The 59174-nt window shown below is 39.9% G+C and overlaps 2 protein-coding genes across 9 annotated transcripts; both read right to left on the bottom strand.

The window, feature by feature from the left end:
- Positions 1-3760: 3760 nt before the first annotated feature.
- On the bottom strand, positions 3761-15400 carry Nras (NRAS proto-oncogene, GTPase). 3 transcript variants are annotated; one of them, XM_028877318.2, is made up of 7 exons: positions 15263-15400; positions 14670-14797; positions 13027-13205; positions 9128-9287; positions 8081-8204; positions 7330-7371; positions 3761-7255 (listed from the first exon to the last, which is right to left on the bottom strand). In XM_028877318.2, the coding sequence occupies exons 2-5, from the start codon at positions 14778-14780 to the stop codon at positions 8085-8087; spliced, it is 570 nt and encodes a 189-aa protein (XP_028733151.1). In that variant the 5' UTR covers positions 14781-14797; positions 15263-15400; the 3' UTR covers positions 3761-7255; positions 7330-7371; positions 8081-8084. The 3 variants fall into 3 exon arrangements, with proteins under 3 accessions (XP_028733151.1, XP_037062845.1, XP_028733152.1); XM_037206950.1 differs by having other exon boundaries at positions 3761-7371; XM_028877319.2 differs by lacking the exon at positions 7330-7371.
- A 116-nt stretch (positions 15401-15516) lies between these two features.
- Csde1 (cold shock domain containing E1) lies at positions 15517-58188 on the bottom strand. Of its 6 annotated transcripts, XM_028877313.2 has the most exons (21): positions 58081-58188; positions 47551-47947; positions 38152-38298; positions 35466-35664; positions 34126-34235; positions 33634-33726; positions 32923-33020; positions 30313-30394; positions 29864-29992; positions 29621-29746; positions 28759-28971; positions 26547-26687; positions 26280-26444; positions 24190-24297; positions 23431-23606; positions 22758-22870; positions 21218-21337; positions 18888-19066; positions 18216-18379; positions 17232-17364; positions 15517-16800 (listed from the first exon to the last, which is right to left on the bottom strand). In XM_028877313.2, the coding sequence occupies exons 3-21, from the start codon at positions 38287-38289 to the stop codon at positions 16753-16755; spliced, it is 2535 nt and encodes an 844-aa protein (XP_028733146.1). In that variant the 5' UTR covers positions 38290-38298; positions 47551-47947; positions 58081-58188; the 3' UTR covers positions 15517-16752. The 6 variants fall into 6 exon arrangements, with proteins under 6 accessions (XP_028733146.1, XP_028733148.1, XP_028733149.1 ...); XM_028877315.2 differs by lacking the exon at positions 33634-33726 and having other exon boundaries at positions 15524-16800; XM_028877316.2 differs by lacking the exon at positions 38152-38298 and having other exon boundaries at positions 15524-16800.
- Between the last annotated feature and the right edge of the window lie 986 nt (positions 58189-59174).

Raw genomic sequence — 59174 nt, 5'->3', positions numbered from 1 at the left:
CATGAACAAATATTATCATTATATTCGCTTTTTGAGACAAGGTTTCTTTATGTAGCCCTGTCTTAGAACTTGCTCTGTAGACCAGGCTGGCCTCGAAACTCCACCTGCCTCTGCCTCCCAAGGGTGGGATTAAAGGCGTGTGCCACCATCACCCAGTACAATTATTATTTCTATTATAAGAAACAAATGCCCTGCCTGAATGTGGTGTACACATCTGTAGTCCCAGCAGTTGGCAGAGGAAGGAGCAGAACAGAATTCAAGGTCAGCCTTAGCTACACTTGAAATCAAGGTCAGGTCTGAGCCTCTCTCTTCAAGGTGGGGTTGGGGTGCTGGGAGCCTTAAATTTAAAGCAAAACACAATAGACCCTAGGCCTATCATTTGTCAACTTTAGGGAAATTGCCCAGAAATCCTTAGCAAAAGGATGTTTTTGTCTTCTCATCCTTTCTGTCTAATTAATCCTGCTTTTCTTTAAGTATGGAAGGAATGTAAAATCGTCTTCATTTAATTCTATTTCTGATTAGTTTTTAGAATAACAGTATTATTTTCTGGTTGTTGTTGTTGTTTTGTTTTTTTGGTTTTTTTTTGAGGTGCTGACAAGATGATTTGATTTGGTGAGTAAAGGCACTTATGGGCAAGCCTCACACATAAACACATATACATACACACACCACAGCTCCCCACATATAAACACACACTACAGACACAGTAAAAATGTTGATATGAAATATGTCAGCTATATTATGGACTACAGATTGTTTAGAACATTGCTCTGAAGTCCAAATAATAAAAATCACAGTCTTTTTTCTTCCCTTTTCTGTCTTTTCTCCCCCTCCCCTTTCTATCTCCTTGAACTTTGGATCCTCTTGCCTCTAAAGTGCTGGGATTAAAGGTGATTGCCACCACATCCCACACAAATGTGTTGTTTAGAGAGTTTTTAGCCAACTGGATGGCCCAGCTGTTAGAGCTCAGTTCTGACACTGGCACTAACGAGGTAGGAGCAGACAGCCTCCTCCTAATTGTCTTCTGACCATCACACACACACACACACACACACACACACACACACACACACACACGCCCTCGGACAGATACATACAATAAAATGATACTGTGTTCAACGGCTCGTTTGTGAGCTGAGGCTCTGGGGGAAGCAGCTGACACTCTGCAGCTATGAACATATATACTGTTTGGGAGTCTGACAAGTTCATGATCAGACAGTTTGCTAAGGGCCTTATGCTGCATCATATGATAGCAGGGTTGCATAAGGAAGAGGCCCAACTGGTAGGGCTACCTCACTTTCTAACCCGTTCTGTCAGTGGCAAGTCCAGTTTCTCAACACCTCACACACTCCCTTGAGATGGGTATTAATTGCTGCTGGAGGTGGTGCCCTTATAACCCAGTTAGCTCTTCTCAGGTTTTACCTCTTAGAAATTCCACCATCTCTCAATACCAGTTACCTTGAGGACCAAGCCTTGGGGCTACAAACCACACCAATACCTGGGCCTCACTGAAGCATCCGATATGTATGGTCTGAGACATTCATCACTGTGTGGACTAAAGGATGTGTGGTGAAGAGCAGCTGTCTCAAAAAGCCCAAAAGGAAAACAATGGCAGTGAGGTTAGACCACATTTGGGGCATCAATGGTCAGAAAACCCAGAGGGGACTGTGGGCACTGCATGAAGACAGGAGCTCCAACCAGAGGCTAAGGAAGCTGGGCCCTTTGGAAGTGGTTTCCAAATTGAAACGAAGAAACTTGTTTTGGCTCTTTGTTCCCAGTGGAATATAGGCATTACCTGGTTCACTCCCACATGTCCCGAGCAGGAGAGCCTTGGCACAAAACAGGCACTGAAAGAACCCTGCTAAAGCAAAGCCCACCGGGCTCTCCTGGAAGCGGAACACTCGGTTAGGACTGGGCCATGCTTCCCAGCAGACCCCAGATGCTCTTCTCAGGGAGGTACACAGGCTTTGCTAACTTGGTTCATACGCCATGCTAGGGTTTCATTTTTGAACTTCAATGTTAAATGTCAAAGTCCTCAAATTTTACAGGCAAAACAAGCATACATTTACAAGGTCTCTTGACGTATCTTTCAAATGTCTTTAAATTCTATCTACTATAGACTTAAAAAACATCCAGCTCAGCATGTTTGGTCTGTGCTGTAAATGTGGAGAACTGATTTTATATATACCAAACTGTTTAGAATGATGTGTAAGGCTTTTCTTTCAGACTTAAATATCATACCTAATCCATACTCTCAAGCACCTACAGAAAATGCTAATACTGTTAATTTTGTCACATCTACAGCAACCATTCTGGAAGAATGTTTTTTCTAAATTGGGCAAGACCCCAGGCTATCTTTAAAAGCTCTAACGGACAGCTGCCAGCTTCCAACCACATCTGCCCCCGTCAGGAATGTAGCTGCCTCTATCTTTAGAAGCCACCAGGAACAATTTCACCCCCAAAGGCTCCTACACAGTGGTGGCGACTGGAATTGATACTTGCTAAGCAAAGACTGGATTCTGCCTCTGGGGTTGAGAAGTAACCAGTTGCATTCCCAAATGAGTTAAAGTGATGGTGTGTGAGGTAAACCATGTGATAGAAGTAAGTCTCCAAGCCAAGAATTATCAGTACTGTAGGCCAGCTTCAGCTCTCTGGCGCCAACCATTTCATTTAGACACTGAAAAGCCCACTTGTTATCTATTTTGGTATATTCTTCAACTTGGTTTTCATTCAGTAAGGTAAAGGACCACATGCTACTGCCTGGTTATTTTAAAAGAGTTACAAAGCCTTCTTAGGCAGTTTTGCAAAATGATCATGCAGGGCCTCTTGGCCTCTTTTCATATATTTATGGGTATCAAGTAACTCATGCAACCACATTGGCCTTTCGATGACCTTGAGTATTGCTTGTTCTGAGAGGGGAAGCCCACAGGCCAGAGCTGCAGAGCTGAACGCTGGCAACCTAGCTTCTTTAGGTGGGGGTTCAGTCAGTCTCAAACATCCTTATCATACCTGAGTGGTCCTACTTAGCAGTGTTTGTCACTCACATTCGTTGTCTCCTCCTGCCTCTACCTCCCCAGTGCTAGGATTAGAAATGTGTGCCACCTCACCCTGGCCCAACAGTAGTCTGCTTCTTATTCATGAACGAGAGTAACGCCCCTCCCCCAGACAAAGCAAACCTTGACTTCTTTTATATAGTGGTGTCCATTTGTCCACGAAGGCTAGAACCTAGGTCTCCCCATGGATGCGGCATACAATTGCAGGGAGCAACACAGAACTTTACTCCGTATGTGTACTGTTTCTTCCTGGACAGATACACATATGCAGGCATGTTAAAGTTCAGTTTATAAAGTGGCCACAGTAAGAGCTTGACAGCTCACACAATAAACAGTAATGTGCTGCTACACTGCTCTTCATGTTGAACCTGGAGGTAAACAGTGCTACTGATCCAGACGAAGAGACAAGGGCCCCAGAGCAGGTAATGCACAGTGTGGCTGTGTGGTGTGAAGGGAAGATTCATGTTCTGGCAGGGTGGAGGGGGACCCTGTCAAACTTCATCATGCTACTCAGGAAAGAATGTTTCCTTTAACACATGGGGCCCTGGAGTAACAAAACCACAGAAAGAGAAGCCTCAGTGAAGGACTCAGGAGGTCCCTTACTGTATTGAGATGAAATGAACTTGAGTCCCCCCAACACTGTCCAAACCGCACATCAATATCTGAAATTAATAAACATTTTCTATAAAGGACCGTGGTGGGGAAAATACAGGTAAGCAAAGAACTTCCAGTTTTTTATTTTTTAAAATTATTTAACAAGGAAAATAATCAAGATTTTAAAAATTAGAATGGATTAATTTACAATATAACAGTCAACTTATAACATCAGCCCTTTACTTAGGGTCACAGAGGCCACAGTTCTTGTTGGAACAGCAGGTGTGCACAGTTACGTTCTGACCTTTATTTGACAGCATGGATCTACAAAAGTCAACAACTTCCACAACCTCCCTTCTCTCCAGAGCTCACATACCTGCCTAGAGCACTACTCAGACTTTTAAAACCCAGCTGTATTTTGAAAAATATCAGACAACTAATCTCATGAGAACACTCTTAAGACAATTATAAAAAACAAACACCTTAAAATAAATTTGTGGCACATCAGACAGCTTAAAGAAATAGCAAAAATAAAACTAATGTTTAAGAATTATCATCTCTTGCTTTTTTTTTTTTTTTTTTTTTAGAAACCACCCATGCAAAATGTTTTCCATCATTAACTCTGCTTCTCCTAATTAGCAGAGATAATTACATGAGACAGAATGCACCATTTCTGACCCTTGGTTGTAGCTGCCAGCTTGAGAGTTTATGACTAAACACGAAGATAAGAAGACTAAGCTCACACACTCTGGAATGGGAAAAACAAATGTTTCTCCTTATAATGTTTTTGTCTGTCTTCATATTCAAGTCATGGAAAAGTTCACAGCAGTTAAAAGGCTGATTCTACAGATGGTTGGCTAAACCCAACCAACATCCACTTCATACACAGCACTCTTACGGGACACTAGTGAACAGTACTGCGTTGCCAACTCACATACTCTAAGCACTGCAGTGAACAGCAGTCAACGGTTTACAGACTAGGTATCATAGCTCTTAGAATACTTCATTTTCACACTCGCCAGTGTGTGAACAAAGCTTCAAATTACTAACTGCCTTAAAAGAATACGGTCATTTGTGACAGCCGGGCAGGCACTTAAACTCAGGGAGAGGCTTTGCAGTCGAGGTAAACCAGAACTATCTTTAGTAATCACATTCTAAACCCACTTTTTGATACCACACCAACTCAACTTACTCAGCTTTTCAGTCTGTCACTGTTGTGCAAAAATCCATACCCTGTGGGACATAAGCTACCAAGAGCATCTGAAGCCTGAATTGGCTCCATTTGTATACTTCTGTGCTCAGAACATATTGGAGACCAACTATAGACAAATACATACAAGGGATATGATCAAAAGAAGCCAAGAGGAGTAACTTTCTCCTTAACTGGACACTAAGTTTGACAGACTTTTTAGGTAAACATCACCAGTCACACACACATTAAAACAGAACAAGCCAAGGTGACGGCCTCAGCAGCTTCCGGAAGACGACTGAGCAATGCTCTAAAAGGGGCACTTAGGAAGCAGACCCGCGCACGAATGGTTCTAGCATTAGCACTGAGGAGCACAGTGTATGTTTCTCCCTCTTCTGAATTAATTCCAAGGTGATGGGGAATTTGCTAAACCATGAAAATTCCTACTAGAAAGTAAAGGGTCAGCCAGTGTGGTGGAACATGCCTGTAACCCCAGCACTTGGGAGGTTGATGTAAGAGGACTGCTGTGGGTTTGAGACCAGCCAGATCTACACAGCCAGGCCTGTCACTAACAAAAGAACCAGAGGATCTCAGTAGAACAGAGGAGAAAGTGGCCATTTTGGAATTAGTTTTGTTTTTTTCAACAAGGTACCCAATTTTTCATTAGCATTACTGAGCTGAGTTTAAGCATTATCACAAAAAACAAAACCCACTAATGAATTACCAGGGCATTACCTGCAAATGGAAATACCAAGCCCCTATACACCAACCATTAATGGCATTTACATTCTTATCTCAAACAGCAAAAAGATAACTCTTGACTTTAATGAACACATCAGCTTATAACTCTTGACTTTAATGAACACATCAGCTTTTGTTATTTGGCAAATTAACTTATTGACATGTTTTAAATAAATACTTTTAAAAAGCTATATAAAGAACAGTTATCTGACAGGGAGAGAGATGAAGGTATGAACTCTGGCTTTAGTTTCCATGTGCTAAAAATAAGGGTCTGAAAATGTAGACTTCTAAGTTTACCCCACTGCACACCAAGTGTTTCCAGTCCTGGTACAGGACCACACTTTTATTCTTGTAGCGCTAACAGCAGGCATCAGGCAAAAATCTATAGGCAGAAGTAACGGGCAGGGAGCAAATATGAGTGAATTTTTTTCTCTGTGATGCTAACTGGCTTGTTCAAGTTTTGAAACCATGACCTGGTCCATTAGCACCATGGTTTATTCAACTGAAATAATTATTCAAGCCCTTGTGGGCTGCTTGAACTGCTATAGGATGAGGGGAGGGGGCAGTGAGAAGGGGCTAAGGGCAACTTTCTCTCTCTATATATATATATGCCATGAATAACGAAGCAGCCAAGATATAATCTTTCTGCTAATAAACTATATTTGAGGTTGGAAGAATCACTGATCATAGATAAAAAGTAATAATACTAATTTTTATGGTATCTGACTAACTATAGATGGAGAGTTTCCTGGTATACCCAAATTTGATTATAATGGAAGTTCATTGAATACTAAAATATCAGTAAACTAGGAGAAATTACAAATATTTATAGGTAGTAACCTACAAAAAAAAAAAGATTAGATTAACAATTAAGAGAAATTACTCATAATTGTTTCAGTATGACCTTTCTCTTGGGAGAATCCAAACAGGGAAACTATCTTCATGTATACAGACATGGCATCTGCCTTCAGGTGGATACACCTTTCCCTCAAAGGTAGATGGCTCATTGGCTCATAGTCACTTTCCTATATAATGGTTCTTGAAACATCTCTCCGACTTACAAACTGTAAAGGAAGCCTACAGCCCACTTTTAGGAAAAAGGCACTTGGTTGTGAGAGTTGGGTTTAATTTTGTGCAGCCGAGACGACTAGATGGACTCAAGTCAGTGTCCATGTTTCCGTTTATGAACACAGAGCAGATGCCAGTTTATGGAATACAGCTGATCACAGACAAATCAACCTATCAGCTACATTAGTTATATCTGTGGGAAAACAGTAATCTGATATTTCCCCCCAAACTAACAAGGCCAAGTTCAACAGTTAGGGGAGGGGGAAAATCACCAGTAGTTGCTACCTTAGAGCTTAAGAACCTGTTGTCAAGAGAAGCGCATGTTTAGTTCTCTTTATCAGAGTGTAAATTGCTTTCAGGACAGAGCCGGTTGGCAGAGGTGTGTTTGTTTCTAAGGAGGAGAGCCCAGGTCAGGAAACTACTGGGGAGCAACAGGTGCATTTCTCTGGTCAGACAGCCCAGTGAGGAGGTAGTTGTTCTGAGGTCTCAGGTTAGATGGCTGTGCTCATCCACTGAGTCAGGGAAGCAGGAAGCAGGAGCTCCGATGAGATGCGGAGAGCAGCAGGGACACACCTCCTCCAGGGATGTCAGAACCAGGGCATCAGTGCAGCTGAAAGAGATGGGATGTATGAGAAACAAGGGCAAGAAACGAAGTGTGAATTAAGACATTCAAACTTGTCCTACCTTGAAAGTGGCTCTTTTCTGGTGACAGAACATTCAAAGAGTCTAGAGAAGAATACAGTGCCATTGATTTTCTATATTGTGAATCTTCAAACTCTTGTTCTTTCTACAACATGGTACATATAGGTCTCAAATTCCTAATACTAAAAATAGGAAACTGAGCCGGGCAGTGGTGGTGCACACCTGTAATCCCAGCACTCATGAGGCAAAGACAGGCAGATCGCTGTGAGTTCGAGGCTAGCCTGGTCTACAGAGCAAGTTCCAGGACAGACTCCAAAGCTACAGAAAAACCTTGTCAACAACCCCCCAATTTCCTCCAAAGTAATCCCCTCCCCCACAAAAAGGAAGCTCTCTGTAGAATAAATGCTGAAAGAATAAATTAGACCTTAGCACTCTCTGAAAGGGGACCATTAAAAAAATTATTTTTAAAAATATTTTATGTGTGTGTATGTATGTGTGTGTGTGATGTATGTTGGTGCCTGTGGAGACCAGAGGAAGGGCATTGGATTCCTTGGGGCTGAAGTCACAGGTGGCTGTGAGTGACCTAACATAGATGCTGGAAAATGAATCAGGTCCCCTGGAAGAGTAATATACCTTGCCACTGAGCCATTTCTCTAGCACCCGGGAAAGTTATTTCTAGTTACAAATACATGGAAACTCTCATTTAAATTGCAAAAGACAGTAGTGCTCACTCTATTGGGAAGAGCCCAATACTAAACAGGAGACTAGAGTTAGGATGAGAAAACACACTCACCTTACTACATCACCACACAGGGCAGCCCCATACAACCTTGGGTGCCATCATCATTGCTGTGGAGCTTTTTCATTCGGTACTGGCGTATCTCCCTTACCAGTGTGTAAAAGGCATCTTCCACACCCTAGTAAAAGAAGAAAGATAAAAGAAAACAAACAATTGCCACAGGTCAAATTGTAAGCTCTCACACTTCTTTGTGTGGGTTCAAATACTAAATCAACAGTCAATAAATTAGGGTGACTTAGTGTGGTGGTTTGAATAGGAATGGCCCCCAGAGACTCATTTGTTTGAATGCTTTGGCCCATAGGGAGTGGCACTATTAGGAGATGTGGCTTTGTTGGAGGAAGTGTGTCACTGTGGAGATGGGCTTTGAGGTTTCATATGCTCAAGCTACTCCCAATGTGGCACGAAGTCTCCTTCTGCTGCCTGAGGATCAAGATGTAGAACTCTCAGCTCCTTCTCCAGCACCACATCTACCTGCAAGGTCGCCATGTCCCATCATGATATAATGGACTGAACCTCTGAAACTTAAGCAAGCCCCAATTCAATGTTTTTCTTTGTAAGAGTTGTCATGTCATGGTGTCTCTTCACAGCAACAGAAACCCTAAGTAAGACAACTAGGAAGAAGACACTAAGTCCAGCATTCCTAGGGGATCATACTGATAGGCTGATAAAGAAATGGCATGTTTGTAACAAACACAAAGAGAAAACAGCACTGAGAAAAGAGCAATGTGGGGCACAGAACAGACTCTACCAAACGTGAGGACTCCCTTCAGTAAGGATAGAAAAAGGACTTATGCTTACAAGTATGTTTAAGTTCTTCACTAGAAAGAGTTGAGCCTGTTACCACAGGAATAAAAATGCCACAGAATAGTGTTTATGGGGGAGAGGAGTTAGCAGACACACAGAAGATTGACAAAAAAACAAACAAAAACCATCAGAAAGAAAAGCATTACAAAGAGCATGGCCTACACCTCTACCACACTTGACCAACCAAACCTCCCTGACTTAAACAAACCCCCATACTACTCAAATCTCTTAGCATACCTGTCGGGTCTTAGCTGAGGTTTCAATGAATGGAATTCCGTAACTCTTGGCCAGCTCATGGGCTTGCTTTGTGTCAACTGTCCTTGTGGGCAAGTCACATTTGTTCCCTACCAGTACCATAGGCACATCATCAGAGTCTTTCACTCGCTTAATCTGCTCCCTAAAACAGAGGATATAGTAGTAGATCATAAGAATACCAAGCTTTCTGGGAGGAATAAACTGGTAGGGCAAGAGAGGGTGGTAAGTCCTTTAGCTTTTATTATTTGGCTTACAAATTCTGAACACTTATAATACAACTATAGACCCGTAAGCTAAGGATGTTGGTTTAGACTTGGTGTAGTAGCCATGATGAGGCTGTGTCTATACCAATTCACTTCCTAGAAACAGCTTTTTTTATTTATTTATTTTTTTGGTTTTTCGAGACAGGGTTTCTCTGTGTAGCTTTGTGCCTTTCCTGGAACTCACTCTGTAGCCCAGGCTGGCCTCGAACTCACAGAGATCCGTCTGCCTCTGCCTCCCAAGTGCTGGGATTAAAGGCGTGCGCCACCACCGCCCAGCATACAGCTGGCTCTATCCTGACACATGCCCTTATTAGGCTCCTAGATTTTCCAAAAAGCTTGGCTCTGGATTTCACTGGAAACTACAAATAGTACTTTAGATTAAGTTTAGAAGTATAAAAAGGAGAACTTATAGATTCTAAATGATTTAAAAATTTTTAACATATCTTAATTTGTGTATATGCATATGCCATTGCATGCATGTGGAGATCAGAGGAAAACCCTGGGAAGTTGGTTTTCTTCTTCTATCATATGGGTCAGGGGGAATCAAACTCAGGTTGTCAGGCTTGGCATCGGAGACCTTTGTCCACTGAGCCATCATGCTGGCCCCTAAATAACTTTTTGAAGATCCATTTACAACACTATGTAATGGAAGATAATCTAGTCACTCTTTAAGTTGGGTGGGGCCCTAATACTTTGCTCAAACAAAATTATAGCTAGAAGCCCAAGATATGTAACATCAAGGAAATTCTAGATTTGCTCTTAGTGTATGTGTATGCATGCAGGCATGTGCACAGATCCAGAACTACCAAAGATAAGTTTTTCTTTTCTTTTTTTTTCTTAAGGATAGGGTTTCTCTATGTAGCCCAGGCTGGCCTCAAACTCAGGGATCCACCTACCTCTGCCTCCCACGTGCTGGGATTAAAGGTGTGTGTCACCAGCCCTGGCAAAGCTAGCTTTCTCTTCAATGTCACATACGATAGAGCACCTGGTACGTTCTGGAAGTTATGGTTTTAGATTCTCTTGACAAAGAACTTCTGTGCTAATAGAAAACTGGTAGTCAACATGGCAGTCACCACTGAGCACTTCACCAGTTGCCTCTGTGGCCAAGGAACTAATTCTTCAGTTTTGTGTGAACGTGAGATAACCCTATCTGGTCATGGCTACCACACTGCACAGCACTGTTCTCAACTCTACCCTTCCATTTCAGTCACATACCCCAACTGCATCCTACTGGCTATTTACAGAACTGCTTTGTAATGTCAGAGCCATTTGCCACCCCCACCCCACCCCCAAACCCAAAACAAAACACCAAAACCAAGCTGGGCGGTGACAGTGCACGCCTTTAATCACAGCATGCAGGAGGAGGCAGAGGCAGGTGGATCTCTGAGCCAGCCTGGTCTATGAGAAAGTTCCAGGACAGCTAGGTCTGTTATACAGAAACCCTGTCTCAAAAAATAAACAAAAACCCAAAACAAAAAACCTCAAACAAAAAGATACTCCCCTGTCACCCCCAAAACTCACCAGGATCTTACTATTGTAGCTCAGGTTGGCAGTGAACTCCCCATCTAGACCAGGGTACCCCTGAACTCTCAATCCTCTTGCCTTGGCTTCCAAAGTACCACCATGCCCAGTGGTAGTTGCCTACGTAAAGGCTAACTTGTAAACCAGCCTAAACACCAGGAGCATTTCGCTGTCTGTCAGTGCTGTTCCCACATTATGAGGATCAGACATAGTTTCTTCTCAGTGTCAGTGTACTTCTAAGCAAGTGATTTATTCTCAGCATACACAAACTGACTAGACAGCTATCATGTCTGTAGTGTGCCCAGTGAAGATCACTGGGGTATCGTGCCATTACAGAATAAGCTTACTGAATTTCCTCTTCACCTATTCTTAAGCCTATTTCTGAAATTAACATTATTTGCTATACTACACACATGCTACAGTGCAAATATGGAGGTCAGAAGATGGGTCTTTCCTTTGACCATGTGGGGTCCTGGGATTGGACTCAGCAATTAGGCTTGGTGGCAAGTGCCCTTACCAACTGAACCATCTTGCTGACCCTACTATATATGCTTAAAAGATGCTTTAAATAAGTGCTCGGTCAGCGACAGGGATCCAAAGGTATTAGTTTTAAGTTCTGTTACCCCCACAAAGAACACCAAACTGAGGAAATATGGAAATAAGCCAGGACTCAAGGGTGTAGGCAGACTTACAAAGTTTGTACTACAGGCCAAGCACTGTCCTGAGTGTTTACTGTTTACTCTTGGCAACTTTATGAAGGAGGTATTCTTTTATTATTATTTTCTGTGTATGAGTGTTTTTCCTACATGTCTGTCAGTGCACCACATGTGTGTCTGGTGCTCAGGGAGACCAGGGCAGGGTATCAGATGCCCTGGAACTGGAGTTAGATGGTTTTGGGCCCCATGTGGGTGCTGGTAATTGAACCTGGGTCCTCTGAAAGAGTAGTCAGTGCTCTTAACCCGTGAACCCTTTCTCAGGTCCTAAAGGAGGTATTCTTAGCTCATAATAAATTCAGAAACTGAGACACACAGATTTAGTGTTTTGTCCTAAAGTTAAATCTTTATTTAAAAGATTTTTTTAGATAAAGTTTAAATAAGTTAAACTTTAGCTAAGTTTTTTGTCCTAAAGTTAAATCTTTACTTAAATCTCTACTTAAAACTTACTCAGCTAATTAGTAACAGAATCAAGTTTCAACCTTGACAGTACCTGAAGATAGAATATTGCTCTAAGAGAGAAGCCTGGGCCGGGCGGTGGTGGCGCACGCCTTTAATCCCAGCACTCGGGAGGCAGCCAGCGGATCTCTGTGAGTTCGAGGCCAGCCTGGGCTACCAAGTGAGCTCCAGGAAAGGCGCAAAACTACGCAGAGAAACCCTGTCTCGAAAAACCAAAAAAAAAAAAAAAAAAAAAGAGAGAGAAGCCTGGTGTTTTAGGGGTCTAGCTCTGCTACTAAAGAAAAAGAAGTCACAATCTGAAAGTCCAACAAACCACTTCTGAACTCTGTGATGAATAAATATGAATGCCGTAATATTTCTTAGGGCCCATCTAGCTTTGAAACTTTACAGCTCTGTATGAAAAGGCCACTTCTGTGTTCTATGGTTTTGTTGCTATCTATTATCTTTTCTGTTATGCATGCTTCATATAAATAAGAGTAGTATAGTAACAGTATACTTACTATACATAGGAACATTTACTTTCAGTGATAACCAGATTCTCTTTTTCTTTCCTTTTAATACTGGAGATTGAAACTAGGGCCTCACACATGCTAAGCAAGTGCTGTACCACTGAGCTACAGCTCCAGACCTTAACCCCAAATTCTCATTATCACACAAGCTAACAGTAACTTTTCCTGTAAGAAAAAGGTATGTAAGTACCAGTGAGACAGCTCGGTCAGTGAGCAAAGGTACCTACTGCTAAGTCCAGATCCCCAGGACCTAAGGAGAGAACTTTTATTAGCTGTCCTCTGACTCCCGTGGCACACAGGTACACATGTGCTAATGCACACTTGTCCCCACCTCCACAAATAAATTTTAAAGTTGTATGTTCCCCAATTCAGAACACATGTAAAATTTTTGTTTTAGAAAATAATATTCCCAGTACCTGTAGAGGTTAATATCTGCAAATGATTTGCTATTGTTGATGGCAAATACGCAGAGGAATCCTTCGCCTGTCCTCATGTATTGGTCTCTCATGGCACTGTATTCCTCTTGTCCAGCTGTGTCCAGTATGTCCAACAGACAAGTCTCACCATCAATTACCACTTGTTTTCGGTAAGAATCCTGAGAATGTGAAAGGGTGAGGAGGAGGTGGTGGTGGTGGTGGGGCATGGATAGGTTCAATCTTTATTTAAAATCAGAGGAATGTAATTTACCAAGAATAAATAAGCTCGACTATGTGACTTGCCCTCAAACTGCTAACAGGTAGCATAAACAATTCTCTCTCTCTCTCTCTCTCTCTCTCTCACACACACACACACACACACACACACACAGACACGTGCGCGCGCACGCTGGGGATAGCAGCGTGGATGGATATCAGTGAGTTCAAGGCCAGCCTGGTCTACACTGCAAGTGAGTGTCAGGCCAGCCAGGGTAGCACAGTGATACCCATTCTCAAAACCAAGACAAAACAAAAACAAAAACAAAACTCAAAGCCAGCCTGGGCTATGAGGTTAAGAACAAAACAAAACAAAACAAAAAACCCAAATCATTAGCAAAAACAACAAACTCCAGAAACTTCTGATATGGCTTTATGGCAATAATCTCACTTTTATTATATAATATTCCCATATTTCGACGGCCTTATCTGTGGTACTTGGAAATGCGCTTATATTGTTCCGTGTTTATATATGGTTCTGTGAATACATTAAAATGTAGCCTCTAGGGTCGGGCGGTGGTGGTGCATGCCTTTAATCCCAGCACTCAGGAGGTAGAGGCAGGCAGATCTCTGTGAGTTCAAGGCCAGCCTGGGCTATATACTGAGTTCCAGGAAAGGCGCAAAGCTACACAGAGAAACTTGTCTTGAAAAAACAAAAACAAAAAAATGTAGCCTCTATAGATATGCAAATTTGTCTAGCACCCCTCCCTCTATGGTGGAAGAACAAGTTTACATATGAAAAAATTCTTTGGTATTTTGTAAATAGTCTCAAATATGCAGTTCATGCAAGCCTTGAACTTAGAAACTCCTTCTTCAGCCTCTTGAATCCTGGGTTTTACACACACCTAGACCAAGTCTAGTAAGGTTATGAAAATTTAACACCATGAAGAAAAATGAGACTCATGGAGAGTTAGTTGATTTTTCTCAATATTCCATAACTAAATTGCAGAGATAAATGGAATTCCTAGGCACAATGACTCAAAATCTCAATCTGTTTTTAGCCTAACTCAGTTTGGACTAGCTCAATAATGAAAACTGGAGACTATGCAGAGTTCTGAGTTCTCTATTTCTTCTACAGTCTTTTTCCTCGTGACCTACGTGTCTATTTAACAGCTGCAATATATGAAGAAATGGAATGAACGAAGCACTGTATTCCCAACAGTTTACAAACTGATAAAAACTGTAGACTCTGAAAAGGCAGATTTTAGTAAGCATGAACTTCTTTCTACAAACTGTAAAAATTGTTTTTGGAATACAGTATCTCTAACACCCTCCTTTCTCTCCTTTCTTTCAAAGAACAGAGAGAGGATATAGGTAAGAGAAAGCCAAAAGTGAGAGCCAGGGCCAGGCGGTGGATTGGGCCTCACCTCTATGGTGGGATCATATTCATCCACAAAATGGTTCTGGATTAACTGGATTGTCAAAGCACTTTTCCCAACACCACCTGCTCCAACCACCACCAGTTTGTACTCAGTCATTTCACACCAGCAAGAACCTGTAGGAAAGCAGCAATTACGATTAAACTGGCAAGCCAAACCTAAAGAAAGTACTTCAAGGACTTTTATGAGTTACTAAAATCGGTTTCAAAGGCATCTATTTGATACATGTGGCCTTCCACTTAGGTCCCAAAGTGATTCAAACAAAAACCACTTGCAGGTCAGCTTCTTGGATTTAAGACCCGCTTCTACTTTTCAATTACACTCAGTCCCGCCCTCAACCTACGGGAAAGGGAGCCCCCTTCCTATTCCTCTTGCAAATCCAAGCTCTAGGGTCCGCCAGGCACGACCACTTCCCGAAACTCCCCTTTCCGGCTCTGAAGATCACCCCACCGACCGCCGCGGCCAGCGAAGGTCCCCCACACCCAGGCCTTTGTCTCAAGCTCTTCGAGTCTCTGCGTCTTCCTGTCCCGCCAGGGGTCCGCATGCTGCGGAGCCCGATGCTATTTAGGCTGGAGCCTTACCTCAAGCTCCGCCGACTCCGCTTCGGGAGGTTCTTGAACCTCAACCTGCGAAACTGTCGGAGACCCCGAAATCGCCATGAACAGCCCCCACTCCGGGAGCGGCACTTCCGGCCCCACCCGCTACGTAATCAGTACGCGCCCAGGGCGCCAGAGTCCCGCCCCGGCCACGTGGGCCTCTGACCTAGAGTCTTGCGGCTGGCCGCACCCAGGCCCGCCCCTCCCACCCCGGTTTCAATAATGAAAGCGCTGGGTGCTAGTGTCTCAAAAATCAGTAAAACTTTATTCGCTTCCATTCTTTCGCCATTAACAGAAAAACGGAGAAAGCAAAAATGTTTGTGTTTACAAAGATAAATGGCCTCTTTACCCAGAGATCAAATACTCAAATGACAACGGGGAAGATGAAAGCGCCCTCCCCCACAACCCCTGAGCTGACTCTTGTCATCTTTAGACAAAAGCCTTCACTCCACTTGCCAGAGACCCTGTTTGGGGCCAATTCAAGATGAGGGCCGAGAAATCAGGCCAATCCATTCCCGTGATACAAAGTGGAACAGAAGCTACACCAAGGATCAAGTGCCTGTATTCAACAGGACACTGGATCCAGGGGGCTACTTATAAAAAAAACAGGATTCATTTCAGGCACAACTTTTTTATTTTTTTTTTTTTTGTTTTGTTTTGTTTTGAAATCAGTAAAAGAAACTGGGTCCTAGAAGCTGCAGTGATCTAAGCAGCAGCAATTTTGTGCATTCGTCTTTTGTTTAAATACGTTTAAATTATCACACTGCTGGCACACTTCATTTGCATGAAATTCTGCACCATACATACTAACTGTAGTAAAGTTATTTACCCCCCATCCCAGGAAGAAAAAAAAAAAACCTACTCTGGAAGATAATTTTCACTGAAATGTAATCAAACTCGTTAAGTGGATTGTGACAAGATTATAAATGATATGAAAATAACATTTTAACATTTGGCCGTCAACTTAAAATCGTTTGCTATATAAATTTTTGCAAGTTTTTAAAGGTAATATATTCTACCTTCATATGGTCCTCAGAATTAAAGCATAATGAACAGGAAAAAAAAGGAAAAGATGCGGCTGAGTGCTAAGTAATGAAGGTAGAGTATATACTCAATAGAGTGCAGAATTTCATAGGGCCAACAAGGTAACAGTCTGTATTGTTCATTTACACAGGCGAAGTGGAATTTGCAATTACCAGTTGCGTTAAATGCACCAAATAAAGCTCCTAAATTGATACTATAAGGCGCCACCTTAAGTTTCCCAGGCTGCAACTGTGCATAATTTTAAAATGGTTTCTTAAATTTATTTATTTTTTTTAAACATAACACGAGGAAGGTGTTAAAACTGGTGTAATAGCTCAATAGAATAAGTATTCCAGATTTTAGGAGGGATGAAGAGAAAGATATTCAGAACCCTTCACCAGAATCCCCCCAACTTGACCATAGTGGATTAATGATGTGCTTTGTGGGTGTGGTTAGTCAATGACACCAGCTTGACGGATCTTTCTTTCTGCACCAAATCCCTGTGAAAAAATAAAGAGTTAATGATTTGAGTGTATAACAATCACAATATGTAATTCTAACAAACTGAAAATATTACTTTAAATTATCATATCCACTACAAATTCTCTCCTAAGAGTAAGAAATTTATTATGGAGTAGGCCTGAAAGCAAGAAACGTGCTTCTTGGTGTGGTGACACACACCTGTAGTCCTACCATAGGTAAAGCAGAGGCAGAGTGGGGAGTTCAAGGCCACTCTGATCTGCATAACCCAGTCTCAAAAAGGAAAGAAAAAGAGCTTCTTACAGAAAAGCATCAATTAGGAAGTGAATCAATGTGTTTCAATGTGTTAGGGAACCCTAACTAATGATAAGCAATCCTTGCTTCACTAAGTTCTTTAAGTTGAAGTAAGATTATCAGTTGACCCGCCCTCAAATCATCAATGGAATCATACCATTGAGTTATCTGGTCCCCTTGGCTGACGAAGAACCATTAGACGAGGAGCACTGGCATCATCCAGGGTGATATTCTTCAAGCGATTGACCAATCGATCAGGTCGAGGAGCTGCAACAGCTTTGGGGCCTTCACTGTAAATGTGAAAGTGAGAAAAACTAACGACTGCTGGAATAAGGCATCAGTGGGTAAGTTTCCTACCCAAATGACTCACTTTTAATGAGGGGGACTCTTGGCTCAACTTAGACAGCTAGTAAGACAAGACAAACAAGTTTGGTTATATATTCTTTTCCCAGCTCAGTTGCAACCTATCGGTAGGTGCTAGACACATCTACAGAGAGACTAATTCCACAGATAACATAAAACACAGTAACATTTGGAAAATCTTAAGTCTAATATGAAGAAACAGTTCTAGGTTCCTAACTTTAAAGGGAACAATGATGAGACTAAAAATCCTATTAGCATGAGTCATGATGACTAAGGTATAAAAATTAGACATTTAAGCAGCACAAGGCCTAGAAATGACTTGACAGAAAAAAAAAAAAAAGAGCTAATAAGCTGAATTTCTTAAGAACAAGAATTATATAACCTTTTAATATGGAAGACCAGCACATTCAGTGCTAACACATCACAGTACCCAAGAGTGTCTCAGGTCAGGTTTATGAGACTCAAGGTCAGACAATGAATACTAGAGGTAGAAAGAGACTCAAGGTCAGACAATGAATACTAGAGGTAGAAAAAGATATGGCAGATGCCACACATCAGCAAGCTCAAGGCCAGTCATGAGTATAAAGTTGAGATCTGTCTCAAACCAATGACAAGAGTAAAAGACAAAACTAGATGGAGGTAGAAGTGGAAAATGGCACCTAATAAACCCAAACAGAGTAGAAAGGAAAGAAAGCTGGCAAAGCACAGCTCACACAAACTACGGGAATGAGCTTAGGACAGTCACTAATCCAACCACAATCAATCCACAGAAACTCACCAGACTCGCCAAACGTTACAGGCACTGCATTTCCCAGTGCGCTGATTGAGAATCACTGAGAACTCCACCTCATCTCCTGCCTGCAGCTCAATGCCATCCTGAACTTCTTTCACATGGAAAAAGAGTTTCTTGCTATCTCCTACTTCATAGTTAATAAAGCCAAACTAGAAAAAGAAAATAAACACACAAAATTTACATGGAGAAGACATACTACAGAAAGGAAAAGCACTTCATTTTGAAAGAGAATGTTAACCTTAAGTAGAAAGGACTTATAGAACATGCCATTAATACTGATGGACCAAATTCAGCAGGGTGTATGATAGAATTCATGAGGAAAGTAACACCTGGAAATGACTGCCATTCATCTTCTTATAAGTCTCCACTGAGTGACAGTAATTACTAATAATAACTCTTATTTTCTCCTTGCTAATGTTGTCACTCCCCCAACCCCTTGTTGTCCTCCCAAAGCAATAAAGTCTAAATAGAAACTTCATGAGTCGGGCATGGCAGTTTAAAATCTTAGTACCGAAGAGGGTGAGGTAGGTAGATCTGACTTCCAGGCCAGCCAAAGCTACATAGTGGGCCGAAATTACATAGATATTGGCTGATGACACTTCCTTATCAACATATCATAGGACAGATGCAGATCCAGAGACATAGTACTTAAGTTACCTGATCTTTCACACATTCCACAGTGGCCCTACGAAGGGGTGTGATGTTGTAGGCCATAGTTTGTGCATTTTGGCCAAGGACACACAACTGGAACTTGACACTCTCCCCTTTCTGTAGGCAATCCCCTTTGTTGGCCATCCCAACTATGCCAAATGGATACACTTCACCTTTCATATCCCCTGTAAACAAAGTGGCACAAAGTCTAAATATACACACTAAAAATGCATTTTGTTACCTTATAGTTATTTTAAAGATAAAACATTTTGAGTTAAAACTTAACAGGAATCTTAAATGTTAAAGATTAACATGGAAGCAGATGACAAAACAAAAACAAACCTTAATAGCTCAAGTGACTAACTTGTAAAATGCATTATGAGCCAGAGCAAAAATACAGACCAGGTAGCAAAGTAACAAGACATAGGTGAACCAATGCAAAAATCTGACATTCAGAATTACTATGATCCATGCTCCGTTCTCTTAGAGAGGTTCTCTTCTCATCTGCTCCAAGCCCTCTACCCCGTCCTGCACTGTAACAATAAAAAGTGACCTAGAGACTAAAGCAAGAGATAGAAAATAACAGACCTGCTTATTGACTCAGCATTCAGACAAAGCTAATGAATCAACAACAGAAATAACCTTGAGCTAAACATGCTCAGTAAACCTATTGATAATTAAAGGGGTAAGTTTGTTTGGTTTTTTGAGACAGAGTTTCTCTGTGTAGTTTTGGTACCTGTCCTGGAACTCGCTCTGTAGACCAAGTTGACCTCAAACTCAGAGATCCACCTGGCTCTGCCTCCCGAGTGCTGAGATTAAAGGCCTGTGCACGTAAAACATATAGGATGCAAATGTTTGAAATAATTTCAGCAGACTAATTTGTAAAGAGGTATAATCATTTAACATTTCTATGATTCACAATTTTCATAGACTCTCCCAAGGCTAAAGATGTCTTTTTAAAGTTGAAGAAACTGAACTAATATTTAATATCAAAGTACCACATTAAAAAAAGCTGGGTGGTAGTGGCACATGCCTTTAATCCTGGCACCTGGGAGGCAGAGGCAGGCAGACCTCTGAGAGTTCAAGGCCAGCATGGTCTACAAAGGGAGTTCCAGGACAGCTAGGACTGTCAAGCAGAGAAACCTGTCTCAAACCCCCCCTCTACCCCAAGATAACTGATAGAGGGTACATGCTAAAGTTAGTAGTCCACATATCGATCTGTCAGGCAGAGCATTACTTGGATCACAAAGTCAATTCCTATTTGGAGGGTTATGATGAGGGAGGGGAAAGGCAACAGTGGTATTTTATGTAAACAAAAATTCTAAGAACCTCATGTGATAAAGCACTGGCTATCAAGGTCCTTTTTTTTTTTCTACAAATGAACTGTTCTCTCCTATTTTATATTCTTTCTGACTTACAGATGATACAAAGATTTCTTCTATTTATGAGACATCATTTGAGTGAATTGTTTCAACTTAACCCTGTTATCCTAATTATTCAGCATTCCTTACCTATTACAACTATTTGATGCACACTTTTCAAATAAAGTCAGACTTTCTGTGTGGTGGCTATTGGGAAAAAATAAGTACCAAAACTGATTGCTTGAAGTGGGAGAGAATATTATACAAGTAAAAAATGGCCGGGTGGTGGTGGTGGCGGCAGCATTTGGAAGGCAGAGGCAGAGGCAGACGGATCTCTGTGAGTTCGAGGCCAGCCTGGTCTACAGAGTTCCAGGAAAGGCGCAAAGCTACACAGAGAAACCCTGTCTCAAAAACCAAAAAAGGAGCCGGGCGGTGGTGGCGCACGCCTTTAATCCCAGCACTCGGGAGGCAGAGCCAGGCGGATCTCTGTGAGTTCGAGGCCAGCCTGGGCTACCAAGTGAGTCCCAGGAAAGGCGCAAAGCTACACAGAGAAACCCTGTCTCGAAAAACCAAAAAAAAAAAAAAAAAAAAAAAAAAAAAAACCAAAAAAGGAAAAAAAAATGGAGAGAGAGCCAACACTTGGAGGATCCCTGGGTGTTAAGGAACAGTACTTCAGGAAGCTCATAAACTAGTTACTAACATAATGACTAATAAATTAAAAACAACTGATTATCATCATTCACCATTAAACATTCAGCGTAGCAGTCATTTGTTCACAGTTTAGTCCAGGTTGACCTTATTTTCAAGGAGTATAAAAATAAAATTAAGCACGGGAAGAAAGGAGTTCTTTTAAACTCAACTTCCAAAAAAAAAAAAATCTGAAAACAAATGCAATGAACCCCATCATATTAAAACCTTGTTAAGTGCTCATCAGAAGGTATGGCAGATTTCACTGTGTGTCAGGGATGTGCTTACCCTCCTCCACAATCTCAATCATTCCTTGGTACTCAATCTGTGTTGGATCAACACCTCTCAGAGGACGAATGACTTTACCAGAGTAGATTGTGGGATTAGCTTCCTCAGTAATGCCATTCACTACAAAACAAATGCACATATAATTTTCACTCAGCAATTTTAAACTCTGATGGATAGTGAAAAATATAAGCCCAATGTACATACAAGGTGAATGCTTTTTGTTTAGATTTTTAGGGATTTTAATTTTTATTTCTCTGCAATGACTGTAGTACCTGATGCAATAAGGGTATCAGATCTTCTGGAGCTGGTTTATAGAGAACTGTGAGCTACATGAGGTAGGGCCTAGAATTTAGGTCCTCTGAAGGAACATACATTATTATGCATACAGTTTTCAACCAGTGAATCATCTCTCCATCCCATTTTCCTCCTTCCCCAGACCAAGCACACGCACACACAATGATCTTACTATGTAGTTCAGGCTGACTTAGAACTCACCCGGTTGTTGAGATTATAGATGTGAGCCACCCTCAACTAGCTGGCTGCCTGATATTCTAAAATTAAGACAGGAATCTGAAGCCAGTTCTGTTTCTTTAATAATTACTTAACCATAAATAGCCAACAAATATTTTTGTTCTTGTCATTTCTATTTTTTTCTACCCCACAAAAAATAAACATAAAAGACTAGGACCCGTCTGGTTTCCTCACATTGTGTACTTAGGTACCTGTAGAATCAAAATTGATGGTCTTAGCTACCCTATCACTAAGTTTCAAGGTAGAGTACTATTTGGGGAATTTAGACGAAGAAAGCCAAAACAGAGTTGCAGGCTGTATAAAAACAGATGCCAGAGCTGCACTTCTTAAGTGCTAGATCCTGGGCTCCACCTCCAAAACAGAAGCCCACTCACCCAAAACCAGAGACTCTAAACAACTAAGATTGCCTAAATTTTTTACATTTAGACCTATGGTTCTCCAAAGTAGTCTATCAGGAGTATGCCTACTTCCCTAACAGCATTAAGATGTATTTATATAGAGAATGTATAATATATTTCTGGGATTAAAAAAAAAAAAGCACAAGGGTGCTTTAAAAAAACAAACATTGAATACAATTCCTAAAAATTATTAGAAATGCATAATTCCCCATCCCACTTCAAAATCAGATGTGAGGCAGGCATGGTGGCACATACACTAAGGAGGTAAAGCCAGCAGTTCTCTGAGTTTGAGGCCAGCCTGATCAACACAGGCAGTTCCAGTGCAGCCAAGGTTACAGAGTGAGACCCTGTTTAAAACTCACAGCCCCCAAATTCAAAATGCTACCTCTTAATTGTTACCCAAATCAGGAAAACTTGCTAAAACAAACTGTCATATCCAGAATTTCAGAAACCCAAGGTAGGAGTAAGAAATGGATCTCTGACAAACAGCCAAGGTGTACTGCTGATCGGGGCACCTGAGAGTGAATGTTATAGAACCTTATCCTCCTCTTCCACCCTATCTACTATCTTCCAATCAAAGCACAGGATGACTAGGAGTCACAATTCATTACCTGAGTGAGTTTTGTTTACTTTCTCAGCACTGACTTTATTGCCTTTGCCTTTGGACAAGCTGTATTCAACCATATCTCCCAGTTCCAGGCTATCAACATCACCAGAGAACTCACTGAAGGGAAAGGAAAATAAAGTGACATTAAAGAAAGCCATTACTACTAACAGTAACAGGAATAAGTAGCCTTTAACTCTTCCTAACATTCATGACAACTCTGTGTATACTGGACACTGTTTTAAGGTAATGATTCATTAAATCCTTAAACAGATTTTTAAAAACCTATAAATGAGGTACCTTGTATCTCTAGCTCCAAGATAATGAAAAGAAGTTAATTCAATTAATGGAAGTAACTTATTTAAATGACAGAACCTGAACCAAAACACTTTACACTATATGCTATAACGGTGTATACCAAATCAACATCACTATGGTACCAATATTTACAACAAAACAGCATTCTTTTATTGAGAAAGAAACATGAAAAAAAAGGCAGGTAAGTGCATCTCTTATGTTTTTGGCAGATGTCTAACTTCTGTATACATCTTGCCATAATTACAAATAGCAAAACTGGGTCTCAAAAACTATAACTACCAAAAAGTATCAAATGATTAAATTTTCTGAAACTCCGATGCAAAAGAATATGAATAGTATGCTGCCCAAATGGCATTCCTTACCTATAATGGAAAAATATTTCCTTATCATGATTAGCTGTTTCAATAAATCCAAAATTATCTTTCAGAGTTGCCACATAACCCAAGAGCCTTTTAGAGTTAGAATTACGACCTAAAAGTCTCACACAAGTTGCAATCTGCTGTCCAGGCCTCTGTTTGTCACTAATACTAAATTCAACCTACAAAAAAATAAGGATGATCATTAGTATCATTGTCACTTCCACGTCAAGCTCTATAACTAAAAACCATACCTGAAACACACCCACACCACACTTTTACTCCAGATCTCTTTTGCAATTACTTGACTAGAATAATTTCCAGAAAAACACTTGATGTCTCAACTCATTGTTCAAAAAGGATTAAGTTTTACCCCTCAATGTGTATTCTTCGTAGTCTTAATCTCTCTAAAGAAGGCTGCCTGAAAAAGGTAACATAAATCTTTGGCATACTTTTATACTGGGCTCTATTTCAGTACGTAGTTTAAGCTTTCTTGTAGATAAGTTTAATTGTATCTAATGGTTGTGCACCTTGCCGATTGAGTGCTAGAGTTACAGGTGTAATCCATCTGTCTCTAAAACAGCTCATGCTTAAAAAACCTAGTATTCAGTATGTTTTAGAAGCTCACAAGACCCCATTTTAATTACATATTTAACCTTTCACGTGCAAAAAAAACTTCCACCAAACTTAACAAAATTTAAAGCGGCCATCAGGGTTTATGACTGAGATAACCATGAACTTTTCTTCAAATAAGAATTATCTTGCCTTATCTCCTATTTGAGGAGAAGTAGATCCTTCCACATCCTTGGCTTGAAAAGCAATAGTCAGTTTCACCCCACAGTCATCATAGGCAATAATGCCATCTTCTGCCTCCTAAAAAAATATAAAATATAAATATATATCAAGAACACTAACAAATTATAAAAAAGAATTAACTACAGAACTTAGAAATCCATAACACAAAGAGGCAGAGCCACAGGAATTTATTCCAGGACTCTCTAATATAAGATAAAACACATGAATAAAAGATATGCCTGCCTTCACTCAGAACTGCCTCAATCTACTATCACTGAGCCTTTTCAGTTTTATCAGAAATTAAGCCAGGTATGTCCATTTCCAGCCAAGAAAAAATTTTTGCAGCAAGAAGCTTAGCCTTTTCATAAGAAGACACTAATATTTCTGAGTAGCAGCTGATGTATCCTTTTTATTGTCTCACAGCAATTCAGTGTTTGGCCATTAATATCATTGTGAAAGGAATTAAAACTTGGTTTAAAATCTAGCATAAATCAAAGCACTTTATAGATGATGATATACTAGTATTTCCATAACAATAATTTTCACACACACGTATTTTATATACAACCTGTACACAATTTTTGTAGTTTAACATCATTTCTATAGAAATAATGTCCATATCACTAATGTCTTCTTCCCTACACTCCACACATCACTGCTATTATATAATCAAAGCCAGTTCACTTGTGTTCTTCTGCAATTCACATTCTTTATGATTATTTATATATTAATTTATTAAACATGAGCAGTTTACCAGACAGGCAATTTGTATTAGCCAAATTATCTCCCCAGTTACCTCAAAGTCTTAAGGTTAAATAAACCGCAGTACCAAACCAGTACAATGGCCCCAAATGGTAGTTATTTTAAAATGATTTGTTTTCTAGTAACTCTCATGTACCTTATAACTGACTACCCCATTTAGTGTTACACCAATAGCATTATGTTCCTTAAGTACATGCCTGATGCCATTCACCAACTGACAATCTTTAAGTATACAACAAAGTCCAAGTTCATCACTGCACTCAGCAATCATCAATGTTCTTCTCCCTCAACCAAAACCAAAATCCACCTTCTTCAAATGAATCACTTGCTGCTTTCTAAAGATATCCTCCCTGTTCCCTTTCCCTTATCTATACCTCTTTTCTGTCAGAAATGCCTTTTTCCATCTCTACATATTAAATGCCAACATATTAACAGAACCATTCCAGACCTTCCCAGTTATTTACTTGCCAGAGTACTCTCACAAACTTGCTTTTGTGTGTATGGGAGGAGGGAGGTTGCTGGGAATTTAATTTGGTCCTTATGGCAAACATTATACTGCTTATTAGCAACCACAACACCCGTGAGACTAGAGAAAACTTCACATCCTGTAAGAATCATTTCCCACAACTTAATATATTTGTGAGAGCAGAACTTCGACTTCTGCATAGTCAATGAACTTGTTAATAAATGGATTGGAAATACATGAATGCCATATATCCAATTTGGAAAACTTTAATCACTTTAGAAGTAAGGGCTTTTAAGGAGTGGCTCTTTGTTTTCGTTTTGATTTTGAGACAGGGTTTACTTGCTTTGTAGACCAGGCTGGCCTCGAATTCAGAGATCCACCTGCCTCTGCCTCCAAAAGTGCTGAGATTAAAGGTGTGCACCACCACCGCCGCCCGGCTTGATGAGTGGCTCTTAAATGAGGTGGTTTTGCCTCCCACAGTTCGTTTTGCAATTCCTATGGACATTTTTGACTGGCATATTAGGAAGAAGCAAGAACACTGCTAAAACATCCCACTTGCCGAAGCTAAGAAATGCCGAAGCTAAGAAATATTAATATTACAAATACTGTAAAAACCAAGCTTGTCTGAATGCTTGCTCTACATAGCTGAGAATGACTGAACTGATATTCCAGCCTCCACCTTACTGTGTTAGAATCACAGGCCAGTACCATCATGGCTGGTGTATAGAGAATTTAAAAAAGGAGACAATGGTTTATTATGTGGACTGCATTGAATCTGTTTTGTAAGCAAAAATAAAAGACATATAAACCAATTGGATCACATAACACTTGCCTTGTCTTTGCCTTTATTTGGGCTTGTGGTTTTAGGATTGGAAAAAGTGGCTTCTTTTTCTACAGTGCCCAGAAAACGATGATCTGAATGAGAATGGAATGAAACCGTGCCCTTGGGAAGTTTTTTAATCCTAATAGCATGATTTCTTTGGGCAGAGAGCATATCCTACAAATAAAAAAATAAATAAATAAATAAATAAATAACTTTAAAATTACAAAGAAAACAGAAGAAAACCACCCCTCAACACTGTTCCCAACAACTACTCACAGGAACCACAGTAAACTCTACTTCATCTGCAATGTGGAGCTGGTTCCCATCCAGAATTTCACTGAAGTGGAAGAACATACGAGCATCACGATCCACACACTTGATGAAACCAAAACCATCTCTCATGGCAGCAATCACACCCTGAAACCCAAGTAAAGTTTTATTGGTTGAACAGTTTGTCAAAAACAGAAGTTCAGAATCACTATCAAGTTATTCCTTTAAAACACCAATCTGAATATTATATCAGTTTAGGATTTTTTTTCATTTATGTACAAACTAATTTCAACATTTTTTCTTAAAAACACTATCTTCTTATATACTCCATGTCAAATATGGGCTGCCCGTCTACACACTGGAGCCCAACCAACTTTCAAAAAAGTATTTAAACCCCAGTAATTGTGAGAATTTTCAAGTGCCACTCTGTGGCAAATGTACATTATAAAAGTCTTATGAATATAACCATATATACATATACCTACAATATCTCATAAAAAGCCAAATGAAAATGTAACATAAGAATTTCAAATATTTACTGACATACCTCATGAATAAATGACAAAAGCAATACTTCACTACTAATCTTTTATGAATTTGGGTACAGAAAGAACTTAAGATGTAAAGAATAAAATGTAGTATTTTATTTCTTCCTTATATTTTCTTTCACCCTATATGAAAATGCAGGCTTTGGGGATCACTATATCCACAAAATTTGGAACATGCAAAGCACTAATGTTTTACTAAAATAACACCAATTTCTATCCATTTGTCAATTAATTGTACATTGAGTATTTACTGCAGAGATAGATAACTATTAGTTTTGAATATGATCTGAATATTTTGACATTTAATCTTTGTCAAACTCCTGATGATAACCAGGATATATACTTTATACCATAGAGTATAAAGAGACTCTGCCTGAGAAACTTGAATTTGGAAAGATGGTTTATCATTCTTGTAGGACTCAGGTTTGGCACCACAAGGCGGCTTGCAACCACCTGTACCTCTAACTCCAGAAAATTTGATGCCCTTTTCTGGCCTCTGTGGGCACCAAACACACACAATACACACATACATGCAAGGAAAACTCTCATACACATTAAATAAATATAATAAAAAAAAAAAAAAAAAAAGGGAGGAGGAGGAGGGCTGGAGAAATGGCTCAGAGGTTAAAAGCACAGGCTGCTCTAGAAAGGTCCTGAGTAAAATTCCTAGCAACCACATGGTGGCTCACAACCATCTGTAATGAGATCTGGTGCCTTCTTCTGGCCTGCAGGCATACATAAATGAGAGTCAAGGGCCAGCACTGTGGTGATATACGTTTAATCCCAGCACTGGAAAGACAGAGGATCTACGTGAGTTCAAGACCCACCTGATCTACAGAGTTCAAGACTATAGAGAAATCCTGTCTCAAAAAAACATCAAGGAACTTAGAAAAATGTTTTGCTGACAATACTGAGACATGCTACTGATGGTATGACCCCAAACACTAAATACAAACTGTATCTGAGAAAAGTCAGTCCACAGAATGTTCTTTTTGTTCTGGTTTTTTTTTGTTTTTTTTTTTTTTTTTTTTTTTTTGAGACAGGGTTTCTCTGTGTAATTTTTGGTGCCTGTCCTGGATCTCGCTCTGTAGATCAGGCTGGACTCGAACTCAAGAGATCCACCTCACTCCCACATGCCGGCATTAAAGACCTATCTGGGTAACATGTCAGGCACACACCATACCTAGACATACTCATTAAAAATAATATGCAAAGCATTATAAGAGAAGTGAGGCCTATTTAGCATTGTTTAACCTAGTGTGTACTAAACATCACAGTAAATCTTAAGAAAATATACTTCTTGAAGTCTTATTAACATTACATTAGCAATCATCCAGATTTCCAATCTAAACTAAATATATATTTCTAAGATAACTAAGAGAGTAGTAAGAATGATGCCCAGACTAATTCAATATGCATGGTTCCTAGCTACTTAACAGGGTAAAGAGAGTCACATTAGCTCACACTAGTTCCTCTAACAACTTGCAGGAGTTGGCTCTCTCCTTTCATCATGTACATACTGGGTCTTGAACTCAGGCTGACACACTTGGAAGCAAGCACCTTTATTTACTAGATCATCAGTCTAAGAAGTTGTCACTTAATAGTACAAATCAAAATCCATCACTGAACCCTAAATGTTAGATAAAAATCCAATAATATTAAACACTTACCATTTCTCTGGCTTCATTAGTGAACTGAAATGTATTTGATAGAACCTCTATGTTGGTTGCTCGTTCTAATTTGTCACGTCGGTCTGTTGAAATATTAAACCTAACATGGTCGCCTTCCAGCAGGGTCACTTTGGATTTTGTGTCTTTGTCTCCAAAGGGAAGTTCTTTAGGAATCACAAAGTCAACTTTGATTCGTCCTGGCAATGGGTCATTCTGATGAGAAGGAAAAACGATTTTAGCTGGAGATTTCTCATCCTTTTTAGCTCTAAGTCAAACAAGAAGAACACATGGTAAATAGCTTATATTATAGTACCCTGAAAGGAAAAAATAAGTGCTGACAATATAAAGCCCAATATGAAAGGTTCATGATCTAAGGTCCCATGACAAACATAAAATCAAGCACTGCAGTTAAGACTGCATTATGATACCAAGAAATGTTAAGGAAAAGCATTTTAGCCTTTTATATCCCACATTTACCCATCAATGACACCTTTCACTCTACCTCCCCACAAATTAACAAATGGAAAACAAAAGAAGCAAATGCAGTCCAATATAGTAAGGAAAGTTCCCAATGTAGTTAATATCTCTTTTGGTCTTTTCTCAATCACTCAGTAAATAAAAACAAACCCATCAACATGCCAATCATTAGTTTGTCCTTTCTTTCTGCAGTACAGGGACCCTGTGCAGGCTAAGACAGCCCTCTGCCAGAGACATACCCTTAGGATTTAGTTTTTTTGTTTTTTGAATACTTCCACTATACACAATTTATCAAGCAGACTACAATTTTAGTGTACACACCCCCCCCCATAATACTGTACTACTCACTAGTCAAAAGAAGAATCTTCCAATAAAGGCAACTCACCTGGTTTTTACTAGGTACTTTTGGGATAACTTTGGTTACAGTTCCTTCAAAATGTTCAATGCTAATATCTTCAAAAATGACTGTTCCTTGAGGCAATAGTCTGACATCTGTTGCAACTTCTTTACCCTAAATCAAGAGGTTGGAATGGGCAGGGGGTCACATAATTTTAAGTGCTTCCTAATTATACAATCCACGATTAACATTAAAAGGCCAATGATCAAGTTAGTGAATAAACCATCTTACATTTCTGTCCTTGATTGTGAATTCCACATCATCTCCAGGCTGTAAGGTTTCTAGGTCACCCTTAAATTCACTATAGTGAAAGAATATCTCTTTTACAACATCACCTCTTTCAATAAAGCCAAACGCCTCCTAAAACAAAAAGTACCCCCAAACACAAGAACATTAATTACCAATCAATATACAACTTAAAAAACAATAAGCTTTATCTTAAAATAATACTATAGTCCAAACAGTACAACTTGGTAAAGCCTAACTTTACCAAGACTTACAGAATTAGCAAAGACTTACAGAATTAGCAATCAAGGGATTAATGAAACTCAGTTTAAGTTAATGAGGAAATAGTCTTAAAGCAGAAGGCAGGAAAACCAAGTGGTTCTAGTTTGTAGGACAAAGCTTAAAAGTTAAAAAACAACAACAAACCTAAAACTTTCAAGTTTATTATCAATTACCTTCATGGCACAAACTACTCCTTGACAGCGAGCTTGTTTCTTTTTCAAAAGCATAATGTTACGAGCACTTACAGCACCAGTGCTGGAGAAGAAAAGAAATCAAGAGGGTTAAATTATTTGAGCTGGCTACAAACTACTGAGTCTTAATAAAAAAAAAACAAAAAACCCAAACTATTTTTCTAGGTCTTAAAAATTCTGTCATTATTAAGAATAAATATAATATCTGACCCTTCTGTATAAAAGAATTGCTCAAATTCCTGGTCTTTTCTAACTTAAAGTTCATGGGATTCCCCCCTCCCCATGAATTTGTGAACTACTTTTTAAAATTAAAAACAAAACAAACTTTGACTTGGGTATATGATGTGCTACTCTACTTGACAATTCTAACAGAAGAACTGAAATAAAGACATACTAGAATACCAAAGGTGGAAAACCTCTAGTTTTACAGTCAGGTAAGCATTCCATGTTATAAACTAAGATATTGGTGGTAAGAATAAATGGTATGTTATCAGTAAGTGCTAAATTTAATAGCCATTCTTTTATTTTATTTATTTATTTATTTTTTTGGAGACAGGGTTTCTCTTTGTGGCCTTGCCCGTCCTGGAACTGACACTGTAGACCAAGCTGTCTCAAAGAGATCATTCCGCTTCTGCCTCCTGAGTGCTGGGATAAAAGGCGCATACTACCATCTTATTCCTGCCCTCCAGGAGACAGGAGACTACCTATTTTGAAAATGACATTCACTCTATTAGAGAACTGAAAACACTTAAAACACTTCATGTTACTACACTGCCCCAATCTTTGAACAATAGTAATATAAACTCAAGTCTATTTCGAAGACAGTGTAAACTGTATAAGACAATAGTATTGCTGGGAGTCAATGTAAGAGAAGAGCAGCTGTAGAAATTCAGCTGTACAAGTAACTGAAGTAATGGTCTTTTGAGGACTATAAGAGTAGATAGATGCTGAACATGGGATTAGTACCTAGCACCCAAGTGGGGGCATAGGTGTGGCTCACAACACCTGTAAATTCCAGGTCTAGGGGATATGATGTCCTCTTCCGGCTCCCTGAGGCACTGTATGCATGCAGCACATACACATTAAATAACTATTGGACATGGTGGTATACACCTTGAAGCCCAGCACTCAGGAAGCAGAGCCAGGAGTTTGAGGCCAGCCTAGTTTACATAATGAGTTCCAGGACAGACAGGGATACATAGAGACCCAGTCTCAAAAAAATTAAATAAGAAAGTACTAGATAGAAATTATTTAGTACAAGTCTTTGGCACAGATAAGAATTATTAAATTAAATATAAAATAAAGTTTTCAGTGGCTCCCATCTGAAACTTGCCTATCCCGATTTTGTACTTCATATTCAATTAAGATGCTTGGTCTAAGAAATTAGTAATATAGAAACCCACAACCCAGTTTCCATTTTTCTCTACCATTCTAACAACTTACGATCCATACATACACTGTTCAATTATCCTTCTTAGTCTATCATCTACCTCTTAAGTCAGTCCAGAAAAAAATATCTAGAATCTGATCTGCCTCAATGTAATTTGACTTCATGTACAAATCCCTGGCTGATCTTTATCTTCCATACTAACTTAAATCACTACTAGTCTAGAGCATCTCCACTGTTCAAGAGCCTAGTATCTCTAGTACATACACAACTTTAATCTTACTCCAATTATTTCAAGGATCATGTAATAAAGCTCATCTCATGCTCCTACACCCCAATCAACACAGCTAAATCAAACTTCTTCTAGCCATTTTCCCCAAAATGTCATGATACATCTCTGACCACAGTTTTCCTCATTTCTTAATTGACTTTTCATTATTCTCTCAAAACTAATCTTAAGTATTGGTGCTTCTTCAAAAAAATCTTCACTGAATAGGTAGTTTCCTGAAAATGACAATATTTTGAGCTGAGAGGTGGTAGTGCACACCTTTAACCTCAGCACTCGGGAGGCAGACAGGTAAATATCTTGAGTTTGAGGCCAGCCTGGCCTACAGAGCAAGATCCAGGACAGTCAGGGCTACACAGAAAAAGTCTGTCTTTAAAAACCAAAACCAACTAACCAACCAAAGGACAATGTTTTAATTACCTTTATATTCTGATACTGGTTATAAAATAATTACAGACCTTTAAGACCTCAGCTGCTGAATAAAAATCTTCAAAGGTCATGAAAAGTACCCAGATTTGCCAGTTAGATATTTAAATTTTAATATTTTAATTTGCCTCCTGACCTCCCCTTTAGTTATTTGAAACAGGATCTAAGATAGCTCAGCCTGGTCTACAACTCCTGATCCTGCCTGCCTCTACCTCCTAAGTGTTAGGACTACCAGGAGGGCAGGCACACCATCACACCGGGCTCTTACTTCAATTTTTTTTTTTTGGTTTTTCGAGACAGGGTTTCTCTGTGTAGCTTTGTGCCTTTCCTGGAACTCACTTGGTAGACCAGGCTGGCCTCGAACTCACAGAGATCCACCTGGCTCTGCCTTCCGAGTGCTGGGATTAAAGGCGTGCGCCACCACTGCCCGGCCAAATTTTTTAATGTAACTAAAAAAGAATCATTTAGGTTAGGAAAACATTGGAGAACTTACTGTTTATTGTTATCAATTACAAAGTTAATTTTATCTCCAGTTTCCAGCTGAACGTTCCCTTCCACGTCTTCAGATGTGTAAGTCAGATAAAACACTTCCTGTGAATTAACAAGCTATTATTATTACCTTGGCAGGATGCATGCTCACTGTACAATGTGATTTACTTAAATACTTTTTCTACTGGCAGTTTAAAGCCAAAGTTCTTAATGTTATAGGCAGTATGACAAGTAAGTTGTCTTATTCATAAACACACTTCCCCCTCCATGGTGCTGATGACTTCTCTGAGTCCACAGCTGAGCAGCAATCCAAGTTCAAAAAGCTTACACACGTGGAAGCATTTGCCCAAAGACTGTAGTTACATTTCAAAAAGACAATTTTTACATAAGGCATTCCAAATAAAAAACTGGAGTTAGTGCTTAAAAGGAACCAGAAATAAATTCCCCCTCCCCACAACCCACCAAAAAGTGATTTAAAGGAGCATTTTACCTTAATGTTCTAACTAAGGTCACACTTGGGCAAGCTAACACACTTGGAAGTCCTATGGATTTTTTCTTTAAAAATAATTTTATTATGCTGCACTTGAAGCCTCTTAAAACCAAATTTAAAAATGATTTTAGCAACTAGCTTACGTTTTCTACTTTGAATTTTAAAGTACGCTTATAGATCACATGATGGATCAGGCAAAGGTTTAAGAAAAATACACAAGTTTACCCCATTACGTTCGTAGCATACACTCCCTGTTGGACTCTGACCCGGGGCAGCTGGAGATTTACTCTCTAAGTTGTGAGGAACAGCGCACACAACCTACCAGTCAAAAAAAAAAAAATTTCCATTGCTAATCATTTCAGGAGCAGCACTGTGCAATATAAACTGAGTTCTAGTATCCTCTATACTATACACAGGGATGCATTTTAATATGATCCACAAGAGGATGTCATGCTGCCAAGTTTCAAACTTACAGTATACAAACTGACTGTAAGTAAAGACTTAGGGTTATATATAAAACCCAAATTGAGTCTTGACCATGTTTTTTATTTTAGGTCAAGAAATGCCAGTGCTTCTGATCTAATTTTAAAAGTTATCTTTATACACTAGAGCTCTCTTCGTGCAAACTGAGGAGGCAGGGGACAATCTTCCTTTTCTAATGTGAAAGATATGCAAATATGGGGCCCTAAGGAAACACAAAATATCAAAGTCACTAACTTGTCCATTAATTCGTTCCTCAGGATGTATTTCAGGTTTTATCTTCACCAATTTAATAGCAATAGGTTTCCCAGTCCGTCGGTCAGATGATACTTCAAATTCAACATCATCTAAAATAAAGAATGTGTTATGTTTGTTGGACTAATGCTTGAAAAATGGCATCTTGCTTCTGAATTCTACTTTAAAGTAATATTTGAGTTGCCTTAGACCATTGGTTCTCAAAGTGGGTTCCTAGGCCAGAAGCATCAACATTACCTGGGAGCTTAGGAGACATGCAAATTCTTGAGCCTTACTTCAGACCTAGGCAAAGACAAACTCTGGGGATCAAGTACAGCAATACGTATTTTAGCCAGCCTTTTGAATGACTCTGATACACAGGAGCATTTCAGAGCCACTGCCTTAGACTGAGATAGTCAGATATCCAATCCTAGTTTCCATGGCATTTACACACATTGCAAATGAGATAACACAAGACTACAATATTTAGAAACTTATTTTAACTTCTCTATACCTTGGTTTTCTTATCTATAAGGTAAGAATAATTTCTAACACACAAGATCAATGAGAGGATTAAACAAAGTAATGCTAAATAGCATGAACCTCCAGCATTTGGTACACCAAATATTCATGTTAGCCACTGTTCTAAGTTCATCCTCAAAGATTTTATGTGTATAAGAGTTCCGCCTGTTGGCCGGGCGGTGGTGGCGCACACCTTTAATCCCAGCACTCGGGAGGCAGAGGCAGGAAGATCTCTGAGTTCGAGGCCAGCCTGGTCTCCAAAGCGAGTTCCAGAAAAGGCACAAAGCTACACAGAGAAACCCTGTCTTGAAAAACAAAAAACAAAAAACAAAAAACAAAAAAAACAAAAAACAAAAAAAGAGTTCTGCCTGCATGTACTTATGTAGACAACATTTTGTGTCTGGTACCCACAGAGGCCAGAAGAGACAATCAGATCTTTTCCTGGAACTGGAATATGAGCTGAGGTGTGGGTGCTAGAAAATGAATGCAGGTCCTATGTAAGAACAGCAAGATTTTATAACTGCTGTGGCACCATTCCAGCCTCCTGGTTTTTTTTGTTTTTTGTTTGTTTTGAAATAGAAACCACATTCATTCCTTTAAATCTTCTAAGTATCTAAAGTAAAAAACTCAAATATATCTTTTTACCAGTTGGGTCTTTCAAATCTCAAAAAGACACCACACCACAATAAAAATTAGAAAATACATTTCAGTAGTTCGCATAACTAAAATGTTCATCTCCTCTGGCTTATAACACACCAACAAGCACTCTCAGGAACTAGTAGGCATGCAATAGGGAGTTAAAAGGTGAGCTGACAGATTACCTCCTACTTTTAAGTCCTGGAGGTTGCCATTATATTGTGAACAGTGGAAGAAAAGTCTAGCTTGCCGTTCTGAACACTGAATAAATCCATAAGAGGTCAACAGTTTTTCAATAACCCCAGTTTCACGCAGTGCTGCTGAAGTACCATTGGGGTACCCATTGTGTCCATTGTTGTGGAGAAGGTTTGGATCAAAGCTCATCTGTTTTAAAAAGAAAACAAACAAAACAAAAAAACCACTCAATATACATAGATCTGTTCATAATTTCCAGAGCATACTAAATCTGATGAACAGATCGTTTTATCTTTGTTATAGAAAGGCAAAGAAAATAAAGTTAAATTAGACTTTTTTTAAAAAAAGTTGATTTATAGACATTTACTACTGAAATACTTAGTTAACATCTCAGAAGAAATTATTTTAAGTAACTGCTATCACTTAAAGAATTTTCACTCACAAAATCAAGTAATTCCTGCAGCTTAATACTAAGGTAAAGCAATGATATTAACTTTAACTTAACATTACTGAAACAATTATAGAACAAAAATAATCAATATAAAAAACTGGTTACCTAGACCTACCAGTTTTGTTAACACCTATGTTTGTATTTACATTCACACTATTTTAAAAGCCATGCAGGCTGAATTCATAGTTAGTAGAGATTAACACCATAAACTTTCAATACTTAATTCAAACTAAAAAAAAAAACCTGTGACACAATGAATGCTCAAGTCCTTGAAAAAAATAATTGAAAAATTTTGAGTCAAAAACTCTAACACAAAACTCCCAGCCAAAAGGAGTTGTCTAGCCCGGCGGTGGTGGCGCACGCCGTTAATCCCAGCACTCGGGAGGCAGAGCCAGGCTGATCTCTGTGAGTTCAGGCCAGCCTGGACTACACAGTGAGATCCAGGACAGGCACCAAAACTACAAAGAAAAACCCTGCGGGGGTGGGGGGTGGGGGGTGGGGTGGATTTGTCTAACAATGTTTAGTTAATTCCTAAGAACATTCAAGACCTTTTCCCTGCTAAGAAACCAAGCAGTACCCAGACAATCATGACATCTCTAAATAATGTCATCTGTTTCTATGATCAATTCTAAGATCTGATAAAGCAAAGAAACATTCTGCAGTAAAAAATGAATACAATACAATGCAATGGAATCTGTTTAGGTCAAATACTATTACCTTGGGTATTTCATAAATCATAAAAGTGAATTATTTTGTAAATCTAAAAGAATCGTAAAATGGAAAAAGCATCTAGTAAAGGCTAAGTAATTTACCACAGAAGCACCATCTCCCAATCTTTTAAAAAGTCCCTTTCACTGAAATTATGACATGAGCATTTTCATTTACTTGAAACATTGGGCAATTACTAAAAGGATATATATCTTCAAGGAGCAAAATCCTTTGTGAATGATGAGCATTTTTCCTGCATGTATGTCTGTGTACCACATACTGCCTACTGTCCATGAAGGCCAGAAGCAAGCACTGGATCCCCTGAACCAGCCACAGATAGCCAGTGGGGGTGCTAGGAATCAAACCTGGGTCCTCTGGCAGAGCAGCCAGCACTATTTACCACTGAACCATCTTTCCAGGCCCAAGGACCAAAATTCTTGAAAGATAAACAGTTAAGCGGGGTCTTGCTGGTGTACAGTTTTAGTCCCAGCACTCAGGAGGCAAGAGCAGGTGGATCTCTTCAGTTCCAGGACAGTCAGGGCTACACAAAGAAACTTTGTCTCAAAAATACAAAAAAAAAACAGTTAAAATAATACAGGGATGCTCAAAATATGCAAATCAAAGCACAGTTGTTAGTAATTAAGCTCTGTTTCCATTGTTCTGAACTGTATTAACTTAATTTTCCACAAAAGTCCATAAAAGTAATATACTATGCACATTTTACCAAGGAGGAAACAATCACTTGCCAAAATCCACTGTTAGATGACTCAAACCATGGGCTTTAAGCTCTCTCCAACTAAAGCCACTTGGCAATTTAATTAAAACACAAGAATCAGATTGAGTGGAGATAGGGATCTGAAACCCTCCTTTCCAACAAGATCTAAGTAAGCAATGTCGATGCTTCGGTCCTTAGACTTTCTTTGAGCAGCAAGGTCCTAAACTCCTAATGTGGTGGTATTCTAATTGTACTGAAATGTGATTTTGATTTTATGTTAATAAAGAAAGTTGCCCGGGGGTCAGAGCTATTAGAGCCATAGCAAGAGTGTGGCGGTGGTGTCACACGCCTTTAATCCCATAGATCTCTGTGTGTTCAGGGATACAGCCAGCATTGGAGACATATGCCTTTAAGACCTAGGGGGCTGTACATTCAGACAGTGACGAGGCAGTCACGTGTTTGGGTTTACAACCAATGAGAAGGCAAAAACAAAATACTATAAAAAAAATGGACAGGATATAGCTCTCTTGCGGGAAGCTGGGACACAGCAGGAGGAAGGGTGAGATTTTAGCTCTGAGTTCTGACCTCTTGGCTTTCTCTTTTACATTGTTTCTGTGTTTCTTATTTAATAAGACGGTTGGTTACATCTACATCCTAAAGTTATCTTTCAAAATCCAAAGTGAAAGAATCGATTAGGAAGTTATAAAGTGAGTCTGCAGGCACTTCAACTAAACCACGCAGCCCTTATAAGCCATGCTGAACACAATGCAAGACAAACTGGATCACTCCTTTCCTGACTTACAGATCTCTGATATGTGGGGGTCCGCTTTTGTTTTTTTGTCCCAGATGAGGTAGAAATTGAAGACAAGGGTAAAGAGAGTGAAGGAGGGGCTGCAGGAGTGGGTTGATGATCTGATGACAAGGTAAATACGTTCTCCATATCAAATAGCTGTGACAACATAGCATAATGTTTACGTATAATCAGTTAATGAGGGTCAAACTGAAAAGTATTCTCAGATACATTAAACAATCATTATCCTGTGTTATAATTTTTTAAAATGTCATAAGAACACTCTAGAGGTGGCTGGGCGGTGGTGGCCCAAGCCTTTAATCCCAGCACTCGGGAGGCAGAGCCAGGCGAATCTCTGTGAGTTCGAGGCCAGCCTGGGCTACAGAGTTCCAGGACAGCCAGGGCTACACAGAAAAACCCTGTGTTGAAAAACAAGAACTCTAGTGGCTAAAGAGACTAAGCCAATTTTCTTCTCAATTCTAATCCAATGGGAAACAGAATAAAAACGCTACAATTACATTTTTGCTGAAATAAAAATTAGTTCGTGCCGGGCGGTGGTGGCGCACGCCTTTAATCCCAGCACTCGGGAGGCAGAGCCAGGCGGATCTCTGTGAGTTCGAGGCCAGCCTGGGCTACCAAGTGAGTTCCAGGAAAGGCGCAAAGCTACACAGAAACCCTGTCTCAAAAAAACAAAACAAAACAAAACAAAAAAAAATTAGTTCATATAAGTATTACTGTGTATTTACAGCTCAGCTTTCACTAAACTGATGTAGCATATCAGATAGTTTTCTCAGATAATGCCAATATTTTGAGAGTTAAACTACAACTCACTAGGTTGACAATCAAGTCCTTATTTCCTTACTCATTTGCTCTCAGCACACTCTAGTTTAAACATACCCAATTGAATGGCCCTACACATTTAGTTATCTAGCCAACTCCACAGCAGAGGCACTTTCTGCAGACGTTTATATGGAAGGTGAGGTTAAGTACAAGCAAAGCACATGGGAGTTGACACTTCTATTCCCAGTACTAGCTATTCAACCTCATTATGAAAGAAACCACTACTTAATGAGATCTAATGAGTATGTCAGGCTTATATTAGCCACAATAAAACATACTGCATATATAATGTCCCTGAGGTATCAATTCATAATAGGATGAAGTTTAAAACAAAACAAAAGGGGGAAAAAAAAGCCAAGCATGGTGATTCATGTGTACAATCCTAACATCTGAAAGCCCAAAGCAGGAAGATTGAGTTCAAGGCCTTGTATGGACTACAGTGAAATCCTGTCTTACAAAAGAAGGTAAAATAGCACAAACAGAAACAATCCTGCAAAACAGTGATTCTCAACCTGTGGGTCACAACTCCTTAGGAGTGGGGGGGTCAAAAATCCTTTCACATGGGTCACCTAAGACCACTGGAAAACAGATATTTACAATTCATAACAGTAGCAAAATTGCAGTTATGAAAATTTTACAGTGGGGGTCACCACAACATGAACTATATTAAAGGGTTGAAGCATTAGGAAGGTTGAGAACCACTGCTCCAACACAAAACAAATACTTAAACCAAGCATGGTAGCACATGCTTTTAATCTAGCACCTAGGAAGCAAAGACCAAAAAAATTAGAAACAAAAGAAACAGAACCAAACAAAAACTTCCCTACAAAAAGTATACAGACCATCCTTATCTAATGAAGATGACATGAATCTGTATAAATCCATAATACTGCTCATTTTTATTATATGCACTCTTCCAAAACAACTACAGTATAATGCAATCCATAAACAGTTTCACAGGCTTCTTACTGACAGGTAATATAATCAAATAAATATGAGGACCATTATTCTAGGCTGACTTAGATCATGAATTTTTTGGGGTGGGTTGGTTTTTTTTTTTGGGGGGGGGTTGAGACAGGGTGTCTCTAAGTAGCTTTGGTGCCTGTCCTGCATCTCACTCTGTAGACCAGGCTGGCCTCGAATTCATAGAGATCCACCTGCCTCTGCCTCAAGAGTGCGGGGATTAAAGGCGTGCGCCACCACCTTTGGCGGCTTTAAAGTCCTAATTCTTTATGTTTAGACCTTAGTCTTACTACATGGGTTTTTAAATGAAAAGACAGACAAACCCATGTGATAAGAAACACAAAACCCAGAAAACTGTAAGCCTAATTCATCACCACCATTCATTTTCAAGTTTCCATTCCCGCTACACAACACTCTGTAGGTAGGAAGAATTACTACTTTCTCACCAAAGAAAAATAAACCAGAATCTGAAAAGACAGACACCAGCATTTCCTTCTAAAACTTAACTCAGGAACAAAATATTGGGATCCAGACTATACTGCTCTTTGGTCTTCTCTCTAAATCTCCAATGACCTATGCTCTTTTCTGTAGCCTTTAACCACTTTAGGTACTGTTTTATCCCTCATAAAAAAAGACAGATACTACTCAACTTTCCTATTTTTTTTTTTTTGATGTTTTAAACCAGAGTCTCATAATATAGTTGTTGTTGGCCTTGTACTATGTAGCCCAAGCTAGACTTGAAATAGCAATCTCCCACCTTAACCTTTTGACTGCTGAGACTACAACTTTGGGAATGTTTTAATGTTTTCAAAGAACTAGTAATTTGGAAAAAACGATATATTTTTTATGTAATTACAACTCATTTGTTCACCAACATTGCCAAAAACCTTTTCCCAGCTCCTGGAAAGAAGAGACAGGAGGATCTGATTTCAAAGCCAACCTGGTCTACATTGCTACTTTGCAAAAGGAGGGGGGGATGACGACAGACAGACAGACATGATGGACAGACACAAAGGACACACTAATAAACAAAATGAAATATTCAATAAAACCCTCAAAAGTCACTACTTATGTAATGCAAAATGCTCAGAAAAAGTGAAAAAAAAATACCTGGGGGGGGGCATCACAATTTCTGGATTTGAAATCAATTTTAAAAAACCCAAAAGACCTTTGAATTTTTAAGGAAGTAAAGTTTCCTACTCAGGAAAATATGCAGTTAATTTCATAGTGGTATTAAAGAATTCAAGTAAATCTGTAGAATTAAATTACCAGAACATGACTTTCTTTGAGAACTATGACTTTTTGCTCAGCTAAATACCTGGAGTCTAATCAGTGGATGGCATGAGTGTAGATACTCACTTGTTTGAACTATTAAAAGGTTCTACAACAAATGAACAAATCAATGAATTAATTTTGAAGACTTTGGGAAAATTTGAGTTTTGTCAATGATTTAAAAATCCTCTAACAGGCAGGCTGTGGTGGCGCATGACTTTAATCCCAGCACCTGGGAAGCAGAGGCAGGCAGATCTCTGAGTTTGAGACCAACCTGGTCCACAAGTTTCAGGACAGTCAAGATTAGAGAGAGAAACCTGGTCTCAAAAACAAAACAACAAACAAAATAAAACCCTCTAATAGAGCTAACACGTTCATATACTTTCATGGTAATACACTAGTGTAAGCTTTCTGATACCACTTTGGTAGCATTTATCAAAATGGGGAGACAGGGTTGAGTTACAGCCTCTCACACTATCATACAGAGGTCCCACACTGAGCTCGGACACAAGTTTAATTATGTTATGCAGGAATCAGGAAGAATATATAAGTCAGATACTGTGGCGAACACCTTTAATCTCAGCACTAAGGGGCAAAGGCAGATGATCTATGAGTTGGAGGTCAGCTGGCCTACACAGCAGGTTTCCAGGTCAGGCAGGAATAGCATAGCTAGGTGTGATGATACATGACTGCAATCTCAGCACTTGGGAGATGGATGCAGTAGGATCAGGAATTTAAGGCCATCCTGAGCTACATATTCACTTTGTAATTAGTCTAGCTACATGAGGCTTTGTATAAAAATGTTTATGCTGTAATAAAAAAAAATTATACGGGGACTGGAAAGTTGTCCCAGTGGTTAAGAGCACTTGTTGCTCTTGCAGAAGACACATGTTCAATTTCTGGCCCCACATGTCAGCTCAAAACCATCTGTATCTCTAGTTCCAGGGGATCTGAAATCCTCGCCTTACCTTCTCAGACACCAGGCACACATGAGGTGCACAGACACGTATACATGCAGACAAACCTCTTGCACATAAAATAAATAAAAGATCCCACAAATGAAAAGAGCTAACAAGTAGCAAAAGTGAAAAGAGAATCTAATTCTTACTCAATGGCTCACACTCTAAACATTTTTATTTTTTGCATGAGTGTTTTTTTTTTTTTTTTTTTTTTTTTTCGAGACAGGGTTTCTCTGTGTAGCTTTGCGTCTTTCCTGGAACTCACTTGGTAGCCCAGGCTGGCCTCGAATCACAGAGATCCACCTGGCTCTGCCTCCTGAGTGCTGGGATTAAAGGCGCGCAATGCCGCCGCCGCCGCCGCCGCCCGGCTTGCATGAGTGTTTGACTGCATCTGTATGTGTACCAATTGAGTGCCTAGTACTGAAGGAAGCCATAAGTAGTTTTGGATGTCCTGAAACTGGAGTTATGGATGATTGTTGTAAACCACCGTGTGGATGTTTGGGATTGAATCTGGGTCCTCCGCTAGAGCAGCAAGTGCTCTTAACTGTGAGATGCCATGGCGCATCACACTCTTAACCCACACTGGCTTATTCATTTAACCAGGACTTAAGTGCTTACAATATCAGCACTGATTTAGGTTCTATTCATATAGATTAGGATCTCAGTTACATTTAATTTTCCAGAGATTTTCTCAAATGTAAAGTCAGAGCTTAAGTGATTTCAAAATTCTCTTAAATAAAATAAGAGCTGGAGAGAGTGTTTAGTGTGTAAGAGCACTGACAGTTCTTCCAGAGAACCCAGGTTCAATTCCTGGCATCCACAGGACAGTTCTGTCAACTCCAGTTCCACCCTCACATAGATAAACATGCATGGAAAACACCAATGTATATAAAATAAAAAATAAAAATATAAGTTCTAGTCATTATAATTTTATGTCATTAACTCCTGTGAGAAAACGTTTGTGATCTAGTCTGCTTGTTTCTCTACTAACAATTCCATTCTGTAAGTTATTTCTCTCAAAGCCAGTTCTAGAAAAAGGTAGCTCTGCATGCCTACAGTAAACATCTCTTCGTTTAACTTCCACTGTTCCTTTCAGCTGGTTTTTTGAAGGCAGGGTTTCATGTAGCCCAGCCGAAGGCCGACTGAAATAAGTCACTGAGGATGATCTCTAACTCCTCAATCTTTCTGCCTCAGCCTCCTAAGTGCTAGGAGTACAGATGTGTACCACCATATTGGCCCTCCTTTCAACTTCCTAAACTCAAGTTCTTCATACTAACTACTGTTTTCTCTATAGATTTGAAGTAACTATTACTAAAAATATATTTCACTATTTTTATAGTACTTTAATTAATACAGAATAATGATTATTTCTCTGTTAGGTGCGTTAAACTTTTAGCAACTGTTGTCACTTAAAACACATGTCCTTCATACAATCTCTCAAACCACAGAGAAATCAGATTTTTTTCCCTTTAGTACCTCTAGAATGGATTTAGTCTAAAACAAAACAAACAACAAAATACACAGCAAAAACCCTGTAACCAGTGCATGCCTGTAGATGAAGGACTTGGGAGGTGGAGGCAGGTGGTCATCCTCACTAGTTGGAGAACAGCCTAGGCTACATGAAACCCTGTCATAAAACAACAACAACCAAATAAATTATAACCTATTTTTTAAGTCACTAAAAGAAAAAATTCTATTTGTGTCTATGTGTGGGTATGACACGTGTGTTTGGGTACCCGAGGAGTCAAGGAGAGAGCACTGGATCACTATGAGCCTAGCACCTAAAGTGGATACTAGTACTCAAAGGGTCCTCTAGAAGTAGCTGCAAACAGCCTTAACCTCTAAACCTTAAGTACCTTTTGTTGGTTACAGAGATCAAGCTTAAATTGTTAAAGTCTGCACTCTTTTATTGTTTTAAATTCATAACCATCTCAGGATGCTGGGATAGTTCATGGTGCTGCTTCACATAAAAAGCTTAGATTAGGTGTCTAGTTAGCACAACTGCTCATTATTAGGTGTTTAAGAAAAACAGGCACAAGAGAATTTGGAACATACGGCTGGTTACCTCCCTTTAAAAAAAAAACAAAAAAAAAACAGACCCTTAAATTTCTTGGTAAACTGTTATCAGAATTACATTTCTCCATATAACTAGCGTAGCATCAGTTTTCCAATGTCCTTGCTGATGTTCCTAGGTTTTCACTAGTAAGGGAGAAAAAGGCACTGTTGTGCTGACTTTGAAAACACGGCCTTTAGTTTCAGGTAACAGTTTCCATTTATTTTATTGTTATGCCCCTAGCAGTTAGCAAGTTACTCTGTCATCATCTCAGCCATTAAAAGCATTAATTTTCTCTTGATATTGCTGCTATCATCTTGAATATGAAAATTATCTTCAGAAAAAAAACAGGATGTCCTGTATTTTTCTTTTGTCATCTTTAGAGGGTTTTAATCAAACTATTAAATTAATTCAAATTAATTCTTGTGTACTTTCACTTGCCCTCAAATCTCTTCCCAAGCCCTTTGTTTCTTGCTATCTATCAATCTATACTCATTCCTATAAATTAATAAATTGAGTCCCAGGACAGCCAGGGCTATAGAGAAACCCTGTCTAGAAAAACCAAATCACATCACACCACAAGAATTCACTAGGGGTTCCAAAGTATAATCACATATATGTCTGGAAATGAATCGTTAAATCCATTGCTTCATTGTATGCTAACCTAAAAATTAAAACTAACAACATCCAAGGGTTCTATCACATTACCAAATGTTTCCTTAATCACACTTTCTTTCGGCTAAGCATTTTACAAGTGTACAATCAGAACATGCTTTACAGCCAGTATCTTCTACCTCAGTTTTATCTTGCTTGCTAAAGTATGCATACAGCTCTATTTTCAGATAGTGGGGAGTACATAGGGTATATTCATCTATGTACTGAAAATGTTCATGTAGCGATATTCAGAATACAAAGATGAGATCAGAATATAAAGATTAGATCAAGCTGTAGCAAATGAAATATTTAATTTACATCCATCTCTGTAATTCACATCAGTGAAATAAATGGGGAAAATGGAAAACTTAAGTATTTCACACAACTGCCTTGCATCCTTAAGATACAGTCTTGCTGTTTGTTACCCCATGCTGTCTTCCATTTGTGGGATCAGGTCCTGCCTCAGTCTGCCAAGAAACCGAGACTAGAAAGAAGCACATGTACTTCCCAACCTCTTCCTTTAGCTTCTAAGAAGCTTCAGTTTGTGGTAGGCATCTCCATTTAGCCCAATAGAACAAACAGCCTATACTTACTCTTAAAATCAGATGAGGAAGAAAAAGACAGAAGACATGCTGGAACAAATATCTTCAAATTGGTTATGGAGATAAATTTATCACTAGAGTAGTTATCAATTAAGAAACAAAACAGGAGGAGCTGGGATGTTGGGACACACCTTTGATCCCAGCACTCAGGAGGCAGAGGTAGGCAGATCTCTGAGTTTGAGACCAGCCTGGTCTACAGAGCAAGTTAAAGGATAGCCAGGGCTACACAGAGAAACCCTGTGAAGAAAAGAAGGAAGGAAGGAAGGAGGGAGAGCAAAGAAAAGAAACAATGCTGGGTGGTGGCGGCACACGCTTAATCAAACTTGGAGCAGAGCCAGCGATTCTGTGATTAGAAGGCAGCTGGTCGCTGGCGTGGTGGCTCACGCCTTTAATCCCAGCACTTGGGAGGCAGAGGCAGGCGATCTCTGTGAGTTCGAGGCCAGTGGTTCAGAAGGCGCAAGCTACACAGAGAACCCTGTCTCGAAAAACCAAAAAAAAAAGAAAAAAAAAAAGAAGCAGCCTGGTCTACAAAGTGAGATCAGGACAGGCACCAAAACAACACAGAGAAACCCTAGGGAGGGAGAGGGGGGGACATGGGGGTTGGAGTTGGTGGAGGTGGCTAAGAGAACTTACTTGCTACTCTTGCTAAGCACCTAGGAACTTAAGTTCCAGGGGATCCAATGTCTCTTCTGGCCTCTGAAGGATCTTGCAAGCACAGAGCACAAAAACATACACTCAGAGACACACCTAGACACCCAGACACACAAGCACTAAATAAAAAGAAGCAAGTGCTTATCCACAATAGGCCTGTGTGCTTCTTGAAATAAGACAAACTATTTCCATTCAATTTCATTTGCAACATTTAAAAATACAGTTGTCAACTTTTGAAATCATTTTCCTCTTGTTCCTTCCTAGGTGGTCGTGTTGCTATTCTCTTCACAGTATTTTCCCTTTACCACTTATAACCTAATGATTCCCTTCTCAATTCCAAGACTTCACATTTTAGAAAATCTAGAAACTAAAAAGACAAATAGCTCTTTATAACCCTAATTCTCTCAATAACTCTTTAACATCCCATACTAGTAGCCTTGCCTTCTCTTGTTTTTGTTTGTTTGCTTTGATTTTTCAAGACAGTGTTTCTTCTGTGTAGCACTGGCTGTCCTAGAACTTGGTCTGTAGACCAGGCTAGCCTTGCACTCACAGATATCCATCTGCCTCTGCCTCTCAAGTGCTGGGATCAAAGGTGCACCACCACTGCCTAGCCTTTAGCATTGACTTCTGATTACAAACAAACTGTAGGTCCCAATTTTAACAAGCTCTGACACAAACTCCATATTTCAGTGAATGACAAATTTTCTTTCTAGTTTGGACAACTGGATGGACTAAGTTGGTTCTCATTAGACTTATCTTCACATTGAACCTGTTACAAGACTCTATTAGAACCCCATGGTCTGCCTGTTTCTCCATCTATACAGATAGCCTTTGTCTCAACTGTCTGTTCTTTGATCTCAGCAGATCTTCTCATCTTCAAATTATCTCTCAAATGAATCTAAAGGAATCAAGCCATCTTACCTTTGAAAAACAAAATCCATTAAAACTGCTAATAACCATCCCATGGCTCTCATACATATAGAACAGAGCCAATATACTCTGTTCACAACCTGGCTCCAAAAACCTTCTCTGTCCAGTTACTCCAGATCCCCTTAAAACTGTACTCTCAGTCCGTTTGTAACTGGACTGCTCAATACAGCCAGGCTCCCTACTTGAGAACTGTGATATCTGTACTCTAGCAGAGAACTTTTTCCTCTTGACAAAGTGCTGCTTTGTCTACACACCTCCCCTCTGAGAACTGTCTCTTATATTCTCAGCACTTAGTACCTTTTCTTTTAGTCTACATTTAACAGTGATATTTTGTAATAAAATGCTTTAAATTTAAGTTCATGAAAACTTAATTCACTACCAGACTCCAGCACTAGCAACACATAACAATACAGTAAGCACGAAAACCATACATCCATATACCATGCCCAGCTTATATATTCTTAACCAATAAAAATACAAAACCTACCTCGCAGTGATAATCAAATATTGCACTTTCAGTAGTATTTGCTGACTTTTCTTTTGCAGCACAAGTTCCAAAGGATGAAAGTTGCTAGTATTAAAAAAAAAAAAAAATAAAGGGAGCGAGAGGAAATGATCTATCAAGCTAATAAAGAATACAACTGCTGCTGCACCGGGCAATCTCACAGTACAGCACTGAAGAAAACAAAGACTACTAGCAGCGTTGGGAAGTGCTCTTTCAAAGCTGTTGAGTAGGCACAAACTTCTTGTTTCAGATCAAGTGTTGTGTCTTCAACTTGTGTACTCTTCTTTGGTGTTGCTGGTTGTTCCGGGTCTGTTCCTTGCCTGATCTGAACTTGAAGCAGCAGTTTCAGGTGGTAAAGTCTGTTCCGTTACACTTCATACTGGAAGCAGAAACAAAGACAAACTACAGCTAGTAAAGAACCAGGGACAAAGGGTTGGAGGCTTAGAATCAATGTCCTGTGTGTGATGCAGGTAACTTGGAAGTTCAAGTGAGGACTGCCTACATCCTCTGCCAAGACCCCAAATTATTCCAAAGTCCTGCTAACTCCCAACCCCCCCATCATCTGCAAGTTATACAATATCGTATTCAGCTGGAACAAGCATCTTAAAGAAACCAATAGTGTGTTATGTTTTATGGAAAACATAAAATAACTCCCCAATGGAGTTTACACTAGAGAAAACTAGAATACAGTACACAAAATTCAGCTGCTAGGCTGGGTGCTGCATGTCACATACTATCCTACAAATCACACTCCTTTTACCACTGTACCAGTGGCAAAGCAACATGGTGAACAGAGGCAACTAAGATAGGGAATCTGATTAGGACCTGAAAAACTAAGGAAATAAAACAACTAAGTACCCTATGCATAAATATCACCTAAGACAAATCCAAATAACTATGGGATTCTATGTTCTTTGAAAATAGAACATTGTAGTATTATGTGATTTCTCTTAACCTTATTATTGTGTATGTAAAATGTGTGAATGAATATGCAATCATGCACGTGTAGATAGCGAATGTTTTTGTTTTTTTTTTAAGATTTATTTATTTATTACGTATACAGTATTCTGCCTGCATGTGTCCCTGCAGGCTAGAAGAGGGCGCCAGATCTCATTACAGATGGTTGTGAGCCACCATGTGGTTGCTGGGAATTGAACTCAGGACCTCTGGAAGAGCAGTTGGTGCTCTTAACCACTGAGCCATCTCTCCAGCCCTTGAATGTTTTTTTAATTGGGGGGGGGGTCAGTTGTGATTTAACTCAGTACCTTTACTCACTGTGCCATCTTGCTGGACATCATGGGATTTTTTATTTTTATCTTTTTTATTTCATTTTATTTTATTTTTAGAGACAAGATTTCTCTGTGGAGCCCTGGCTGTTCTGGAACTCTGATCTGTAGACCAGGCTGGCCTCAAACTCATGGAAATCCACCTGCCTCGGCCTCCAGAGTGCTGGGATTAAAGGTGTAGGCCACCACCACACGGGATTTTTAAAAATCTTGCTTAAAGTCAAGTTCTCTGGCATGGATGGACAATAACAAGTGTAGCATTTTTCAGAGGAACTGAACAGGTCAGCCTGGCTAGAAGAGAAGGTTGGTGACAGCAGGAAGATAGATACACTGTGTGACAGCTGCAATGAAACTAGATTATGAAATAGAGAAGGAGCTCCTGTAATCTGTCCTCTGACAGAGACCACCGTGACGCAAGCATTGTGGCACATTTGTGTGCCACAGATAAAATGCAATAAAAAATTGTTACTACAAGCTATTGAAATGGTTCAACATGTAAAGACCCTTTTCCACCAAGATTCCCCAGGACCCATGTGATGGAAGACAGCTGACTTGGCAAGCTGTCCTCTGATATCCACACAATTGCGTACTTGCACACAGATAAAAATCAAATACAAAGAAAACAAATGTAAAAACAATAGGTTATTTTAGATGAGATTTTTCCTATGTTGCCTAGGCTGGTTTTTGAACTCTTGGCCGGGGAATTCTCCCATCTCACCTCCCAAGTAGCTGATAACATAGGTGCACATCAACTGTTTTATATGAAAAAAGACAGACAAGCTGAGATATGAACATTTTCATTTGAAAAACATCACAAGTAAGAATGGTGCCTGCCAGACTGGTAAGATGGATTGCTGAGTAAAGGTGTTTTATTTGGTGCACAAATCTGATAATCTGAGTTCAATCGCTGGGACCCATATAAGGTGAATGGAACCGGAGGTGGTGGCAGTGGTGGCCTATGCCTTTAATCCCAGCACCTGGAAGGCAGAGGCAAGTGAATCTCTTGAGGTCTACAGATCAAGTTCCAGGACAGCCAGGGCAACACAGAACCCTACCTCAAAAAAAAAAAAAAAAAAAAAAAAAAAAAAAAAAAAAAAAAAACAAAAAAAAAAACCAAAACCAAAGCCAAAAGCAAAAACAAACAAACAAAAAAACAAAAAACAAAAAAAGTGGAAAAGTGGATGGATCCAGGACAGGCAAAGCTACACAAAGAAAGCCTGTCTCAAAAAACCAAAAAGTGGATGAAGAAAAAAAAAAAAAACCCATGAAGTTTGTCTTCTGATCTCCACACCTGTATTTGGCACACTCATAATCAAACACACTAATTAAAAAAAGAGGTGTTGGGGATTTAGCTCAGTGGTAGAGCGCTTGCCTATCAAGTGCAAGGCCCTGGGTTCGGTCCTCAGGTCTGGAAAAAACAAAAAAAAAAAAAAAAAAAAAAAAAAAAAAAGAAAGAAAGAAAGAAAAAAAGAATGACTATAAGGTGACCTAGATGTGGTAGGGCATGCCCACAATTCCAGGACAGTCAGGACTATAGAGACCCTGTCTCATACAAACACACACAAAAAACAAACAAAAGTTACAGACAACCTGTAGAAGCCAATTCTCTCCTCCCGATGTGTGGGTTCTGTGATCAACTAAGGTTAGGTTTAGCAGCTGGTGCTCCTTAACCACTCAAACATGATCTTATGAGTTTCACCTTTTGCTTTGAGAAGGGCTGAAGGCTGGCCACCATGCAGCACTAGATGGCCCTGGTTTTCCTGCTTTCATTCCCACATGCTAGGTTTTTCAGTCCCTGTCAACCCTATGCCTTTCATTCCTCTTTTTTTCTCCCAGTGGTACTGGGGACCGACTGAATCCAGGACCTCTGACACTAGTCATTCCACCACCGAGCTATATCCCAGCTCCATTCATTGCCTTAATCCCCACTAAGATAGACAATAGAATCAAGTGCCAGCTTCATTCTTTTTGGTACCAAATCATTTCTGAAGCTTATGTCATGTTTATGTATCATGTTCTTCTAATTATAGTTCAATTTTCTGAGAGGCACCTAATCCATTACTGCTTAACTACAATAGCAATATAGCAAAAAGATTGTTAATCCATAACAGGCAAAATGACCTCAAAATTCAAGTATAAACAGTTCTAAAAACAATATGAAGTCTTAATTATCCAAACAAAAATTATCTCATCTATTAAAAAAAAGCAGATCTGGCATAGGGATTTATCTTAACCCCTTAAGATTATTTATAGAGCCCCAAACCTCAAGATTAAGAACAATACTGTTGGGCTGAAGAGATGGCTCAGCGGCTAAGAGCACTGACTGCTCTTCCAGAGGTCCTAAGTTCGATTCCCAGCAACCATTTCACAACCATCTGTAATGAAATCTGATGTCCTCTTTTGGCCTGCAGGCATACATGTAAACAGAACACTGTATACATAATAAATAAATAAATCTTAAAAAAATACAAGCAAAACTAAACAAAAACAAAAACCATTACTGTTGAGGATGGAGAGACAGCTACCAGTAGTTTAGAGCACTGGCTACTCTTCCAGTCATAGGACCCAGGTTCTATTTATTCTTAGCACACACAGAGCAGCTCACAATGGCCTGTAACTCCAATTCCAGGGGATTACACTCTCTCCTAGCCTCCAGGAGCAAGAGACACACATATGGTGTAGAGACATACATGTAAACAAAATATCAATATACATAAAATAATTTTTCATTTTGTTTTTTGAGACAGGGTTCCTTTGTGTAGTTCTGGCTGTCCTAGAACTCATTCTGTAGACCAGGCTGGCCTTGAATTCAAAGGAGATCCACCTGCCTCTGCCTCCCAAGTGCTGGAGATTAAGGACAGATGCCACGACTGCCCCATCTCACAGAATAATTTTAAAATTAAAAAATGACATCGGGGGGCTGGGGATACCTATCAGTAGTAGTTATGCTTGCCCGCAACCAAACCCTTACAACAAAAAGAACAAACCGCAACAAAATCACATGTGTTACTGGAAAAAAAAAATCCCATCCAGGCAGTGGTGGCACACACCTTTAATCTCAGCACTTGGGAGACAGAGGCAGGTGAATCTCTTGAGTTCAAGGCCAGCCTGGTCTACAAATTGAGTTCTAGGACAGCCAGGGATACACAGAGAAACCCTGTCTCAAAAAATGTCTTTAAATTTGAACTAAATTGTGGTTTGGGATTTAGCTCAGTGGTAGAGCGCTTGCCTCACAAGTGCAAGGCCATGGGTTAGGTTCTCAGCTTCGGGGGAAAAGTTTGAACTAAATTAACTCAATCTAGGGTGATAAATCATGTCAATAACTGTCTAATAACCAAAGATTCCTAAAATCTACACCCCGGGAGTGCTGCAGAGCTCATCTTGAATAATGAGGCCTAGTAGTACAAACTTACAACAAACAAGAACTGAGTCGATAATTTAGTATCTTATTTATGAGATCTATAGGTAACTGAATGGTTTTCAACCAAATTAACTCTGAAGAACTTGTAGGTATTGGTCAAGCATTTATATAAAATTAGCTAGCTTACTCTCCCAAATATTATCATTCATTAGTGATGCTGACTCCTTTAACTCTCTGAAAACAAATTCATCTCCCTTTATCTCCCCAAAGCTAGACACTTCAGAATAGGAAACAAAGAGCCTACTTGTTGCTAAATACTCAACTCTCTCCCAACACTGTTCCACAAGGAAACAGTATCACTACTTACCAATATTATGTCACAATTCTTTTACTTGAACTAAATCATTACTCTGAATGGCACCTGCCTTAAAATAATCAACACCTGTCCTATTATTTCCCACAGCTGCATTATATCAAAGGTTCAGCAGAAGTTAATATAGGACGAAAGAATTTATCTATGTGGTAATAAATCCATCTAAAATATATCAAAAGATTTGGTTTTTTGAAACAAGAATTTTACTGTGTAGCCTTTGCTAGCCTGGAATTCACTAGGTAAAGGAGGCTAGCCTAGAACTCAGAGATCAGCCTCCCTCTGCCTCCCAAGTGATGGGATGTGATTAAAAGCCTGTGCCACTGTCCTCACTCAGTTTATAATGTTGACAAATTACTGAGTATATGACAGCATTTACTTGGGGGAGAATGAAAATGAAAGACTAAACCAGTGTGCAAAGAACTTCCTAACTCACTTCCTGCAGGAAGTACCTCTTTTTTTTTTTTTCTTTTTTTTTAAAGAGGAAAAACAAAGACCCAAATTGGTCAGAATCTCCACTGCCAGACACTTCATTGAACACCATACTTACAAAATTTTCCATAGGGGTGTGTGTGTGTTGTGTGTGTGTGTGTGTGTGTGTGAGAGAGAGAGAGAGAGAGACAGAGACAGAGACAGAGAAAGAGGGGGGGTTATAAATAAAATTCTTACCTCCACAGTTAAAATCTGTGATGCATTAGCTGGCTTTAAATTCAAATATACCACATGCACCACAACTGAAGCAAACAAGCTGTGATTTGTTTTGACCTCTTTTGTTTTCTTCTTCCTTTGTGTTTTGTGGTGGTGAGAACTGAACTTGAAATATTACTCATGCTAGGCAAATGAGTAATATTTACTCTACTATTGAGCTTAAACTCTACTCCCTTAACTTTTGGAACTAAGATTAATGATAAAGTTTAGATAAAAACAATATAATCAAAATTGCTAGGTGTGGTGTTGCATGCTTTTGAACCTGACTCTTGCTGGACAGAGGCAGGTGGACCTTAGTTCAAAGCCAGCCTGGTCTACAGAATGGGTTCTAAGACAGAAACCCTGTTTTGAAAAACCCAACAGTCAAGTGGTGGTGGTGGTGCATGGCTTTAATCCCAGCACTTGGGAAGCAGAGGCAGGCAGATCTCTGTGGGTTTGAGACCAAGTCTGATCTACAGAGTTCCAGGACAGCCAGGGATAAATCAAAAACAAACAAACAAACAAAAAAACCCAAAACTGTAGAAACAAAAACAAAACGAAGTCATCATCTACTAAGGGGAACTAAAAAAACTGATAATGATTCAACTATCCTTTAGTATATATTTAGTATTAACAACTGTGCTGAGTTGTTAATGATCCAGATATTAGGACATTTAAAATTATGTATCCAGCATGTAACTGTTATTAAATACAGCAGGGTGGAAAGCTGAAGAAATTAGTATCCAACAAAAACCTACTCTAGGCTGTATCTTATTTTTGAGACAGTGTCTCATAGAGCCCAAGATGACCTTGAACTTGTAATACTCCTTTTTCCTGCCTTTCCTGTGAGTGCTGGGATTATAGGTTCATGCCTCTACACTCAGTTTTACTCTGTGCTAGGAACTGAACCCAGGACTTTGAACATACCAGCCAAACACTAAACTATATCCCCAGCATCTGATACATTTGTAATTTAAATTTTTCTAGAAATAAAGTCAAAACAAAAACTTACCTTATCTAATTTAATTATACTCAAAATGTTAATATCCATATGTAATCAACTTAATAAATCAAGACTCTTACATTCTTGAAATTATTGTTATTTTATAATTATAGTGTACTTCAATTTCATTTTTTTTTTCCAGGTAAGGTTTCTCTATGTAGTCTCAGAATTCCTTCTGTAGACCAGGCTGGCCTCAAACTCAGAGATCCACCTGCCTCTGCCTCCCAACTCCTTCGATAAAAGGCATGTGCCAACAACGCCCAGCTCGAAACTTACATTTTAAATGTGTAATAGCCACATGTAGCTTAGTGGCTACCATGCTGCAGAATAAGCCATCAACCAGAGAAGAAAAACCTGCCTTATATAGAAGTAAGTTTATTGGGCAAAGATTTCAACTAATAAAAGGAGGTAATATCCAGCAAAGACTTGCTCATTATAGTTTCTAAGTTGGAGAAACTGAAATGCAACGTATTTTCTGTAGCTTCAAACCAATGGGTAGTTTACCTGTGCAATGTTGGGAAACTGCAGATACATTTATTTTCTATGCTCTATTAATGATGTACCTCATCATAAAAGGACATAATATATCTAAAGTTGTTTTTTTAATTACGTATTAACCACATTCAAGTGGAAAACATCTAAGGCCAAGACAAAGGGAATTTCTAAATCCTGCTTGGGCAAAAGGGATTTAAAAACAAATGCCTTGGAAGTAGTGCCATATGCTTTTAAAACCAGCACTCAAGACAACCAGGTGGATCTCTCTGAATTGAGGCTAGACTTGTCTACATACATACCCCGTATGATGAGATTCAAGAAAAACAAGAGAAAAAACACAAGTCCCTCCCAACACAGCAGTTTTACCACATAAATCATTCCCACTAAGTTTTTATAGTTGTAACCACTGGAAAGTTCTCAATTTGTTTTGTGAAAACAGGTCTCCCTTCATAGCCCATGATGGCTTCCAACTCAAGATCCTCCTCTCTAAGTCTCCCAGGTGCTGGAACAAAGTTTGGGCAAAAGATCTCAAAATGGTTCTCCCTTTGTTTTTAGAAAAGAAAGCTTCAAAGGCACAGCAATTCTTTGTGTCTTACAAAATATGAACATTTCTACTTGATTTTGCAACACAGTCCTAATTATTTTACTACTCAAAATTTCATCCAAGCCGGGCGTTGGTGGCACCCGCCTTTAATCCTAGCACTCGGGAGGCAGAGCCAGGCAGATCTCTGAGTTCGAGGCCAGCCTGGTCTACAGAGCGAGATCCAGGAAAGGCACAAAGCTACACAGAGAAACCGCTGTCTCGGAAAACCATTTAAAAAAAAAATCATCCAGCCGGGCGGTGGTGGCACACGCCTTTAATCCCAGCACTCGGGAGGCAGAGGCAGGCGGATCTCTGTGAGTTCGAGGCCAGCCTGGACTACCAAGTGAATTCCAGCAAAGCTACACAGAGAAACCCTGTCTCAAAAACTCCCCCCCCCCAAAAAATCATCCAAAGGAATTTCCATGTTTCATCCACCTTATTGAAAAAAGTATAGCCCTCATAGCAATATGAATATACTTAATGCCACTGTGCTATATATTTAAGAAATGGTCAAAACTAAGGTTTATGTTAGATAAAAAGGATTAACTGAGGGGCTACCTGAAAGTAGGGGAGGGGAAAAATGGGTTAAGAAAAACAAGTCAGTTTTCACAATCTTCATTGGCTGGAAATTTACTACAATTCTCAATCACTCCTTTAAAGGTTACACTTAAGTCAGAACTTATTTACAAAAAGAAAACCTATCTTCTGTACTTCAAATACTTTGCTTTTCAACTCAGCTGCTATAAATACTCATCTTGATGGGAAACATCCAGAGCAGCTGCAAAATCTAACTGCTACCATCTCTTTTTTTATTTCAGTACTAAGACTAAAAAGAAACAAGGATAAATATTATACCTAAGGTTTTTATTTTTTCATGACACAGTCTGTGTATCCCTCACTGTCCTAGAACTCAATCTGTAGACCAGGCTGGCCTTGAACTCAAGAGATCCGCCTGCCTCGGCCTGGGCCTCCCAAGTGCTGGGATTAAAGGTGTGCGTCACCACCTGAATTTTACGACTCATACACACAGGGGTGTTTGGCTACTTATGTACTTCATCCTCTTATCCACATTAATAACTACACTGCCCCTCAATTTAGTACTGAGTTTGCCTTCTAGCACCTCAAATTGAAAAAAGGGCACCAGGCACGGTGCCTTTACTCCTAGCACCTGGGAGGCAGACAGGCAGATCTGCGACTTCAAGGCGATGGTCTACAAATTTAGAACTCTAAGGCCAGCCAAGGCCACACAGAGACCCTATTTCAAAAAAAAGGAAGAAGACACACCGAGCATTTTGCATTTTTGGTAGCTTGAATTAATGCCCTATAATTTGGAACTTACTTTTTTAAAAAGTAGGCTGGAGCAAGCAGTCCAGAGGTGAAGGCTGGACAGCCAGTTCAAGGCTAGAGCAGGCTACATAGTTCAAGGCCAGCTTGAAGTGCATAACCACAAAGAACGACAAACTTGGCAGCTCTAACTACCTTAGCAGCAGCCTAACAAAATTTAAATGTCCAAACTCAACTACCACAATTGAGCAGCCTTAGTCCCTTTCTGCCTGTTTCCCCCTCTACTGCTTAAATACCACTATCCTTTTGCTCATTGTAGTTGCAAAATAAGGAAACTAAGTAGCCTAATAATGTTCAGATTGTTTTCTGCAGTGTGGAGCCTGTTTTAATACTCCCCGTTCACCTGTGAGTCAAGTTAAGCGTCCAGCCACACATGTGTTTCTAAGGGAAACTATAAAGCAAAAGGACCGTAGCACTAAGATTTCATACTGCTGAAACATTCGATGGTAAAATCCTCCCATTTTGTCTCCGACTAGTGCTCTAAAACTATAAACATAACAAAGCTAAGGCATTCATTGCACAACGTAGGCCAGCGCTTGCACCATGTAGGGAGAGCATCACGGAACTCTCCTAACGAATGCCATTTACCCAAGACAGAAGGGTGGGAGACACGTGCCCAGGCTGGGACCCGGCTCCCTTTTTCAAATGTCAAGGTGCAAAGTTAGGAGCGGAGATCCAGACGTAAATGACCGTGAGTAAAGATGTCAATTCTGCCGCGCTAGGGTTAGATATGTCCCTAAGAGGTGTCCCTAAGCACTTCCTCTCTAAGGAGCGGGGTCTCGACCCACACACAAAGAAGGCGCCACTGCCGCACTGCGCTCTGGTAGTCGTAGTCATATCCCCAAAGCTAGTGACGGCCAAGAAAGACAAGATCCTGAAAAAAGTAGGCCCTTCTCCCAGGCCTCTTCCAGCTGCACACAAAGGACCGCGCCACCACCCCCTCCGCCCCTCCCGCCGGGACTTGTAGTTCCCTTTCCCCCAGCCAAGCCGCAGAGGGGGAAGAGGGCAGACTACAGCTCCCGGCAGCCTCTGCGCCCGAGCCCCGCACCCTCTGCCTCCATCTTGGCTGCGGCCGGAGCCTCCATTTTCGCTCCCTCCCCCCACTCCAGTCACAACCACTACCACCACTACCACCACCACCACCACGCGCGTCTCCGGGCCTCACTCCTCACTGTGCCCCCGAAGCCTGCCGTGGGGCCCGGACGGTTGAGCCGGGGACGAATGGGGAAGCCTGAAGTAGGAGCTCACACTGCGAGCTCCCCTACCCGGAATTCCAAGAGTGCCCACCTTGACTCAGAAGTCTCACCCGCTAGTCAGGGTCTCCTCACCTGTCCGCGGTCTGGCTTCTTGCTACCCCCCACTGGACACCGAGGTCGTACTCACCCCAACAGCTCAGCGCCCCCTCTCCAGCGCCGCCATAAGCAGCACGGCCCGGTACGTAGGAATAAATCTCGCTTCTCTCGCGAGAGTTGCAGGCTCCGAGCGCGTGCACGGGAGGGTGGGGGGGGGGAGTGCTCTTAGTACGCTTGCGCGCCAGGGTTGAGTGACGCCAACGAGTGACCAGCGTTTATCCACAAGCAAGATGGTAACTGTGCTCTTTTATACTCTCACTCCCGAGTACCGCCCGAAGCAATCTCGGCGTTTACTGACTCCGCTGGGACGCAGTGGGCGGGGCGGCGAGTGACTTTAGGCGTCTCTGGTCTCCCCGAGCCCCAGGGTTTCAGGCAGGGAGGCTTGAGTAAAACCCTGAGCAGGAACAGCTCTGAAGGCAGATCCCGGAGTGTCACGAAGAAAGGATTTCACTTTCCTCAGCAAAAAGCCAGGAGTCCTTAAACCGCAGGTTCTCTTTAGTCACCGGGCATTCTTTCTCCTGTCTCCTACAGTAGAGTGGATTTCATTGGTTTAGAGACAAGTTTTTAACAAAGTAATTAATTGGTAAACCTGAACTGAGACCTTTGTCTTCCCAGAAACTACATTGCTTGCCACAGACAAAAATGAGCAAGGCTAGCCAGGCGGTGGTGGCGCACGCCTTCAATCCCAACTCTTAGGAGTCAGAGCAGGCGGAACTCTTGAGTTCGAGGCCAGCCAGAGCTACACAGAGAAACCCTGTCTCAAAAAAACAGAAAAAGAAAATGAAAGTGGGGGAAGGGTAATGAGTGAGGCTGTGTAATTAATAAAATAAAAAACTCTCCAAGCCACTTTAACTGTCCTTTTCAGTTACCAGAAGATATTTGTAGTATGCCAGTCTGAATAAATATTTAAAAGGCTGAAATCAGGGTAAAAGGGATTATTCATTTGAAGTAGAGGAGTGTGATGGTTAAATCTGACCACTGCAAATCAGTAGATTTCAAATAAAGAATCCTCTAGTAAAGGAAATACTTTATACAGGTTCAATGGCCATCTTATTTTTGTTTTCTGTTTGATTGTTTTTTTTTTTTTGTTGTTGTTTTTTTGAGACAGCTTCTCTGTGTATCCCT

Source organism: Peromyscus leucopus, chromosome 6 (assembly GCF_004664715.2).
Source record: "Peromyscus leucopus breed LL Stock chromosome 6, UCI_PerLeu_2.1, whole genome shotgun sequence".
Lineage (NCBI taxonomy): Eukaryota > Metazoa > Chordata > Mammalia > Rodentia > Cricetidae > Peromyscus > Peromyscus leucopus.
Note: the sequence above shows the minus strand (reverse complement) of the source record. Positions and strands in the feature narration are given on the sequence as shown.

Bases quoted from the DNA above. Each gene is read 5' to 3' on its own strand.
- Nras (XM_037206950.1), bottom strand. From the start codon at position 14,780: ATGACTGAGTACAAACTGGTGGTGGTTGGAGCAGGTGGTGTTGGGAAA. The intron at 13,206-14,669 runs GTGAGGCCCAAT...TCACATTCTCAG, and splicing joins AATATGATCCCACCATAGAG to GATTCTTACCGAAAACAAGT. The intron at 8,205-9,127 runs GTATGCTAAGAG...TTCTTTTACTAG, and splicing joins CCTCAGCTAAGACCCGACAG to GGTGTGGAAGATGCCTTTTA.
- Csde1 (XM_028877313.2), bottom strand. From the start codon at position 38,289: ATGGAGAACGTATTTACCTTGTCATCAGATCATCAACCCACTCCTGCA. The intron at 26,688-28,758 runs GTAAGTGTTTAA...CTTGGGTTTCAG, and splicing joins CTAATGAAGCCAGAGAAATG to GGTGTGATTGCTGCCATGAG. The intron at 17,365-18,215 runs GTGAGTTTCTGT...TCACATTTACAG, and splicing joins TGTAACGTTTGGCGAGTCTG to TGAAGGCCCCAAAGCTGTTG.